Genomic DNA, 66,966 nt, shown 5'->3' on the forward strand with positions numbered 1-66,966 from the left:
TTCTCAAGGAACAAACACGCCAGGGATGAGGGTATTTATCTGCCACATCTCACTTTTACTCAAAACAGCCAAAAAGTCTGCCAAGAACCTCCTGCCCCGTGTGATAAGCCAGGATGGGTGCTGAGCTCGTGGGGTGACGGGGGCAGCTCCTAAGGTTACCTTAATAACAGAAAACTGCACTTGCATTTCCAGAGTTGCAGAAACCGCAGAGATATCAGGGCATTTAATCACTTGTTCGACTGCCTGTGCCGTGTGTTGTGGTGAGGTGCTGCATTCCAGGCTGACGGGTCCTGTCACCACCGGCTGCTGCTGCCGGGGCACGTCCCCGGGAGGGACCGGGGAGGGACCGGGGCTCGACAGCCCTGAGAGCACCTCCTGTGCTCATCCTCTCCTCTCCATCCCGGGATTCTGACTCTCAAAAATGAGCTGTTGAATCGCAGAGTCATAAAACATCCTGAGCTGGAAGGGACGCACAAGGGTCGTTGAGTGCAAGCTTTGAAACATCCACCTGGGGAAATGGCAGCGTGTGGGCGAGGGGTTGGCACACCAGGCTGGCCATAAATGGCCCGTTTGTCAGCGGCCTGGCTGTTCTGAGAGCTGATTACAGTGTTTGCCCTGGGTAACCAGGGAACCTGCAGCGCAGGGGTTTGTCTGCCCCTTGGCCAGGGTCAGGCTGGTGGTAATGGGGCTGCCCTGGAGATCCTTCCTGCCCTGCTGACTGGGGAGGAGGGCAGGAGGCTGTGCCCGTGCCAGGCGGGCACGAGGGGACAGGATTTCCTCCACAGACTGAACTCCCAGGAGATAAGGAAAGCAAACACACTGGTGTGCATGGGCAGGGCTTGCAGGTGGGTCTGGGTGTTGCCCCTGTGCCCGCTCGGCCCCACAGCCCAGCGCTGGGGTTTGGGGGTGAGGAGCTGCCTGAGGGACGGGCAGCTGTCCCTGCTGGAGCTGGCACGGGCTCTGGGGCTGGGGGGATGCCAGGCCCACACTGCCTGGACTCCATCCTGATACCTAATAACAGTGATTTCATATATTTTTATATGTGTATATATATATTGAAGTTTTTGTAGAATACTTATGTATTTAACAACCTACAGATAATTAATATATAGAGATATACATATATATATATATGGAGAGAGAGAGAGAGAGTGTAGTATATAGAGTATAGTATAATGTGCGTATATATGTATATATATGTAGTTTTATATATATATAAAATATATTTTTATATATATAAATATATATATTTATATATATAAATATATATAATATATAAAAATATATATAAATATATATATAATATATATAAATATATATAAATATATATATTTATATATATTTATTTATATATATATAATATATATTTTTATATATATAAAACTACATAAGAAGATATAAATACATAATTTTTATTATATGATATATGCATATAGTATATATGCATAAGATATATTATTATAATGTAGTAAATAATATATAATATAGAATAATATATAAGCAACTCTATTATTGTGCATTATATAATTTATATTATTTACCTGTAATAAATTTATATATGTTTATAGGTATTTATATATAACAAATTATTACATTATATGTATTATAATAGTCTATTATTAGATATTATATTATAATACGTATCTAATCTGTATTATAATATAATAATAAATTATTATAATATGATAATAAATTATAATGTATAGAAACATATTTTTATATAAAGATATATAAATAAATAAATAAATAGATTAAAATCATAGAAAGGTATGTGTTGGAAGGGACCATATATATATATTTTTGTCTTATATATCTTATATATAAGATATATATGTCTTTCTGTCTATATCTGCGTCCAGCACAGCTCTTGGCTCCTGTGCCCCCTCCATGCCCTGCTCACACAGAAATGCAGCCACCCCATCACCTCCCAACTCCTGCTGGGCTCTGAGGGGCTGTAAAGCTGCCCAAAAATAGGAACTAAATCTCATTCTCACACCAGTCAGGGGTGTCGTGCTGTTATTTAGCCAGTTGAAATTCCCTTCCACTCTCGAGTAAGTGAGTTGTGATTCCTCCAGCGCTGACAAATCTCGTGGGCAAACTCCAGATGCATCGTTATGAGGTTCCAAAACTTAAAACAAGGGTTTAGGAACGATTTATTTCCCCCAAATCGGGGCAGCAGCCTTGGCAGTGAGTGTCATGAACAAAACTGACTTTTCTACTGCAATAAGAGGTGGGTGTGTTTTGCTGCAAAGAAAAATAAATCCCTTTTTTTTTTTTTTTACTGAGGAACCAAATAAGATCTCAGAGTTAATTGTAGAACAAAAGAGGCCTCGATTTCTGCCATCCATCATGGAAAAGGTTGGATCCAAATATACATGCATTAAAAATAAAAAGGTATAAACAATGCTTCCTTCCTTAAGAGCTTCCCTGGTAAACCTGGACCCTGCCGGAGCCTGGCTGCCTCCAGCTCATCTTCCTGTTGGTGGAGGCTGCTCTGATGTGGAGCTGAGCCCCCAGGGAGACTCCAGGCACCTCTCAGGACCATTTCCTTGGAAAATGGTCTGTTTTCAGCAGCATCTTTGATCAAATAAAAGCCCAAAGGCTTTCCTTGGCTCTGTGTCCTGGGAGGCTGTTGCTGTGTGAGGGTGTGAGATGGGCACCGAGCCTCCCTCGTTCCTTCTCTGCTCTGAGGCCCAAAACCATGTTGGGTTATCAAACAGGACCGAATTTCCCTGCAGAGCTCGAGCTGGAGGGACCAGCAAGGTGTGGAAGCCTGAGTGGGATCCCTGGGGGATTGGGGACACGGGAGCACCACCCCGGGGACACCCCACCCACCTCTCTGCTTGGGAGCCACCAGCTCCTTCCCCCTCCAGAAGGGCCTGGGGGGGATTCATTTGTTCCTCTGGAATTCCTGTTCCTCGGGGGAAAGCCTCTGCTTCCACCTCCAAGAGGATTACTGGGGCCACAGGACCAAATCCCTCTGTTCCTTACACCCGTGTAAATCTGGAGTAAATAAATCCTGTTAAGCCATTGGGGCCACTCTGGGCTTACCCAGACAGAAATGGCAGGACTATAAATAAGATCTTGGTTTGATTAGGGAAAGAAAGGCAGGAAAAAAACACTTATAAGATATCCAGAGGAAATATAAGCTCCCCCCCCCATAAGTAGTTATGCTGACAATGATGAATTTGTCCATGAATGCCAGTCAGAGAATGAGTCATGTTTCATAAATAAATTACAGCAAGATATTCATAGAATCATAGAATATCCTGAGCTGGAAGGGACCTACAAGGATCCTCAAGGTCCAGCTCCTGGCTCTGCACGGTACAACTCCAAGTGTTCTTAGGAATCTTAGGAAATGCCTTGGTAATATTCATTTAATCCATGAAATCTGTGGCCTGAGATGCCACTAAACATTCAAAATTAAGAGTAATTCAGTGACTCCATATCAAGCACATACAGTTACTGTAGTTGATGTTAGAGCCACACATTTCTGGCAGTGTCTACTCATCCCTTGCTGGAGCCAAACTGATATGGAGAAGCTGCTGAATGGGGTTTACAGCCCCTGTCCTCAACCCCTGGGGTCAGGGGGGCAGTGGCAGCCGTGGGTGCTGCCTGTGCCAGGTGACTTGTCCCCTCCCATGGCTTCTCTCCACAACAGCTCTTCCCTCCCTCTCTCTTCCCAGAGAAAGGCTGCTTTTGCAGTCCCTTGCAGTTAAATGACTTGCTGGTGATCAGAACCAAGAGCTGGGAAGAGAGCTCAGGGCCTTGGCTTTGGTGTTCCACCCCGTCCTGCCTCCCCCAGCCTTGCCAGACTGAGAGGCAGAATTATCAGCAGAAGAGTTTATAAAATGTCAAAACAGTTTCTCTCCTGTCAGCCAGAGAATTCGTGTAAATAGAGCCCCTTTAAAGAACCTCTTGCCAGCTCAGAACTCCCTTTCATCTCCCCAGGATTTATTTTGTGCTGTTTTTTTGTGGGATTTTAAAACAATCTCTAATGAAGAGCAAGGATGGAAAGTTCTGAGCCCTCGGAGGTGGTGGGTGTGGGGCACCACGGAGCTCCAGTGGGATCCTGGGTCTGCTGTCACCTGCCAGGGGTGACAAAGCCGGGCAGAAAGGCTGTGAAACAGAAACCGAGGGGTGATTTCCTCTCGCGATTCACAGGAGGTGACTGCTCAAAGCTGCCATCGCCTGCTGGGTAATAGCTCTGCATGCTCTGCAGCAAGCTGGAAAAGCAGCTCTGGCAACAAAACATTCCAAAAAGCTGCACTTCCCAAGTCAGCAGAGAAAACACAGCGTGACACGGTTCATTCACAGCCCTGGGTGCTCTGAGAGAGAGCAAGAGTGTGGGTCAAGGAGAGCCGGATAACCGGGGCGGGGGGAATCGCTGCTCCCACGGGCTGGGAAAGGTCATTGCCACGTGTGGGAGCGGAGTTGGCATCACACGGGGTCAGTGCTCTGCCCTGGCTGCAGCTTCACCCACTCCACAGCCACACCCGCAGAAAGCCTCAAAAAACTCCCATGAATTTGAAGACACGCAAAAATATCATTTGTCCAAGCCCCTGTCCCTGCCTTCCTGCCCTGTTTGTGCTTGGGATTCCAGGGGCTGACGAGCAGGAGCTGTTTCAGAGCTGCATCCCAGCCTGTCCCAGCAAACCCACCGAGCCATACTGGTTTGACAGCCCCATCTCCCTCCTACACTGGAGCTGCACTCCCGAACGAGCTGAGCAAGAAGAGCAAACACACGCACTCGCTCCCAGGTTTCGGGAGGTTTAAAATCCAAAGCCACAGAATCCAGCCGAGCAAAAGCCCGTCGGGAGCGCGAGCGTCGCTCCGCTCCTTGCTCTTCCCTGAGCGCGGGTTTCGGCTCTGGAGCAGCCTCTCGGGGCAGTGTGAATGTCTGGCTGTGCCCACAGAGAGCAGCCTCCCGGGAAGGGATGCCATCCTGGGAAGGGATGCCATCCCCATACATGGAGACAGCTGCTGCAGGGAGCTTTACCGGGCCCCTGGACTTAAAAGGAGCAAAGCTCTTCCCGAAGGCAGCTGCGGGGCAGGAGCTGGGAGCCTGCTCGGGAGAGGTGAAACCCGCTGCTGGCAGTGCCCCTGCTCGGCCAGAACACAGTTTGGGGCCGTGTTTCCTGCCATCCTCAGGCTGTCGGTGTGTGCTCAGTGCCCTGTGGAGCCCTGGGTTGTTCCACTCCCAGTGTCAGACAGCCGGGAGGAGGGATGGGCCGTCCCTGCCGGGAATGCCGAGGTCGCCACACGTGCTGCTTGAGAAACCGGGCAAAGCCACAGACTGCTGTCTGGCAGGGATTAAAATGCCGAGGGAATGCCAGCCATGCAGGTTATCCCTGCTCCTCGGGGCATTAACGCTTTATTTCCACCCTGATCTCTCTCGCTGGGAGACCCCGAGCTCGGGCTGTCCCAGGGGCTGTGGTCACATGTGTCGTGGGCTGCATGTGCTGCTGGTGCAGGGGTTGGAGCAGGGATGCAGAGGGTCAGGGGGCTGCGGGAGCAGAGGTTGGGGCTCCATCCACCACCAGACACCGTCACATCCCACAGCACCATCTGCCAGCTCCGGCCCCTGTGGTGCTGACCCAGCTCAGCCTCCACACACTCCCTGCTTTAAATAACATTCAGGACCAGCCAAGGCTGAGGCTCTGCCCCAGAGTCAGTCAGCAGACAGCAGCAAACAGGCATCTGCACCTTTTCTGGCTGTTCCAAACACAGCAGTGAGTCACCGGGAGAATCCGATTTCCAGCACAGTTCAAGCTCAGGGAACGGGATGTGGAAGGGAAGAAGAGCTTTCCAGATCTGATCCTCCGCTGACAATTTGCTCTTGACAGTGGTTGAAATCATCTTTGGAACCAAAGCTGCATTCTGAGGGCAGTGAACTTTGCCTTCCAGCACAGCTGTGTGTGTGTGCCAGGGGAGAGGTTTCTTCAGGTTTTCCCATCTGTGAGAAGCACCGACAGCGGTTTTCCGACACCCCTGTGCCTCTGCATGCAGGGGCAGGTGAAACAATCCCAAATGGGGAGTTTCAGAGGGAAACCAGAAGGGCCCTGCTCCTGTCCAGCCCTTCCCAGCTCTGGGAAGATCAGACTGACCCTCCTCTTACCGTGGATGGGGAAAGTGAGGCACAGAGTGACACCACATAGATCACCCACACCAGGCTCCAGCCTCTCGCTCTGGCTGGTTATTCAGCAGACACAATCCCTCTCTGTCACACCAGATGTGATCCTGTTCCACATTCACATCCTCTCTCTGCTTTGCTTTCACTTCCTTCCCAGGGCAGGGAAGAGCCAGGACAGTTCTCACCACTCGCAGCCTCTTGGTTTATGAGCTGCTTTTTTTTCTTTTCCCCCTATAAAGTTAAGATTAAATTTTAAAATCCCAGAAAAAGTCCTCCTCCACAGCTCCTGGCACAAGGGCAGAAGCTGCTGGGATGTGAGGAAAGAGGAATGAGGCGTGGGACGTTGATGCCTCCCCAGCACTGTGTGAGCACAGGTTTGGGGGGCAACCAGGACCCCCAGAGCCCAGCTGGGGGCCCAGGCAGGGCATTCCAAGGAAATTGCCTTCAAGGAGGCTGCCTTCTCCTCCCTGCAAGTGTTTTACAGCCCCACCAGAACAAAGGCAGCCGTGGCTGTTGTTGACTCACACGATAAGATCATTGTTGTGGGATTTATTTTTTTATTGTGTGTCACTTCGAAATAATTTTTTTTTCGAGCAAATTCGTTCTCCTCCCCTCCGCCCCCAAAGTGAAAAGGGAATCTGTGCTCAAAGCCACAGCTGAGATTGCAGAGAGACCTTCCCTTCCTGATCCTTATCTCACCAGGATGTAGGAGGATCCTTGGGGAATAGCTGGAAGCCTTTCGCTGGAGCCATCCAAGAATCCAGCAAGCTGAGCACGGCCTTTAAATGGCAAAACCATCAAGTGCTCAGGGATCAGGATCCGAAATGCTGTTTAACCCCATCTCAGTGTGACATCCCTGGGTTCCATCCCCCAGGAATCACCCGGCTCTCATCCCAACCTGCCCAGCATGGGCTCCTCCTGGAGCCGCCTTCTCCACAGGCTCAGCTAAATGGTGTGAGCTAAAAATACACCTCTGAATCCTAATCTAAACCAAAGCCTTAAACTGCAGGCTCACAGCGTTGCTCCAGCTGCAGCCCCGCTCACAGCCGGGCAGGTTTGGGGGGCAGCAAACCCAGGGCTGGGTTTCTCTCGGGCTGCAGCCTGGGCAGGCAGGGCAGGGGAGGGCAGAGCTGGGTGGGTGCCACACAGCAGGAACAGGAGCCAAAGGTGGTGGGGAACAAAGTTCCTTCCATCTGGTCCTTTCCTCCACCTCGGGGTGGGTCACACCTGGACACGGGTCTGAACTACAGCTCTCGGCAGCAGCACAGCCCAGGGGAAGGACTGAGCTGTCCTGGGGGACAGGGGCAGGTTCCAGTGATAGCCAGGAGCTCAGGGGCTGGTGAAGAACTGTATCATCCACTTCAGCATCATCCTCCCACTTATCCAGAGCAGAGCTCGATGACTGATGCCCCATTGACACCACGGAGGAAGGGAGAGGTGAATCCCGGACCCTCATACGGCTGAGCCTGATCCTTCTCGCTGCCAGTCCCTCCTGCTGCCAGCTTTACTGGCATGTGCTTCCCTAAGCCTCCCAGTGGGAGCACGGTGCGTGCTTATGGAGCACTAAAGGGGAGAGAAGTAGAGGAGAGAGCCCTCCAGCCGGGATCTGGGGTTGGGTGCCGGTAAAAAGCAGCCAGAAGAGGGGGCAGAGCTGATTTCCACAGCAAAACGCTCCCTGATCCCACACCCCGGCCCCATTTGGCTCCTCTGTGCAGGGAGTGTTTAAACACTTTGCAAGCTGTAAAAACCTCCAGCCCAGTGTTTCCTGAGAGTGGGGCTGCAGGAAGGCAGTGGGAGAAGAGCTGAGTGCCCAGGGAAGGAGGATGCAGCACCCACAGCACCCCAGGGCTGAGGGAAAGCCGTGCTCATGTGGGGCAGGGGCAGGAGAAGGACACAGGCTCATCCTGCTTTGGTGACAGAGGAGTCACAGCCGCCCAGCACCCTGGTTCTGTCATATTTAGGACAGGAAACAGATGCTGCCTGGTGGAGGAAACATCTGAAGAATATCAGTGCACCTTGTGCTGTCCCCAGCAGGAACCTGTGGGAACAGGAACAGGGGGTGCTGGGTGGAAACAGCCCAGTTCAGCCCCAGTCAGGGGGTGCAGCTCTGCTGGGTTTGGTGGCACCTCCCTCAGAGACAGTGTCCCCATGGGAAAGCACCTGCCTGTGAAGGAAAAGGGAGGGGCAGATCCAGGGCTGTGGAACCTCACGGGCTGGTCCAAACACCACGTCGCCCAGAAGCCACTCGATTCCTGCCAGCCCAAAGCACCTTTCCACCAGTGGGTGCTGCTGCCCCGTCGAGCCCGGTCAGAGCATCCTCAGATGGTGAACACTCTGCTGCCAGCAGCCAGTTTGGTTTGATTTCTCATTATCCTACTCTGATCTGATTGGTAATTAATTTTTCCACAAGTTTTGCCCATCCTGGTAAAGGCCAAGTTACCTCTCCCTGTCCTTACTTTAACCCACAAGGCTTTCCTTATATTTTCTCTCCCCTGTCCAGCACTCGATCCCTTTGTCTGCCATCAATGAAGGCATTAAATGACACTGGTCTCAGTACAGACCCCTGAGGGACAGCACTTGTCCCTGATGTCCACCAGGACACTGAGCCATCTGGATGTCACCACCCAACCAGTTCCTCAGGCNCCATCTGGATGTCACCACCCAACCAGTGATCCAGGCTGCCCACTGACATTTTGGACATCAGGGGCTGTTTACATCCAAAATTAGGAAATACTGTGCTGAATTCTACCTTCTAGAAACCTCATCTGCCTTAAATTAAGCTCCTCAATCTGATTTTTGCCAGCACAGCCAAGTTCAGTTGCAGGCTGGGACTGTCCATGTTCCCAGCAGTTATTCCACCAAAACACCCTCCAGTCAGGGAGCAAGAAGCGCTAAAGTTGATTTCAAGGAATCTGAATTTGTCCAACTCTTTGGATAGCAGGGAAGAAAGTAGTCTCATTTATTTCTGGCTCTGTCTGCTCTCAGACTGATTTCACTTCCCCATGCTCAGTGTTTCCAGAAAGTTGGGTGGCAGAGGTGGAGGACTCGGTGTCTGGGAAGCCAAGTACCACCCCTGGTCGCTTCAGGATTCATTATGCTAATGAGGCTCCATCCTCCTAATCATTTCCTTGCTCATCCCTGGAGAAGGAGCATTCCTACTTGCCCAAGAGCCATGTCACTCTACAGCTCATGTCAGGGAGCTCCTGTTTGCCTCTCTCCTCAGTTCCATCCGGGGTGGGAGCAGCTCTTTCACTGCAGACCCACATTGAGAGGAGTGGGGCATCACAACTGCCGGGCTCCCCGCACATCTCAGCTTTCACACCCTCTCCCTGCTACTTCCCATCACTTCCCACACCTTCCTTCACTTTTTCCAGGAAAATATGGCACCCTCTGAACATGACAAGCTTGGCTGTCATACCGATTTCCAGCAGAAACGAGGGCTCTCACTGAAAACATCACCCGTGCTACGAGTGTTCTTGTCAGACTGAGAAAGGTCCAAGTAAAAAAGTGTTCTTCAGCCACCTCAGGGCCTTAACTGGAATGGTGCAACCTGGATTAAATTGGGTGTTGGAATTTAGTGCAGTGCTCTTCAACATCCTCTGAGCTGCCTCATTTGCCACAGTGACGGCAGAGTGATTATCTCGGGTGATAAGTGGCAGCTTTGCACATCAACTGGGGTTGAGGTTCTCAGACTTGTAAAACTGTGGCTCGAAAGAGGAAGCAGTTAAAGCCTTTATTTATGAGTTGCTGGTAAGCAGGAGTGTGGAAGCTTTTCCATTTTTTTCCTTCAAAACAGCCTTCCAGAGCACTTCACTGCCACGATGCTGCTGAAGGGAAGCTGCGAGCTTCAGAAGATGCCTCCAGAGAGGGGAACAGCTCCTGGGTGCTGAGGAGTTTGCAGCTCTGTGGGAAGGCAGCACCTGATTTGCTGCCTGAGCACGGAGGACGCGAGATACTGAAAGGAGTTTGCACCTTGAAGTCACTGGAACGACTGAGCACCAGCCACTGAGGACAAATCCCACGCGGGGTTATCGATGCCCGTGTCTCCTCCCGCAGCTCAGGCCAGGGTGGGAGCACCATCATGCCAAACAACAGCCTGGCCCTGAGCAGCCTGGACGGCATTTACATCGGCACCGAGTGCTTGGTGGCTTTGTTTGCCACTTTGGGCAACGTCCTGGTGATCTGGGTGGTGAGGCTGAGCTCCAGCTTCCAGAACACGACCCTGCACTTCGTCGCGTCGCTGGCGCTGGCCGACATCGCCGTGGGGGTGCTGGTGGTGCCCCTGGCCATCGTGGTGAGCCTGGGCATCACCGTGCACTTCTACACCTGCCTCTTCATGTGCTGCCTCATGGTGGTTTTCACCAACGCCTCCGTCCTCTCCCTCCTGGCCATCGCCATCGACAGGTACCTGCGAGTGAAGCTGCCGACCAGGTGAGTGCTGCACCTCCACGCTCCCTGAGATGAGCAACAGGATGATGCCACTCCCTTTTCTGCTTTATCTGGACTGCTTTTATTATTTAAAGGTGCACAAGAAAGTAGCCTGGTCTTAATTGTTCCTTAAAAATTATTACACCACAAATTATTATGTCACCTGTGGTGTAATAATTAGTGCCATTTTCGTGCCGTCCTAGGCAACTACAACTCTGCAGGCTGGTTTGTTTTGATTGTCAGGGGAGGATTCAGCAGGCTGAATCAATGCAAAGTCCATCTAATAGTTATTATTAGGGTTTCTGAGGCAGGTCTTGTAAATAAAATTCCGTTTAGTGTTTGCTGAAAACACAGAAGTAAGTAACAAACACACTAAGGGTTAACTTAGGTCATTCGCTGTTTATATTTGAGTGGAAAAGCACATAAACTAAAAATGCAAAGCATAACCTCAAGCATCAAAGAAATCATCATTTCAAGGGAAAGGGCCTATGAAATTGAAGAGCAAAACAACGTTTTAGTCCTTCAAGTGGCATAAAAAAAATAAAGACGAAGGTACACCCAGAGAAGGTGAAAAATAAGATAGAACTGCTAATAGCAGCAAAGCAGTATCTTGGCAAGAGAAGCACTGAAATCATAGTGAGACAAAAATTAATATAGATGAGAACATCCAGTTATAAACAGGGGAAGTTAAGCACAATTCTTACTGATGCTGCAATGTAACTGTTACAAATGTAGGGTTGGGTCTTGTCTCAAGATAAGATTTGTTTTCACCCCCTAAAGAAAAAAAAAACCAACCAAAAAACTAATGCTCCAATTTCTGATAATGAAACTTTAGTATCTGAAGGTGTGAGTGCTTGAAACCATCCTTTACTATTTTAAACACTCCTTTTTAACACAGCCTGGGTTTTCTTCCCCCACAGGTACAAAAGAATCACTACAGAGAGAAGAGTTTGGTGGGCACTGGGGCTGTGCTGGGCTCTGTCCCTGCTGGTTGCACTTGTCCCCATGTTTGGCTGGAACAAGTCAGGAGACTCCAACTTCCCCCGGTGCCGATTCATGTCCGTGATGAGCATGGATTACATGGTGTATTTTGGCTTCTTCACGTGGATCCTTGTCCCCCTGCTCATCATGTGTGCCCTGTATGCTGAAATCTTCCACATCATCAGGACAAAGCTGAGTCAAGGCACAACCAGCGTGAGAGGGGCTGGAGCTTTTTATGGGCAGGAGTTCAAGATGGCCAAGTCTCTCGCGCTCGTTCTCTTCCTGTTTGCAATATCCTGGTTGCCTCTGTGCATTATAAACTGCATTTCCTATTTTTACCCTGAGACTCAGATCCCCCAGTTTTGGATGTACTTGGGAATCCTGTTATCCCACGCCAATTCTGCCATGAACCCCATTGTCTACGCCTGCAAGATAAAGAAGTTCAAAAGCACGTACCTTTTGATTTTAAGGACCTATATCCTGTGCAAAAAACCAGACCCGGCTCTTACAGAGCAAACAGCAGACCCACCATCATAAATTAAGACTGTACAGACCAGGCAACTGATAAACCACTTGGCTTTGCTAAGGAACTCATGGGAAAATGAAGCAACATGTAGATCTGAAGGTTACCCTAAAGCTGTATGTGAATATATGTCTTTGTATTATATCAGTCCAAAATACAGAAGGAAATACTGTCTAGTTGTGGTGGGTACTGTCTAGTGTTGAGGGTTTTTTTGGTTATTTTTAACATAAGGGTTGGAAGAGTTGACTGAAAAACAGGCTAAATGTGTTCCTTGCTGTTTGTAATCCAGCAGCTCACAACCTCACTGACTGTTTTCACACCTTTTGTCTTCTCTGTCCATTTAGACTAAAACTTGAGTCTGGTCGACTTGTGCTGCAGCCAGGGTTGTCACATTGTCATGAATAATAATAATAACAACTATTAGGTGGATTTTACATCGATTCAGCCTGCTGAATCCTCCCCTGACAATCAAAACAAACCAGCCTGCAGAGTTTTAGTTGCCTAGGACGGCACAAAAATGGCACTAATTATTGCACCACAGCTGACACAGCCCCCTTTTAAGGAACATGGGTCAAACTGAAAATAGGTCATTAAAGGCCAGGCTATTTTCTTGTCCATCTCTAAATAATAAAAGTAGTCCAGATAAAGCAGAAAAGGGAGTGCATCATCCTGTTACTTATCTTAGAGAGTGTTGGCATCTGCTCCTTTAGCTGAGACCAGACATCTCATTTCTTATCTGATGCAACCCTTGTCCCAGGCCAAAGCTCTGCCTCCTTACACAGTTCAACTTGATAGATAAACAGGCCAAAGGAAGGCACTGCACGAGTACATCAGAGTTTGGTACATGATCTCTAATGATCAGTGATGGAACCGATTGCTTTCAGCAGAAAAACAGGTCCCACCTCACGAGCAGGAAATTATTTGTGAGAACGATGCACGGGGGGGCTTTGCTGATGTGTTTCTGGTGAAATGAGGAAAGAGGGAGCAACACTGCACCAAATTCCTGGCAGGCTGCCTGCCAAACTCCAAGGGAACAAGGTACAAGGATCGGGAGGAAGAACAGAGAGGGGACTGAGAGCAGGGGAAGTCATCCTGCCTTCTGAGAACAAGCTCCCTGGCCCTGCTCTCCCTTCTGACGTTGCAGCCAGATGTCAACTCCAAAATGCCAGGGAATATCACAGGCACTGCTGTCCCTGCATCCTTCACAGCACCATTTAACCCATGAGGTGTTTCCACTCACCCTCCTAGAACTGGACAATTTATACTGGACACAGACACACTCAGACACATTCCTGCTGTGAAAGCTTGTCCTGAGGGAGAGAAAAGTGCACTTTGAGCAGAAACCTCCTGAAATAGTAAAAATGGGAGAGCCAGAAACAGAGGACACAGAATCCCCTGTTCTGATTAGCAGATGCACTTGTCACAAATTCCTAGAGCTACAGGAATTTTATTTAAGAGTTTGCTGGTGGCTGCCATTACAAGCTGTTTATGACCCTACAGAGCTCTTGGCACGGGAAAGGGAGAGACAGAGGGATGCTCTGGGATGAGTTTGGGGCTCAGCAGCAGCCACACAACAAAGAGATTGTGTGTCACCTCCCAAGGGCTGTGCCACGCTCAGCCCCCCAGGTACACACACCCAAGGGCTGTGCTGGGGTTGGCAGCGTTTCACAGTGGACATGAAATGGTTGTGCTGAGTCTCAGTGAGGAAACACCTGCATGAAAACCCAACACCCCCGAGCTGGGCTCGAGGAGGGGGAAGCCTGTGATGAGCCACCTCCCTTTGTTTTTCTAACTTATTGGTGTGGGGGAGTAACCTTTGTTCAAGCCAGGTAAATCTTCAGACCTTATTTCTCTGTCAGGCAGCAGAGTAACACTGTTATTAATTTTAAACAAAAATTGAACTAAATTAAAAAACACTGTGCACAAACCACACTCATCCCTTATGAATCTCTTCACAGCTAAAAATACTAAGGAGTAATATGGTATTTTTCTCTCTTAAATAGAACTTGAAGAAGCTGCCACGACTGAGATGAGAGCAGATAACAGCAAAGCAAAGACCATGGGCTGTACCCTGGAACAGTCTGTGGTCTGACCCACACCACCACACACCCAATTTCAGAACATAGAAGTGTTTTAGCCACACTTTTTCACGTGGTCCCCTGGACCTCCAGTAGCTGCCGGGAGGAGGGGACAGGACAACCCACCGAGGGTGGCAGAGGTGGAGCCCCTGCTCTGCTGAGCGGGGCTGGAAAGGCACCAGAGCCTCGCGTTTAAGCGAAATTAAACCCAGCTTGGTGCTGCCATCAGGTGGCACATCCAGCATCGCTCCTCTGAAGCCTCTCAGATGTTTCAGCCACAGCGCACAGGAGTTTGTAGGGCTCTTGTCCTGCCCCAGAGATCCCTCTGGAGGAGTGTTTGAACAACACACATGCAAATATCAGCGTTCTCAGAAAACAGAAGTACCTGCAAGAGTCTGGCACTCTCTGGTGACCACAAACAAGGAGGTTTCTGAGGCCCCGAGGGCTGAGCCAGCAGGAAACATCCCTCCCATTCAGCCTTGAGCAGTTGGAGATCCCCGAACTCCCCGGGACGACAAACCTCCCATCCGTGGGAACGTGCAGAGGAGCTTCTCTGGGGCTGCTCAGAGTCACTCGTGGTAACTTATTCCCCAGCTGACGATGAAGGGGTGATTTTTCCCTCTTTACAACGTGTTTAGAACATTGTGGGTAATAACCCGGGAATGAGAGGTTTTGGCTGTCCCACTGTGATGGTGCATTGCTTTTACGGGACCTGATCAGGAAGCAGCATTTGCACACAAACATTTCATTATCATCTCTTCAATAACAGAAAATAACTAATCAGAGCACTTGGCAATCAAAAAAATATGCCAAGTGCCATGGCTGGTGACAGAAAAGGGAAACACAAGGGCCCAGACATGGATAGATGCAGAGAAACATTTCCATTTCTCAGTTCTCTTTGGTAGCTCAGTAACGGAAACTTTACAAGTGCAGGGAAATTTCTACAGATGAGGAAATACTGTATTAAAAAAAAACAAACCAAACCACCTTCAATTTGCCCACAACCTTTGGCAATTGGTTTGGAACAGGAGACCTGCATTTCCCCTTGTGACTATAAAAAGAGCTGATGTTACAGATGGCAGTGCTGGCACCCTCAGGGCACTGCAGGCCTTGGTGTAACGTTCTGGTGGCTTTTGATGTTCAGAAAGTGGAAAAAACATTTTTTTATTTCTCTTGGAACTTCATCATCACACAGCCAGTGGTGTCTGACTCCGCTGGAAGACCAGAGTGCTGTAGGTAACCTCGTTCTGAGGATGGGAGAGAAGCCACAAACATTACAGTGTTTAAGCACTGCCTGTCAGCAGGAATTTACCACTTTTAGTTAGTCCTCAACACCACACACCACAAACAGTCTGTCCTTACACATGGGAAATTAATATACACTAGGCTGGTTCGTGCCAGTGGTTAGTCAGTCTCAAATTTACCAAAGAATTAATATCACAAAGGCAAACTGCAGAAATCCTTGCCTTCTAAAAAGATTTCTCCTAAACTGCCTAATCAGAGGTTTAGTTAAACCCTTGAAATACATGGAGAGTATAATATGGTGTTTCAGCTCTGTATTTTTCCTCCTACTGTCCAGGGACCTCCTCAGTACATCCCTATACTTCTATAAACACAGGTTGAAGCCTTGGATGCCCAAAGCAAGCCTTTTTCCTTAGTCAAAAGAACTCCTGACTAACACTCAAGTCTCTCAAGCAAGTGACTTTTCTCCCTCCCACCCCCAAATTAATATTCACCACCCCGTCAAGAACGTGAAGTCTCTGCATTAAAGGTTTGAAATAACAGTTGTGACCTTTACCTGGGTGTTCCTGGCACGTTCTCCAGGTGCTGCCTGGAAGCAAACTTCCCCTTGTAAATTTTGGTGGGATTTCTTGCAATCTGGGAAGGAGAGGGATATCAGCCTCAGCTGTCTGCACTGTGTTTGGAGAGGCTCGGTGGTGGGTGACAGGCACATAACCTGTAAAATCTGTCACAGACCTGCCCTGCAAAGTGGGCATTTTGGGCTGCCAAGTCCCTGCCCACCTGCTGGAAGTGGCCAGGATGAAAGGGACTGAGAATTTAGTGTGTCCAGGGTTGGGATGAGAAAAACCCACGACCAACAGAAACCTCCCCAACTCATCAGTGGTCAAGTTAATTCTCCCATGCAAACAGCCCCTGAGGAGTTCTTGGCAGGGGTGACCTGTTCATCAACGCAGGAGTTACTCCAAGCAGACACAATTTTAAAATTTCAAAGTAACTTCTGTAGTTATCACCACTCTGCTGTTACTCCCTCCTCTGTGCTACTTACTTTTTCTGGAGAGGTAGATGATGGCAAAAACCAGGACAGTCAGGAGGATGCCAGAGATGAAGGCCAGTGACATGTACAGTATTTCACGACTGTTCATACACAGAAAATCGTGTCAGAAGCCCCAGTTTTAACAGAGGTGTTGGAGCATCAGCAGTGCTCAAATTCACCAAACTTCATGGGGTGCTAACACATTTATCCCGAGCAGTATGAGATGAAAAGGTGCATATCTGCCTTAAGCATCACCAGTGCACAGACTAGGAAATTGCAATGAACTTTTTAAACCCCCAGGACATCAAATATGTGACATAAACCCCCTCCCTTGCAGAAGGAGGCTGCAGTCTCAGGGTTTGGAGGCAGGAAATAAAGGTGGAGCATTTACCTCTCAAACCAGCATTTAACTTGTGAAGCTTCTAATTCAGTGTGGACAGTGGTGTGGACAGTGGTGTGGATGGTGGTGTGGATGGTGGTGTGGACAGTGGTGGGGACAGTGGGAGTAGTAGAAGTGGGTGTAACTGGAACAGAAAAAAATAAATAATCAAATATTGGTTTTAAAACATTTCTCCAAACAACAAGAACTACATTCAGGCACGTGTCTGCCCAGGGCAGCGTTATTTTGTGTGTAAGACTTCTCTCTCTCAGGGGGCTGAAAGTGGAACCACCAGACAGGAAAATGCAGTTGTTCATGTCATTACTGTCTCAGGGCAGCCTCTGGCAGCCATGCAGTTCTTCCACACACCCCCACAGCAGCCCTTGGGTCAGGACAACATCAGCTCAGGCAAGAACACTGCAGCTAAAAAAAAACTGCTTAAAAACTAAAATACCTGGTTGTGAGGAACGGCCTCCCATTCTCTCCAAGCACTAAGAGACAGGAAGAGAAGCTGAAAGGACGGGAGGGGAAATAAGTTGTATTTATATATATAGGTATGTAAGCAAAACAAACCTGTCGCCCTCTTTTAACTCGAAGACTTGATTTAGTTTTTATCCATTTTTTAGGAATCTTATAAGACTGGCACAAAGCCACACAAACCCAGCAGTTCCTCAGCATCAATCCTGCTTCCCAGTGTCTTGCTCCTGGCACACGTGGTCACTACGCCCTGATGGGCACGTTGCCTTCTTCCCCCAAAAAACGGAGGATATTTAAGACTTAAAAAGCACCCACAGGATTATTTTTGCAAGAGCTAAAGCCCAGTCCACTTTGTGAACCTTTTCATAATCAGCAGCTCTGAAAAATTCCCCTCTTGATGTTTTCCTTTCTCAAGTTAAATTGACTTTTCTCACCAAGGCAGGAACAGTAAGTTTCTTCCCAAATTTGGGGGTGGAATCTTGAAGAGAGGGCTAAAAGATAGGGAGTCTTAAAGACAGTCTACTACAAAATCCCTACCCTGGTATTTCTCACCACATGGGTTTGCAATATGCGTGTTGTGAATAATGTGAAAATATCACAACATGAAAGTATCACATGAAAATATCACAACATGACAGTAAACTCTGCTGCTGCCACTTTTCCTACTGCACCCCGTTGTTGCCCACATTGCAGAGGAGTCAAACCATGAAGAGCTCCCAGTTTCCAACCCCAAACCTCCCAGTTTGTGTTTGCAAGAACTAAAGGAACAAGAAATGATACAGGTCCATCTTACCTCCCACCATGGAGAACTCCTGGGGTGCCAGCACACCAGTTCAACCCCTTGGCTTTGGGCAAAGAATCTGTCACACCAGCTAAAAGCTCCAATGGCATTGAGACGTGGGCTTACAAAAATGTGGAAGTTGAGCAACTTCACTTTTCTTATTTAAATTATCACAAGACAGGAAATTATGCACCTGCATTTTCTGGAACTGCTGAGCTAAAAAAAGTAAGGCAGGTTGAGTTTAGACTCGCTTAAAAGTCAGGTTCTGACCCCCAAAATACACGTTTTTTTGTGCTGTTGTGTTGAAAAGTGGAGAAAACTCACTTCTCCCCCACTGAGAATTGCAGCAATTCTTAAAGAAGTGGGTACTGGGCACACCCCACTCTGCTCACTGCAGTTCATGTACTAAATAAATCACTGCCCAGCACACGAAGGATGAACTTAAACAGGTCAGTGCTTTGCTCAGCTGAGATATTTGAGTTATAACAAAATCCTGCAGGGCAAAGTTTCCCTTGGAAAGAAAATGGAAGAGGTTTATTCTGTGTGTTTTATCATAACAGACATGGAATTATTTCTCTTGCTGCACAAGGAAAAAACCAAACCAACAGCTTTTTTTTCTCCTATGAAAATCCAGAAAAATCCCACCCTCTAAACTCACCCATTTCCCTGTTTTAAACTTAATACTGAAGTCATGTTTTCCGGTAGCTTTTGACATATTTCCTGCCAGATCACTCTTTTCCCAGAACCAAAACACTTTCATCACTACACAAAGCTTTGTTGTGAAAAAGGGGTTTTCAGCTCATTTTGAGAACAAGGCCATTGATTCAGAGCCCCTCCAAGTCCAGGACCAGGTCAAAGGCAGCACAAATCACCGATTTCAGAACATGTTTGCAATGACAGCAGGTATCTGTGGGTTGTTATCACAGAGAATTCTAACCCAGACATCAGTTTGAGCAGCAGAATTTGTCTGTGTGAAGTTGTGTATCTGATCTCTGCAAGTGTTCGTGACCACACCAGGAATCCAACACACACCGTGGCTGCAACTAATCCCCCCCTCTCAACAGCAGTGGTTGGTGTGACCCCTCAAACACAACCAGGCAACGACTGTTGGTAGTGAAACACGGCAGAGGGGTTGGGTTTTGTTTGTTTAATGATGTTTTAGACTCATAGTTTCCACCAGCAATGTACTGAGACACGTCAGGGGGCTTGGATGAGGTCACACTGCTGCGCGTGCGCCCTTGGACAGCGCCTTCAGGTCCAAGATGCACTTGGCAATGCTCTCCTTCTGCTGCAAGAGAGGGGGAAACAGCTGTCAGCAGGCATCTCAGGTAAAATAGATTTTTAGTGCATTTTAGATCATCCCTTTTCACACCCCTGAGTTACAGATTTAAAGGGATGTAACGAAATCAGAGATTACATCCCAACAAGGACCTGCACTGAAGCGGGAATGGAAGTCATGGAATCTCAGAACAGTTTGGGTTCAGAGGGAGCTTAAAGCTCATCCAGTTCCATCCCTGCCATGGGCAGGGACATCTTCCACTGGCCCAGGTTGCTCCAAGCCCTGTCCAACCTGGCCTTGGACACTTCCAGGAATGGGGAAGCTGCTCTGGGTAACGAAAGCACACAGTGCTGGGAATATGTTTTCATTGGTTTTGTTCTGTTTCTTTCCTTAAAAGCAAGGACACCCAGAGCCCACCTGCAGACCTTGGTCTGCCAAGGTCCTACACAGAGAACTTTTGAGTCCCCTGCCCTCTGAGCTGCACATCTCATCACAGCTCAGCTCTGAGCTGCAGCAACAAATGCTGCACACAATCCTAGTTTAAATCCCAGCAACATAAGCACCTGGTACACAGAAACTGGGCTCCTTAGCTCTTCCTCAGCAGCAGGAATGTGCTGCAGCCACATTTGGAAGTCACCCAAGGACACCCATCATCTCCTATCTTAAATTAGAATCCTTTGTAGCAGATCTTTGTACAGACTAAACCATAAAGCAGATAAAAAACAGCAAATACCTGTTGGGGTGTGATGCTCTGAATAACGTTCTTCTCCACCCACTCAATCATGTAATCCTGTTCCTTCTGCCTCTTTAGGGTCTGCAGGGCCACTTGGTAGTCCAGCCTCTTCTTCACCTCGTTGTACACCATCATCATCCTCTCCCGGTAGTTGGCTTCCAGCAGCATCGCAACGTTATTCTGCACAAGCAGATGAAGTCAGGAGGTTAATGTTTGGCAAGAACACAAAGCAGCAGCAGAACATGTTCTGTAGCAAAAGGGACAGAATCACAGGATGGTTTGGGCTGGAAGACACCTTAAAGATCATCCACTTCTACCCCCCTGCCATGGGCAGGGACACCTTCCACTGGCCCAGGTTGCTTCAAGTCCAGTCCAACCTGGCCTTGGGGATTTGAGGGATGGGACCTCTCTGGGCTCTCTGTGTCAGGTGTTTCCGGTCCTCTGCGTCCCCTGTTTCTTCCTTTTCTTTCTTCTCTCTCTTCCCTCGGTTTGAAGCCGTCCCCCCTTGTCCTGTCACTATCTGCCCATATAAAAAGTCCTTCTCCCTCCTTCGAGTCTCTGGGTCGGGTGGTGGAAGTGGCCCTGTGTGCAACACACACACAGCAAACAGTCTGTGACTTGCTGGGAGTACAGGAGGCTCCCAGACTGGGCAGGGCAGGCTGCAGGGGGGAGGGCAGCAGAGCTGGCACCACGTACCCTCTTTGCATCAAAGAGGTAAGAGCGGCCCTCGACCCGCCACTGCTCCTTCTTCTCCGCCTCAATGGCCTTCTGGAGACTCTCGATGGCCTCGTTCTTCACAGCCAGAGCTTTGGCTACTTTCTCCTGGAAGAAGAAGCAAGGAACACCCTTCAGAATGAAAGTCAGGCTGAAGGAAAACAACCTGCAATTCACTTCTGGAATGGTGCATTAAGATTTGAGAAATGTCTGTGTGAACTGCCCTGCGCCAGGGCTGAGGTTCCGGGGTGGCAAAGCAGAGTTAGGGTTCAAAATCACAGAATCCCAGGATGGTTTGGGTTGAAAGGGACCTTAAAGCTCATCTCATTCCACCCCCTGCCACAGGCAGGGACACCTTCCACTAGCCCAGGTTGCTCCAGGCCCCCTCCAATCTGGCCTTGGACACTTCCAGGGATGGGGCAGCCACAGCTTCTCTGGGCAACCTGTGCCAGGGCCTCCCCACCCTCACATTTTTCCCTAATATCCACCCATCCCTGCCCTCTGCCAGTTTGAAGCTGTTTATACTTTAACAAAACCACTCCTTATTAACTACTACAAAGTCAGATTCTGGTTTCTTTGTTACCTCGTTAAGTTTGTCAGCAAAAGCTGCCACATCAGGCCCGAATCTCTTGATGCCATAAATGATGACTGACAATATACAAGCAGCTGCCACTGTCTCGTGGTTAACAACATAGATTTCCTTGGAAAGCAGGTAAAGCACGAGGCCAGTTCCCAGCATGTAGGGCCCTAAAGAAAAAAAAAAATAAAGCAGCATTATTTGTACAAGGCATGAAGAAACTCAATAAATTCAAACACCTGAGAGGGAGCCAGTTTAAGGCTTACAAGAAGATCAGGAAGTGTTCTCTTTTTCCAGGATAAAAAGCAAGAGTCGCAGTTCCACTCAGGGAAAGGTGCCAGGAGGAATCTCACCAGAAATGGAAGCAACTTGCAGCTGGCACTGCTGCTTCTGCTCACTCAGAAACAGGCAAAAATCCCTGTTCAAGTGTTTTGAGGACCAAGAGGCAACTAAATCTTCCTACAAAATCAGGCTCATGGCATTTTTTGCCTTTATTTAAAGTGTCTGACTTCAGAGCCAGGAGTGCAGCACTGGGTTGTCCTTCACAACCTGCACATGCAAAAAACCTAATTTTCACTAATATTTTACCTTTTCAGCAGCCGGAACTGGTGGACAGAACTACATAACTAAAAATGGTAAAAGCAATGTAGGAAAGTTAAAACCTGTATTATTAAATAGTAAAATAGCCTATATTAACCTGTGACTCCTGTTTTAGGGTAGAGAAACTGGAAAAACTCCTCGGGGATCAAACCATGACGAACTTCTCCTCCTTTCTCAGGTAGAGGTGGCAAAGGAGCCAAACTCTGCTGAGTTGTGTGTACTTGTCTTGTGGCGTGCAGTACACTATAAACAACAACAAAAAGTTTCAATTATGGCTCTTATTAAAAAAACAGACAAAAATAATCCCCAAAACCACTCTCAAATGAGGCTCAAAGAGATTTCGAATTAAATAAGTAGATAACAGGTGAGGCACTAAAATAGGTTCTCCAGAGAAGCTGAGGCTGCCCCATCCCTGGAAGTGTCCAAGGCCAGGTTGGATGGGGCTTGGATAGTAGAAGGTGTCCCTGCCCATGGCAGGGGGTGGAATGAGATGAGCTTTAAAATCCCTGCCCACCCAAACTATTCTGTGATTCGATGAAGTTGCCATTTATTGGATCGATGAAGTTGCCGTTTATTGGACGCACCTCCTTCCAGGAAGTGGGTGGGACTAAATAACCTCCAGAGGTTCCTTCCCACCGTCCCTATTTTACACTCACAGAGCGTTAATAAGAAAAATGAAGACAAACCCCCAGAATAACGTTGCTTAAGCACAAACAGAGGCTGGTTTCCGAGAGGCTCCCACAGTACTCACCCCACGGCCACGGGCGGCGGCGGCAGCGCCCTCAGCGCGGCGGGGGCTGGGGGGACAAGAGGGCACAGAGCGCGTCAGGGCAGAGCCCGGCCAAACACAGCACCAACCCCCCGCCCGCCACCCCCGGCCACTCACCGGCGCGGAGGACGAGGCGGGAGAGCATGGCCGGAGCGGGACAGCAGCGGGAATCCCCGGGAAAGCAGCGGGAAGAGCGGCGGGACGCGACCCCTCGTCCCGGTGACCGCCCGGCCGCCTCAGCGCTGAGATGGCGGCGGAGGAACTCTCGCGAGAGTTGCGCTCAGAGGCAGGGCGGGGAGGCGGGCGCTCTCGCGAGAGGAGGCGGCGGCGGGAGACACGTGTGGGGGGCGCCGCCGGCTCCGCTCCCGCTGCCGCTCCCGCCATGGAGGAGCCGCCGCTCCCGCAGCTCCCGCAGCTCCCCACGGCCCCCTCGGGGGACGCGGCGGCTCCACCGGCCCCCGTAGACGGCGAGCCCGCGCCCGCGGCCGGCCCCGAGTGGAACATCCCGCCCAACGCGCCCGCCTGCATGGAGCGGCACCTGGAGCGCGCGCGGTACCGCGCAGGTAACGGGGGGGGGAGGCAGCGGCGTGAGGGGTGTCCGGGGTGTTCCAGACGGTCCCCTCATGGCTCCCCTGGTGTGTCTCTCGTTGTCTCTCTCCCGCAGACGGGGCCCTGCTGCTCGGCGCGTCCGGGCTGAACGGGCGCTGCTGGGCCGGGTCGCTGTGGGTGTTCGCCGACCCCCGGCGCGCCCCGAGCGAGGGGTTCTGCACGGCCGGCGTGCAGACGGAGGCGGGGGTGGCCGACCTGTGCTGGCTGGCGGACAGGGGCATCCTGGTGGCCTCCGACTCCGGTAAGCAACGGGGATACCCCCCCTTCTCCCCTGTTCCCCATCCTTTGCTGAGGTGTGTCCCCTCTCCCGCTGAGGTGGGTGTCACCCGCCCCTCCACGGACGCGGGTGACATCCCTGCTTTGCAGAGGTGGGTGACACCCTCCACTGAGATGGGTGACATCCCCACTTCACTGAAGTGGGTGACCCTTTCCCCATCTCATGGGTGGGTTTTTCTTACCTTTTCACTGTGGTGGGTGTTCCCTTCCCCTTCATTGAGGTGTCCCCTCCCTCCCCTTCTCTGAGGTGGTTGACCACTTGCCCCTGCCTTCACTGAGGTGGGTGACATCCCTCCTCCCCTGAGCTGGGTGTCCCCTCGCTTCCCCTTCATTGAGGTGGGTGTTGCCTTCCCCTCCTCTGAGGTGAGTGACATCCCTCCTCCCCTGAGCTGGGTGTCCCCTCGCTTCCCCTTCATTGAGGTGGGTGTTGCCTTCCCCTCCTCTGAGGTGAGTGACATCCCCAGTTCACCGAGGTGGGTGACCCTCTCCCTGTCTCATGGGGACGTTCTCACTGCAGTGGGTGTCCCCTTCCTCTTATCTGAAATGGGTGTCTCTTACCCTTTCACTGGGGTGGGTGTCCCCTCCCTTCCCCTTCACTGAAGTGGGTGTCATAGGTGGGTATCCCTTCCCCTTTCACTGAGGTGAGTGTCCCCCCACACCCCCCAGGTGCTCTGGAGCTGTGGGAGCTGGAGGAGAACGAGACCCTCATCGTGAACAAGTTCTGTAAATACGAGCACGACGACATCGCCACGTCGGTGTCGGTCCTGGCCGGCAGCACCCAGGCTGTCAGCGGGGGCAGGGACTTCTGGTGAGTGTCCCCAGCCTGGTGAGTGCCCCCAGCCTGGTGTCCAGCGCCCCAGGGCTGGTGCTGGGTGCTGACTGCTCGCTCTTGTCCACAGTGTGAAGGTCTGGGACATCCCGGAGCAGACGGTGCTGCACTCCTACAGAGGTGAGTTCCAAACCACCCCACTGCCCTGCTCCTCCTGGCCCCTCACCTCCTGCTGCAGGCTGAGCTTCCTCCTGCAGCATCTCCAGTGACCTCCCACCTGCCAAACCTCACTCAGGGCTGTGACTGTATATTTGCCAGTCTTGTGAAGTTTCTGCCATAGTTTTATTTTGTAGTCTGTTGTTCATCTCTCCCCACGGAACAAATGCTGTAAGGTTTAGTTTGCCTTGCGTCCCTGAAGTGTATTTTAGAGTATTTCTTCTGCACTGAAATCTTTCTTCTACTGAGCCATGTTTGTTTTGAACAACAGACCATTTGAGATGCTGATCTCTGGAGATGTGATGTCATCATCTCTGGAACAGCAGAGACCATACTTCAGAATCATAGAATCACAGGATGGTTTGGGTTGGAAGGGACTTTAAAGCTCATCTCATTCCTCCCCCTGCCATGGGCAGGGACACCTTCCACTAGCCCAGGTTGCTCCAAGCCCTGTCCAACCTGACCTTGGACACTTCCAGGGATGGGGCAGCCACAGCTTCTCTGGGCAACCTGTGCCAGGGCCTCCCCACCCTCCCAGGGAAGAATTTCTTCCACATATGACATCTAACCCTTCCCTCTGTTAGTTTGAAACCATTGCCCCTTGTTCTGTCACTATCTGCCCATAGAAAATGTCCCTCTCCCTCCTTTTTCCAAGCCCCCTTCCATCCCACTTTGTTTGATCCTGTCTGGAGAGGTTCCCTCAAGCTCGGCTGTGTCACAGGCACCTGTGGTTGGGTTTGGCAGCTCATTGCTTTGGTAGGAAGCAGTTGGCTGTTGCTGGGTGGAAGTTACTGGGTGTCTGGGCATAAACTGTTCTTAGTTACACTGCTGACCCTTCAGAGGTCCTTGGGAATACGCAGGAAAGTTGGATACAATCTCTGAGGCTCTTTATCCTTTTGTGCTTTGGTAGCTCACTCGGCAGCAGTGACATGTGTGGCTTCCTGTCCTGGTAAGGACACTGTGTTCCTGTCCTGTGCTGAGGTAAAGCTCACTCTGTTGTCTAAATCTGCCTGATAAAAATGAGATTTAATTTTAGTTATTTACAGTTTAATGCACTTAGAAACCACCTCTTGTGTTACAAGCTGCATACCTGAGTTAGTAGAGTATTCCAGTTTGATAAGTTGATAATCAGCTTACCAAGCTGATTCCTACAGGTCTGTATTGAATTTTGGGAGCTCCTAGTTCTGTCCTGGGTGTGATTGAAGGCTGCAGTTAATGGCAGCATCATTTTAACCCAAAGGAAGAGGAGGGGGTGGTTTTGACTGGAGGTCAGCAGCAGTTCTGTAGTGAATGTGAGTTTATGCCACAAAGACATTGTAAACCCCTTTTTATTCCCTTTGGATTTATAGGACAACAGAACTTTACTCTGGGACACCAGATGCCCTAAACCAGCTACCCGAATTGGTATGTCTCTGTACACAGCCACTGCTTGTGCATGAGTTTGTGTTGGAAGAAATAGATTATTTTATGCCTGACTTCTGTGTCTAACTCCCAGTCTAGTGATGTGATCCTAGAAAAGCCTGTTAAAACCTAAGGAGGTTAAAACAGAAGTATGATAAGCTTAAAATACTTGCCTTAGTGCTGTAGCAGTGCTAAATGAGATAGTACAAAGATATTCTTGCTCTGACTCTTTCCACACTCATCCCAGTTTCTTCCCTTGCAGTTTGCAGTGCCTGTAATTACCTCCCTACCTCAATCATGTGGCATCCACAGAAAAGTGACATCTTTGTTTTGGGTAAGAACCTTCGCTTTCACCGGGCAGGTCAAGCTCTTTTGTTTTCACAGTGACCATTTTGCTCCTAACTTCCTTCTCCCTCTGCTCAAGGTGATGAAAGTGGAACAGTTGCACTAGTAGACACAAAGAATCCTGACTCTGCCCTCAGTGCCACCGTGCACGCCCGGAGCATCACGGGCTTTGCATTCTCTGCACACAGGTACAGTGTGATACACTGCTGTAGAACATGTGACTGCATCCCCTTGAAAACCTTATTATTTTTGGGGGGTAAAACAAAAAAAGCACTAGTTGTCTTTTGATCAAGAAGATTGTAGCAAAGAATAGAGTAAACCAAACAACATCTCACTTCTGACACGTGTGAATATCTGTGAGAACAATTCTGCAGTTTCAGAACTACTGACCCACTTGCTGTGGGGATTTTTCTAATTAAAGCCACCTCTGATTAAAGAAGGATCACTTGTTTTCTGACTCTAATAAAATATTCTCAGTGCACTGACAACCTGCCATACAATGGTGAAAACATTTTTGTAAGATTTTGTGCCTCTTAATTCTCTGTACCTGGGTGAGGATCACTTTTCATAAGTTTATCCCTAACAATTTGTGTGTTTGATTGTTCTAATCATGGTTTCATCTCTGTCCTCCAGTTCACCCTTACTGGCTTCAATCAGTGAAGACTGTTCAGTTGCTGTTCTTGACTCAGACCTCACAGAGGTGTAAGTACAGGCAGAACATGTTCACTCTTGTGGCTGTCTTACTGTCTTCTCAAGTTAATTATTTATCCATAGAATCCCTGAGTGATTTGGGTTGGAAGGGACCTTAAAAATCATTCTACCCTACTCATTCTACCCCTGCCATGGGCAGGGACACCTTCCACTAGCCCAGGTTGCTCCAAACCCTGTCCAACCTGACCTTGAACACTTCCAGGGGTGGGGAGTCCACAACTTCTCTGGGCAACCTGGAGGTGAAAATATTCCTAAATGGGGGAGCATCATCCAAAAAAACCCTAGCAGTTAGGAACTGCAGAAGCCCATAAACTCTCAGTGTTTCCTGGCTAATGGAATGTTGGTGTTTTCCAGGTTCAGAAACCGTTCTCATCGAGACTTTGTTAAAGGCTTATCCTGGTCTCCTTCAGACGATGCCTTGCTCACTACAGTTGGATGGGATCATCAGGTTTTGCATCACACTGTCCCTGTACCAACTGGTGAAGCTTCTGGAGTCAACTGTGTAAAAGAATAGTTTTATAAACTCATGGTCCAAGTTCCTTCCTGGCATCACTTTGATTCTGCTGAAGTCAAAGGTGTGTGTGAACTGGAGCGGGGATGGTCTGTTGTCTGCCTTGAGGCTTGTGGCTCAGAAGGTTCCTGTAGTAATTTTGAATTAGGCCTGAGTTAGTTACAAACCAAGCTTTGCCCTCTCCTCGGGAGTGCTTCTGTAATATGACTTCAGTTTTACCCAGAGGAAAAAAAAATTTGCTTCAGAGGAGACTTGGAGAGATTAGGTGTAATGAAAAATAAACTTAGTCAAAAAGATTGGATTCCTCCCTCAGTTCTCCAAACCACCCATGGCATTAATAGAAACATTTTCTGAGGAGGTTTAACAGCACACCTCCTCTCAGGTGGGTGTGAGAGCCTTGCCCTTGAGCAAAGTTCTTTGCTCTGAAATTCAGTTCTTCCAGTGGAATGGGAAGACATGTTCTAATTCAAAGACTAGAAGGGTTCCAGTGTTGTCCTTAATGCAGCACTTGGTTTAGAGCACTGGGCTTCAGCACCAGTGTGGATCCTGTGCTGAGCACTGCTTGTGCACTGGTATCAACACCTGTGCTTGGTGAGAGGAGTCCTGTTCACTGTAAAGTGAGGCTCCCAGCTGTAGCCCTGTAATTAAACACCTTTGTGATGGTGCTGAAATCCTGGGACCTGTGATGCTCAGCCCCAGGGCCAGTTAAAGGGACTGAAAGCCAGAAGTGAGCAGTTGCTGTGCTGTTTGACACCATATTTCATCTCCTCTGGGCTGAAGGCGACTTACTCAAAGATAAGACCTGTGAACAAAAGGTTTCTGTAAGGGAAAAACTGGACTAAGGACTTCAGTTGTCATTTGCTTGCTCCTGTAACAGGCTCTGCTTAGTGATAAACCAGACTCCTCGTGCACTTGTGATGAGTGACTTTTGTGCCAGCGACTGAGGGGACAGAACACTCCCATAATCCCCAAACCAGACTCCACATAATCCCTAGAGGTGTTTTTTTGTCATATATCACATCCATTTCTAACTAAACTGTTTCCCTGGAACATATTTAACTGAAAAAAAAAAGTCATTGCTCTGCATGAATTGCTGCTGCTCTAGATATGGCTTGGTCTGGCCTAGTATCTCCTAGACAGAATTAAGCAAGTCCTGACTAATGAAACAAAAATACTGGTGAAATGAATGTTACCACTGGTTCTTTAGCATGATAGCAACACTTAAATGTACACTGCTTCCAGTGTTTATCCCTGCATACACATAGGTTTAGTTGTGCAAAGCCCACACTTAATTTTTAGGCAGACTAAGCTTTCCCAGGCTCTGGACTTTTCTCATAGTCTTTGTAAACCTCACCTGCTGCTTCTTTAACTCCCATGTCATACAGGTGTTTACAGAGCAAACCTCCTGTTCTAGAGCAGTGTATGACAAGGAGAAGGTAAATGATGATAAAAACTGACACGTTTCCTCAAAAAATCCCCTTTGAACCCCAAAGTCCCCTGTTGGGGACCTCTGATGCTGTACTGAAACAGGTCTTGTGCTGGTTCTGAAAAGGTTGTCTTGGCAGATGGTTTTTAAATAAATCATAGTTTTCATTTTTAACTGGGTTTAAAGTTTCGCTGGGCCAGTTCTGTAGCACTGAAGAGCCAGCTGAGATCATTCACACTGTTAAAGTTGTGGTTTCAGTCCCTGATATTAAAACTGTTCTTAAATAAATGATCACTGTATTCCTGTTTAATGCCAGGGTACTACAATTCTTCAGCACGAGGTCAAGGCAGGCTCTGTGTCCTGCCTGTTTTCAGGAAGCTTTTCTTCCCAAAACTCTACCTTGGGTTTCCACTGTGCATAGCTAAAAAGAAAAGTTTAGATGTCAAACATCCAGTTCCTCCTATTGCCACACATTAGCAAAACACAACAAAAAAGAGCCATGGTGGATGGTGAAATCTATATGGACAGCAGGTCATTACTGATACATTAATTCTGGATTTAAAATTAAAGACCAAAAGGAAGTGCTTTTAGCAGCTGGCAGATGTTTGTGGTGCCACAGGATGGCAGCAGCTGCCCTCGACAAGGGGCGAGGCAGCACCTCCCTAACTCTTTAAAGAGTATCTCCTTTTAGTTTTTTTACCATTTATATTTGGGTTTTTTCACTATCATAAGAAAAACCTAGAAGAGCAACAGAAGAGTTGCTAGAAGTGACCTAGAAGAGTCCTAGAAGTGACCTAGAAGAGTGACCTAGAAGAGTCACTCCTGTTATGCAGCTTGGCTTGGAGTTGATTGTACTGCTGCAAGCAAGCTGGAGTAAACAGTCACATAGACACATAAGCAGCAGGGCACAAACACCAGCAATCCCACATCAATCCCTGTAGACTTTGCAGCTTTCTGCAAAGGAATTAGAGGGAATTCTCTGGGGTTTGTGGTTTGCTCAGCTGTCCCCGCACTCCCCACCCGTCAGGTTTGGGGATGCTCGTCTAAATAGGCTGTGGCTCAAGTAAAGGCTTCAATGTACACATGGCACACTTCATGGGGAGCCTGGCTCTGCAGCCAGGGCTGGATGAAAGAGAGGAGCATGCAAATAAGTTTAGTTTTGAGGAGTGGAGAGAACAAGCCACACTCTGAAGACGAGCCTTTATGTTGCTGCTTGCGTTGCTCACCGTGCTTTCAATTTTAAGCACAACATTCCAGTTGGGACTTGTTACAAGTATGTGAGTTTCGTTCCTAATGAAAAGCTCAAACCCAAGAACTATTTATAGAAGCTGCACAAGCTCCTCTCTCTGCCAGCCTGCCCAGCCAGCTGGATGTGAGTGACAGGGCTCTTGGGGCTTAGCTGCCCATTCATGCCTTGGCTGGGCTTCTAAAAACACCAAAATGGCCACAGGGTTTAATATCAGCTGCTCAGGAGAAATTGGACCAAGCCCTGGCTAAGCTGGAATTCAAATTGTTGCTGAGCTGTGTTTTCCTGTCCTTTTAATCTGACGTGCAAAGATCTCAATCTCACAGCACACACCCCACTTAAACAACGCTGGAAAAAAGTCAGACCACACGTGTGATAAAACAACACGTCCAGAAATATTTAATGCAAGAAGGTTGGTGTTCAATGGCACTCATAAATAAGAGACTTTGTTCAACACTTTACAGCTAAAGCTCTGTTATACTCCATTAGCTGGTGCTTTTGGGGAAGAGGCAGCTGCAGGGGATAATTTCAGTTGTATCATGACTCGAATGACCAAACTGCATCAGAGAGGGTTGAAGTGAGAGTAATTCCACTGCCAGGCTTCAGGGTTGCTCTCAGCACTGCCTGGGCTGTGAGGCAGCTTTGCTCCATTACTACCCCTTAGGTTTTTTTGCTTCTTCATCTCCTGTTGCTGAATTTACACAGGGAACCAGCTGGGGAGGAGCAGGGACAGGAATCCAAGTACAGTTTATCCACGTACCTGACAGAGTCACCTGCCCCAGGAAGGGGGAGCTCTTCCCCGTCCCTGCAGCACTCCCTCTTCATCAGAGACTTCCCTTTGTCCCCAAGTGCTGTGGCTGCCAGCAGCTCTGACAGTGGCTCCTTTGTCACACAGTTCCCAACGGCCCTGACAGAAATGTCTTGGTTGTTACTGAAACACTAGAATGCTGCATGCATTGAAAATGCATTCAAAAGAAGCAGGGATAGCCCAAAGTGTCTGAAGAATAGGAGAGTTCCACTGCTTAAAACATGTGTGCTAACCAGTTTTGCAACTGGGAGCAGAGTCCAGCCAGAGTTAGTGACAGCTCAGTCCACTGTGCATTCCCAGAATGGGTGTTCTGGAATGAATAATGGCTGTTTTATAAGGCTGGTTTACATTATCATGCTTCTAATAGTTAATTTATACGAATATGTCTGCTAGAAATGAGACACTCCATGCTCTGTGACATCATCTAACAACTCCATCTGAATTGTGTGTCTGGGTTGAAATAGTAAATGTGACATTGGAGTGTCACATTTTGCTCTAAAAACTTGAGGATATGCTCAAATTTGGAATTTGTGAGGTGGAAAAGTGCACACACCCCACACTTCTCCAGACCTATAGTGGGCAAAAATCAATCTTGGAGGGCCAAAATCTCCCATCGAGCCTTTAAATTTAAAACTGCTTTTGAGAACTAACTTGCAGTTGTACTTTTTTCAAAATAATAAATTATCAGGAAGGAAAAAATTAAGTTGCAATATTATCAGAGAAGCTTCTTTGTTTTCTTTCAAGTTTAACTGGTGAAGCTTCATCCAATACTAAAACATGACCCTGAAGCCACTCAAGCAGGACCACAGCTTTACCTCCACAGATCAGTAAGAATCCTCAAGATGCTCCTTGCATGGAGAAACTTTTATGTTTTGGGGTGGGGGTTACTCCACATGACACCTGGCACACTTCAACATCACAGAGTTACTCCATAATCACTTTTCTCCATAAACATTTTTTTTTTTAAACCAACACCCAGATATTTAAAGCCAATTATTTCAATATTGGCTGCGGTGAGCATTGGAAATCTTCCAAGTCACTGCGACTTACTGGCATAAAAATGCCCTTTAAATTAGCTATTAGACTGATTATGGTATTTGCATTTTCATTTTATTCACAGCAAAGTAAAGTTCAGAATACTTTGAAGCTGCTGCAGTATCTGAAAGGGCTGTTAAATTACTGGGTAAAACTGGAAATAACACAGAATGCCAATGACATGACATGAATATCAAGATAACTTTTGAGAATTCCACCATGAAGGAACATTTATCACTGAATTCCAGTTGAATTGTAGAGCAAAATCTGCTTACAGGCACATGTAGAGGTGTGTGCCAGGCAGGATAAGCTGGAGTGGAACTAATTTATAGCATTGAAAATAGAAAGTGCTTTCCATAAAAATAGACTAATGTCTCAAAGTGCTTTTAGTTTGTCAGTGATTAGACAACATTCTCTACAAGTTTTTACAGTTATCTTACAGAGATTTTCAGCAAGTTTACCTACGAGGAAGAGCTTTTATTTCTAGTTTCGGGAAGCTGGTTATTGAAAGCTTTGGTCAGCTACTGTGAGACCGCACTGCTCACTCTGGAGTATAAAATACCTTTTATCTTTAAGGCTTCTTGTATCTCCCACCCACTGCACAGCCACAGCCAGCTCCTTCAGAGGCAGCAGCAGGAAGCAGGCACAGGCACATCCAGCACCTATGGAAGCAGCGGGAGCCAGCTCCCTCAGGGATGTCACTGCAGCCACCCCACACAAGGACTGTAACTACCTATAGTCACACTGAAATTTGGCTGCTTAGTCCCCAAATCAGGCAAACTAAAGCCAAGTCTCAGCAGAGCAGTTTACAAGGACGCTGTGGCTGAGCTTTTAGGGGTGGGGGTTACATGGGTACGAAGTGGCAAGAGACCCCTCAGGGGAAGCACCGCCAGCACAGCACCTTGGCAAGTCACTGGCACCCACCAGCTGAAAAGAAAAGAAGGATTGCTCCACGTCCTAAGTCTCCAAAGGGCTTCAGAGCCATCTATCCAGGCCTCACAGCCTCCTTCCACGAGGAATAATTACCAACAGAGACATTCCCAGTGACCAAAAGGCACAGCAAAGCAAGGCCCCTGCTCCCAAAGCTGCTCCCTGGAAGAGGAGGACAGGCCCCGACAGCCAGGAGCTGTTTTAAGGCATCAGCATAATTGATTTGCTCCAGGCTGTTGAAGGAGGTGGGGATGGAAGAGGTCAGGATCTGGACATCCTAAACTCTCTTTCTATCCCATTGGCCTCACACTCTTATTTTAATCCCCTTACCCTGAGCTGTACACTGGCTTGCTTCCATAATGCACATCTCCCAGTTGGTTTCTCCCTACTCCCAAGCATGTTGGAGTTAAACCAACTCAAAAAAACCCAATCCCAAACCAACTTTTCCAGTGGTGATGCTCTTCAAAGAGAACTAAGGACACTCTTTGGCTTTCTTAAGACGACCTATCAGGCTGCAATTCTGAAAATAATCCAAGGGGAAAATGGGGAAAAAGGCAAACCACGTTTGCTCAGGTAACAAGGCAGCGGCCTGTCTGCAGTAACTTACTCTCCATGACAGTCTTTTGAGACAAAAGTCCGAGTCCCAGGGTCATCCCCCACCTTCTCCAGCAGCAGTTTCAAGCAGCACGTTTGCTGGCTGGGTTGGGACCGTCCCTGGGGCCCATGGAGAAGGAAAGGACCATGCCAGGCACCTTCTCCTCCCTTCCCAGCCGGGTGCAGGTGGCAGAGCAGCCCTGGGGACGAGCCTACCGGTGGCTGCTCTGGTAGGCGTAGGAGATGGGCTGGCGTGTCCCGGGCCTGACCGTGAAGGTGTTGGTGGGTCCGCCGTACTGGGGGCTGCCGTGGGCAGGTCTGCAGGGAAAACAGAGGGAAAGTCACTGAAAGCCAAGGAAACCCTTTGGTTTTAGTCAGGATTGTGATTATGTACTTTATTCTTGTTCTAGGGGAGCAGGGTGACTTTTGTGGCTTCGTGTCTCCAGCCAGCGATGTGGGGAGGAGGGGGAGATGGGCACCCACTGGGACCATCTGGGAGCAAGGTCACAGCTGGGACTAGAGAGGAGCCATGGACAGTCGTGAGGTGGCGGGAGGAGATCCCAGCTGGCAGCGAGCGCATGAGCCAAGGGGCAACGACTTCTCCGGAGCCAAATCCAAGGGACACCGAGGACAGGGAAGGGTCAGCTGAGGGGGACACACGTACCTGCTGGCTGCCAGCACGCCGGCGGGCGAGAAATCCCCGTTCTGCCCCTTGTACTTGGCGTCGGCCCCGGCGCTCCCGTACACCGCGGCCTTCCCAGCAGCATCCATGGACGGCCGCCTGCCCTGCACCCCCGAGGGGCCGTTCCTGAGGGCAGGGCCCAGGCGGCGGGACCCCTCCCCAGCCACGGCGCTGAACCCCCCGGGGCCGTAGGAGGAGAGGGTGCCCGTGGCCCGGGGGGCTGCGGCCGCCCGGGGGTAGGAGCTGTCGGGCTCGGACACATACAGGCGCTTCTTGATCAGCGGGCGGGGGTTCGGATCGCGGCCGGAGTAGCCGCTGGAGCTGCTGTAATCCGGGAACTGGGGCGTCAAGTCGCCGTTCCTCCGGCTCTTCTCCGAGGGCAGCGGGGCTGGCGCCTCATGGTTGCCCCCGTAGCGGCCCCCGTAGCCAGGCCACCTGAAGTACCGCGGCTCCTCCGCGCCCCGGCTGCAGTCGGGGAAGCTGGGGCACTTACGGTTCTCCTCCCGGCTCGGAGGGGGACCCTCGTCCGCCTCGTTGCTGAATTCGGGGGGTGGGGGGATAATCCCGAAGTCCAGCGCCGTCTCCCCGTTCTCCTCCTCCCTGGGCATGGCGTGGCGGGATGGGATGGGCTGCTTTGGCTGCCCAGAGTCCAGGAGGCCCCGGAGCAGGCTGGAGGCAGCGGCTCGTCGGTGCCCGGGCAGGCCGGGGGGCTGTGCCTCGCCCACCGCCCGCACGTCCCGGCCCTGGTCCGAGGAGCTGGAGAAGGAGGGAGGTTTGCTCCATCCAGACCCTGCTGAACCTCCTGCAGACGGCCGGGGCACCACGGTGAAGGAGTAGGGCTTGGACTCGTGGCGGAAGAAGCTGGTGGAGGTGGTGTCCGACGAGGCACTGCTGAGTTTCAGGGGTGGCTTCGCCCGCAGTGCAGACCCCACGTCCCCGCCCTGGCGGCCCCGCTGGGCGCGCTGCCGGGCTGCCAGGAGCAGGGCCATGGGGGACCCCCGCTCCACCCGCTCCCCTGTCACCGGGTGGATCAGCACCTCCTCCTGCCCCGCTCCAGAGGTGCCGGGGGGGCTCCTGGCCGAGCTCCCGGGGCCGGGCGGTTCAGCTGAGCCTGGGGCACAGGGAGGCTCGGCTGAGCTGGCCCCAGCCCGGTGCACTTTGTACTGGAACACGGCCGTGCTGGGCTGTGCTGCCGGGCTCTCTGCGGGGGAGACGGGGGGCGAGGGGGAGGTGGGAGCAGGAGGCTCCTTCGCTGGTCCCTGAGGTGGGTCTGGGGGGCTCAGGCTGCTGTTGAGGGACCCAGGAGCAGGGGTCAAGTCCTCTGTGGCCTTGCCAGTGGTAGGAGTGGGATGGTCCTCATGATCTGTCTCATCCTTCTCCACAGCAGCCACTGGTGCTGGAAGTGGGCTCGGGGCCGGCTTTGGCAGCAGCGAGTCACCTGCTTCAGGGAGACCCTTCTTCAGGTCAGGGGGGCTCTTCCTCTCATGTGGGGTGCTGATGCCATTCTCAGTGCCCTGCTTCTGGCCCCCGAGCCCTGGGGCAGGTTTCCCCTCTTTCTTCAGGGACAGCACAGCCTCCAGCTCGTTCCTGATCGTCATCACGCTGCGGGTGTGCGTGGCAGGGCTGCTCTCTGGAGCGGTGACCGTCGCGCTGGGAGAGCCCCCGTTGGTGCTGGGGGGGCTGCTGGGCACCTCTTTCTTCTCGCTGTCCCCTCCCTTAGATAACCCCGTGTCCTTCCCAGCAGGTTGGGGCTCGCTGACAGCGGGCTCCCGGCTGCCAGCACGGCTGGTCCTGCTGTCGGTGGGCTGGGAAGCAGGTGGCTTCTCCACGGGCCTCTCCTCCCTGCGCGGGGAGCGCAGCAGGGCCGACAGCTCGTGCCGCAGCTGGTTCAGGTTGTTGGCGTCCTTCCAGTCATCCTCGCAGGTCGGGTAGTCCGGAGGGGGCAGATCCAGGTCGTTGGCAGTGAGAGGCTCAGGTTTTGGAGGGGAGTCTCTCCCGGCTGTTTTCAGCGGGGGAATCTTCTCCACCTCGGGCAGAGGGGACCGGCGGCCGGCGGGACTCGCCCCTTGGCTGAGCCCCGGGCCCGGCTTGGGGCTCAGGGGCGGGGGTGTCAGCACAGCTGGCTTCGTGGCAGGTTTCCTTTGCTCGGCTTCTCCCCCCCCACGAGCCTTGGCCGCGGGTCTGATGGTGAAGCAGGGCGGGAGGGGGGGCCGGGTGTGCGGCTGCCTCGGGAAGGGCTCTCGCTGGACCGGCTGGTTCTCCTGCACGGGGATGGAGGAGGAGCGGGCCGGGGCCGGCGGGGGCACCTTGAAGGACCTGGGGAACGTGAGGTGGGGCTCGGGGCAGTGCTTGGGCTGCAGGCTCTCCTTGGGGCTGGGGGCAGCGGGCACCCCGGGCTCGGCAGGGCGGAGAGGCCCCTCGGCATCCGCCTGCCTCGTGTTCAGCACCGTCTCGGATTTCCACTTGGAGATGCCGGAGGTGAAGGGCGCGGGGTCCGGGATGAGCAGCGAGGCACCCGGTGGGGCTGGGGGGATGAAGTCTGGAGGAGCTGGTGTGCTGGGGGAGGACAGGGCAGAGGCTGGAGGTGGCGGAGCTGCCACGGCAGGAGGGGGTGGCACCAGCTCGGGTGGCGGAGGTGGTGGTGGCGGCAGCACTTCGGGGGGTGGAGGGACCGGTGAGGCCGGAGGGGGTGGCACAGGCGCCGGTGCCGTTGGAGGGGGCGGTGGGGGCACTGATGGTGGTGGGGGGATGTCTTCATCCAGGTCATCCCCCTCCAGAGCCTGTGGGCGCAGGTCCCCCACGGAGCTGTACATCCGGTAGTTGCCATTGAGCCGGGAGCCAGAGCCTGGAAAAAGGAGCGAGAGCACAGCGGTGTGAGCACCTTCTCCACCAGCACTGCCGTGGCCAGTGGTCCCCCCAGAGAGCCAGCCTCTTGCTCAGCTTGTTCAAAGTCACTATGCCTCACCCCTTGGAAATTAATTCATTCCCAATGGCTTCAAAAAATAATTAATAGTAGGCTGTATTTTGGCACGGAACTCTCAGGAGCAGACTGTCTGCTCCAGAGCTCCAGCCACACACACTTCCTGACCCGAGGGCACAGCCCTGCTGAGCACTTTGTGCTGGCCAGGACTCAGCAGAGAAGATCCCTTACCAAGAGCTGCTTTTTCCTCAAAGTCTTCTGGCACTGAGGGCGTTGGCACAGCCACCCCATGGGATTCTTGGGCATTCTGTAAGAGTTAAAAAAACAGAGCTGTTAGTTTTACGTCCAGGGTATCAGAGAGAAGGGCTGACAAGCAGCTGGTTATTTGTCCACACAAACAGGGGCCTGATGGATCTTCCCAAGACACGGAGGTCTCTGTGGAAGCTGCTGTTGAGAGGTGAGTCAAGTGATGAAGGCTGCACGAGCCATGGCCACAGTTCCCTGTGGTCAGGTGCAGAGGGGCTGGACAGGAGCATGGCTATTTACATCCCACCTCAGGGCTCCCCAGCCCGCCAGCAGCAGCATTGGCTTCTCACCATCCGTGTACCAAGCACATTGAACAGCTCCCATGGGTTCTGTGGGTCTTCTCTCCAGCAAGCACTGCCAGCTCACACCACAGTCACACACACACACACCACGCTGGAGTCACAGACAGACCTCCAGCTTTCCAGGAGACCGGCACCAGCATATCTGAACACCTCAGGGAAAACTGCTACTTGTGTGGTTTGTGTTCCACTCTCAATTACTCCCTTCACATTCATGCTGAAAACTCAGCAGTGCCTTTAGCTGGCACAGGACCGTGCAATTCAGCAGCCCACACATCCGTGGGGATGCCTCCAGTGAGGGCACTTTGGGTAATTACAGCCACCCAGAGAGAGAGATCCAGGCAGGCTGACTCACCCGAGAGCTGATCAGGGCTCCACCTCACACACCTGCCAGGAGCAGAAAGCCTCTCCTTCCCCCAGTGACTCACTGCTGGGACTGCTCTGAGGGGCCTGCAGTGGCTCAGGAACGTCCATTAATGCTCCCATGTGCAAACCCAAACTGGTGCTGGGTCAGGCACAGGCACAAGTGAGGCAGTGGCTGGACTGTCACACACCAGCACTGGGAGAGACCGAGTCCTGGGGACAATTTTGGGTGCTACAAAGACATAAGATTATTAGAGTGTCCAAAGCAGGGACACAAAAATGGTGCAGGGTCTGGAGAGGCCATACAGGGAGCAGCTCAGGGCACTTGGTCTGTTCAGCTGGAGAAGAAGAGACTGAGGGGAGACTCATTGGAGGCTGCAGCTCCTCACGAGGGGCAGCTCCAATCCCTGCTCTTTGTGAGCAGTGACAGGACCCAAGGGAATGGCTGGAGCTGTGTCAGGGCAGGGTCAGGTTGGATATCAGGGAAAGGTTCTTCCCCCAGAGGGTGGTTGGGCACTGACCAGGCTCCCCAGGGCAAAGGGCACCGCCCCAAACCTGCCAGAGCTCCAGGGGTGTTTGGACAACGCTCTCAGGCACAGGGTGGGATTTTGGGGTGTCCTGTGCAGGGCCAGGAGCTGGACTGGATGATCCCTGTGTGTCCCTTCCAGCTCAGGATATTCTCTGATTCCATGCAATGACACTCTGTGAGCAGCAAACTCGCAGATGCCACAGGCAGTGGTCAGGGACATCCCGTCCCATTCCCAGGCTCCAGGTCCACCCTGTGGCACTCCTGCTCCCTCAGGCAGCTGTTTGCACTGTTAACAGCCCTTGACAAAGGAAACATTACCCTGCCATCAGCCTGCCCCTCTCCTGGAGTGGTTTCCTGCACACAAAAGCCTGGATAATGATTGAGCCCCTGCCCTTTGCCTTTCACTGCCACTATCACCATTTTTACATTGGGCTGCTACGGGATTCCAAAGTCTCCTTGAGCAAAGGTCAAGTTGGGTTTATTCATCCAGCCCCTTCCAGGCTCAGACACCACGTTAAGGTTTCACACAGCCCTGGTGTGGAGAGCTCAGGAGATGCCTGATGGGCAGAGATGATTTAACAGCAGCAGCCTGGGCTCCTGCAGAAGAGCCCTGGAATGCTCCAGCTTTGGACAAAACAGTAAGAAAATACACATATTTCACTTGCTAGGTCCATCACCCTGCAGATGACCAAGGATCCTCTACAAGCACACGGGAATGAGCCAGTTACTGGTGAGCCAGGAGTGAGTGAGTGGGAATTCACATTCCTGGGATTGCAGGATGGATCAGACAACATTTTGCTGATGGAGAAGCCAAGGTCTGCTAAGGCATCAGGACAGATCTGTTAGTGGCAAAACACCAGGCTAGGTGGGCCTTGTATCTTTAATATCTAGCTATATATCTATCTTTATATATATTTTTTTATATATATATATATATATATATATATATCCTTTTATATATACTTATATATTTATATATATATATAAAATATATATCTTTTTATATATATATAAAATCTGAGAACTCTTTATTGGTCCTAAAGATACAGGACAAGGTAGAAGAAAGATCCTTAACTTCAACTGAAAGCCAGAGGGAAGGCCAAGGCCAACAGAGGTATTTCAAGAGCCAATAATGACACTGTCCAGAGTAATGAGATATCAAAAACTACAAAGAAAAAAACCCCAGCAGCTCCCATTTGCTATGGAAATCCATTGCTGCCAGAGCACACCGAGGATACCTGCTCATTTACAGGGCAACAAAGATGTCTGGGCACTGAATTCAAAGCAGAATATGCATCACATGTTTGGAGAGGAGTGGAAAGGGACTGACAGTCGGAAGAGAGCTATGCAAAGCTGCAGGAAACAGTCTGCACTTCATAAACGAAGTGGTAATTTTGGACATGTCATTTCAAACTGGGCAAGCCTGTTTCACACCAAAAACTTCTGTTAGCAGTTGCTAATGCTCAGCATCTCTCTGAAAAACCCACCCATCCCCACGTCATGAGCTGGCTCCTGAAATGGAAAGCATCCCCAGTACCCTGCCAGAGTTTCCAGAGATGGCTGGGAAGATTGTTCCCTGCCTTTGCTCGGGGTGTGGCCAGCCCTGCAAACCTCCAGCTGATTCAGAGCAGGCTCAGGGTGCTGGGCCAGGAACCTGCATTTCCAGTTCGTGGTACCCGGCTCAGATTTGTGCAGGGGAAGCTTTCACTGGAACCACCAGGAATCACTTTTCATCCTTGGAACACAGCAAGATGTCCCCAGTTATGAGAAATAAAATAAGGGTTTTTTATATGTGACGTTGTAAGGTATCCAAGTTCCAAACTGGGTCTTTTTAAATACAAAGTTCCTAAAACTTAAAATCTTTCTGGGCCACTTGGCAAATTCTGAACATAAGGGTTTCTTTTTCCTCTCTGGGCTAAGAACAAAAGAAATCCATCATTTTTCACAGAGGACACCTCACAGCCAACTGGAAGGAAGGGAAAGCCCCTTTTTGGAGAAAAAGAAACCTTTTTAGGCAAAACTGAATATATTAAACTTATCTGGAAAAGGGTGGGATTTTGTAAAACTATAAAATGCATGAGATTTAAACTTAAGGGGTCTTTCACCCCAGAAACTTGGTGAGAGGAAGACCCAGCATGCTGAATAAATTCTTCCTTGTTGATACAGTTTCTTTGTTCCCTGAGTTTATGCCATCTTTCTAAATTTAAAAGAGACTTTTTTTCCCACACAGTGAAGGGAGCCTGCCTGTCCTCGTGGTCCCTGCTCTCTCAGGACTCTTCCCACCCATTAAATGAACAAGGTTTGAGGTTGCCTGTTAAAAAGACCACCCCAAAATAACAACTGCTGAGCACCCTGGGCTCTCAGGGAGGCCGAGGATTCCTCCAGATTCCTCCAGAAATGAACTCCTTGTTTCTGAGCCAGGGGAGTTTGGTGGTTAGCTGGAGGAATTTATTCCCCCAGGATGCCAAAGCCCTGCCTGCACATGCAGTGCTGGGGAAGGCAGCGGGTCAGGGGGACGTGGTGGGACCCCCTCCTCCTGCAATCCCTGGCGTGGGACAGCCAAAGGTGATCCACAGGGAAGGAAAGTGCTCCACGTGGGAAGAGCTGCCAGGTGCAGAGGCACAGGGAGCTGCAGGGCAGGGTGTGTTCATCCTCCTGACTCACTGAGCTGCTCCTCAGAGGGGGGGTGGGAGGAAAGGGTTAAGGCAGGAGCTGCAGAACAGCCCAGTGCAGGTATGTACGTGGTCTGTGCCAGATCAAATCATAATCAAACCTCATCAAAATAGTGCAAACACCACCCAGCACAGGCTGGTCCTTAAAAATATGGCTTATTCCTGCTAATTTCTTCAGTTAAACCTGTCACTGTCAGAAGAGAAGCTCAGGTTTGTGAGGGACCCTCACAAGGGCAAAAGAGCCCCAGGGTTGGCTGTGCCCCTGTGGGCACCAAGGCTTGGGTGACAGCCCTCAGGATGTATCCCAGGGGCATTCCAGCTGTTAATTCCTCTACCACACACACTTCCACTGGCAAAGCATTTGAAAGCTCTAAAAAAAATGCAAAAGGCCAGCTGCACCTTAAAATCCTGCTGATACAGTCACACCTCCAAACCTGTGCTGCGGGAGAGGAGGTTTTCAGGCACAGTCCTATGGTTACTTGTCCTGGATCCCAGATGAGGTTTTTCACCTGCTGGGAATCTTTTGCAAGGCATCACAGAGGGAACAACCCCTTTGTAACCCCACAACTTCCCAATTATGCTTTCAAATAGATAAATAAACTCCCCTCCTGCTTTGCCCTTCAGATAACACCAGTAAAACCCCAAGAACACCTGATTGTGTCACCAGACCAGCCCATTTTCTGCTGAAGGTGATGGCTGCTCTGAAGGACAGGGATGCACAGGGAAAACCATCCCTTGCTCTCAGACAGGATCTCCCCATCAAGACTAAAGGATTTTAAGTGTTATACTGTCTCCACTGACTGAGGGTATCAATTCAGATTCAGCTCCTGCCACCTCCAGAATCTCTCTGAGCAACCTGGTCTAGTGGGTTTAGGTTCCTTCCAGCCCAAACCATTCCATGATTCTATGAATCCTGCTCCTCACTGTGCTCTTCAGGGAATAAGACCCCTGGAAAGGTGTGGTGCATGGGGGAGGAGAGCTTGCTCAGCACACACAGCAGGGGAACCTCAAAGCCAGCCACAAGCAAGTGTGGTTTCTGGAGTTAAAGTCACCCCCAGACCCTCTGGTCTGGCTGTGTTGGCCCCTTGCTGCTCCAGTCCCTGCATCCAGCTGCTGCTGGAGCACTGGGAGCTCTTCAGGGAATGGGTTTGTTCACACAGAGATTGAAAAAAAATCACCCCCTGCACACCTGCAGCATCACCTCCTTGTTCCTCTGCTGCAACAGGACACAGCTCTGCTATTGCTGTCTCCAGCAAGATGCCTGATTCCAGGAGAGATACTGCCAGCAGTGGTTGGATAAACTGCAGTGCAAGCCTGATCTATCATCTACATGCTCAGCAATTTTTTTTTTTAATTGAAAATGCAAGTCTGATGATGCTCACGCCTCTCCCCCGAGTACCCTGCCTGTGTCCAACACGAGCCTTGAACTCACATCACCTCTTAATCCCTCCTCTCCAGTGTTATTACAGAGTGGTTTTGCTTTTCATTTATTCTCTCCCCTGGGGTAGAGGATGAGAGCAGCAGCCAGCCCAGCTGGTTCTGGGCACCAGTTCCACCACGGTGTTGCAATGAATCCCAGCAGTGAGCTGGGTACTCACCAGGGGTAGGAAAGTCAGCAGCGGCCGGACCCTGGGACGAGGTTTAAGTGTTGCTGTGCCAGAGTCTGTCACTGTCCCAAAGCGATTGTCACCGTAATACACCTCGATCACATCACCTGAGGGGAAGAGAGGACTGTTAGCAGCCAGCACTGTGATTGGGAAACAGGGAAAACAACACTGGACAGCACCGGATTTTAAAAAGCGCTCCGGAGAATTTGCTGCATCAGCTCCCAGGAACGTGCAGAACCCACCAGATTCTGAGCAGAACCTGGGGTTTTTTTGGGGGGTGAGTTGAAGACAGAGGGAGAAAGGTCCCAGGTGTGCAGGACAGGCCCTGACAATCCTGTCACACACCTGGACAGCACAGAGAGCCCTCCCAGAGCTCTGAATGATGGAATTGAGTGAGCCCAGGTGCCAAAATCGATTCTGAAGGGCTGATTCCAAGTAGCAGATAACTTAAAGCTACCCCGGGGGGGGTCAAAAGTTAGCACAAGCACTCAACTCACTCCCCTCCCAGATTACATTTAGGGAAGGAAAATGCTACAGGAGCAACTGGATCATCCCTTTGCGGTGCTGGGAGGATCCAACCCCCAGGAGAGCAGGGCAGGTGTGCACAGAGGTGGCACAAACCAGCTCAGAAGCAGGATCCAACCCTGGCTGATCCATCAGCAGCTGGAATTGAGGAGGGAGGCAGAGTAGAAGGAGGCAGGAGAGCTGAATAGAAGGAGGGAGAGCTCCTGCCCTTCCTCACTCTGCTCTGTGGGCAGAGTGCTTGCACTGAGGCACAGAATTAATTCCAGGAGCTTCACTCACCCCTGTCACTTAGTGGAGAGGGACAGCAGAGGTGTCCCTGGGCACTGGCTGCCCTGGCTCGTGCCAAGCAGGACCAGGATGAGCAGAGGGAAACCCCTTCCTGCACCACTGGGACACAGTGACTGAACAGGACACGCAGGGGCTTCCCAAGGAGGTTGCAGCTCCATCCCCAGGGATGCTGCTGGAGGAATTTGTTTCTAACCCTGATGCAATTGGCACTGGGGGCCAGATCGTGCTCGTCAGACTTCCACACCCCATCCTGCCTTACAGGGAAATGCTCCAAATGACTTCCCCCAAAATACTACTCTGGCTGGAGACACTGCAGCTGACAGCCCCAGATCCCCAGTGCTACAAGCAGGAGAAGCCATTGGGTGCTCCTGGTTCCCAGCCCTGTGCTTTCACCTTGAACCACACCTTTCTGGGCCTGGTTTATTTCTGACAGTGAATAAAGCTCATAAAATTAATTTAATTACGTTCTTTGTGTCTGATTAACAGCATGAATTAACAGGCAGAAAATATTGAAGCATGTAAACCCCACCTTGGCTGGAAGGAGATGCACAAATAACTCGTAGCCAAGGAGACAGACATTAAAGAAAATATGAGGGTTTGAGGAAGGAGGGGGAAAGGAACAAAATGGCTGTGATTGGAGAGAAAACTCTGCAGGAGGGTTCCCTCCCAGCAAAGTCTGATAGTGAAGAAGGAAGAAGGGAGGTGCAGGAGAAGGAAAAAACAACCAACCTCCCCCTCCACCCCAAAAGGCAGACACCAACAAGTAAACAGCTTTCTTTTTTTTTGCCCCCCTAAAAAGCCTGGGGGCAGAGTCCTCAAAGCTGCTGCCCCTGCTCAAGTGTGAGGCACAGGAACAGTTTCTGTCAAGTGTCCCCACCCCACCCCAGGCTGCCATGGCACACAGCTGAGCTCCTCACCAAGGCTCTGCCCTCCTGGGACGGGCAGGCATCAGGAGGGAGCTCCCAAGTAAACACCTTTACACCAAGTCTAGTGGAAAACAAGAGGAGGGCAAACGCTTCTGTGTGCATCCCACGGAAAGGAAAACACTTGCATGAACACCTGGAATGAAGAACCTGACCACACCAGGGGCTGGGCATGAGCAAGCACAGCCTCTGCTGAACTTACAGGTTTGGAGGCAGATGAATTCCACACAGCCTTGGAACATGCCACTGAGTCCAGCAAGCACGTAAGCTTTTCCTTTCACCCACCCACTACCCCACAGGTTAGGCTGGGATACACCCAGGAGTGTCCACTGTGCTACCACTGTCCTCACAACTTCCTCTCCCTTATCCCCAACTTCTCCCACTACAAGGGATTCTTTACAACAGCTTTCAAACTACTAATCAGCCTGCACTTCAGTCCCTGTGGTTCTCCCAAGGGTTTAACACTTCCCTGCCTGGGAGGGGCCCGAGGACACAGGAGGAGCTGCTGGAGCCCCAAGGAGGGCAGAGAACCCAGCAGTGAACCTGGAAGTGTCCAAGGCCAGGTTGGACAGAGCTTGGAGCAACCTGGGATAGTGGAAGGTGTCCCTGCCCACGGCAAGGGGGTGGAAGAAGATTATCTTTAAGGTCCCTTCAACCCAAACCACTCTGTGATTCTGTGATGATTAATTTTATGGGTGACCCCACATTCAGTGAGTAAGTAGCAAGAATTAAGGCCAGTGCACTACAAGAGTTTGGACTCAGGCAGCTTTGTGGAGCAGTGATAGAGCAGTTCTGAGACTTGAAACGATGAGAGTTTTATATTAAACAAGTCACTGGGTAAACTCAGTGAGAAACTGGATTAAAGATCACAAAGACTTTGATCCTAGATTACTAAGCATCTCTAACCTGAATGCTTTTAATTAAAGTAAAATGAAGTGCTTGTAGTTGTGTTTTCTTTGCTAGATAAACAGGACTTGCCTGCTGAGAGGCTGTCACCAGTAAGACCTGTGCTCTGCCAGCCTCCTTTCCTGGAAGGAGGGATCAGGAAAAGCAGCCTGGGAGGCTGTCGGAAGCGGCTGCCCTCAAATGACTGGCCCTGCTCTGGCCACTTTTTGACATTCAGCCTGTCCTGGAGACATCTGTGTCCGCTCAGCCACGGCAAATTCAATAAACAATTTGCAAAGCATGCAATGGAACCTCTTCCTCCTTGGGGGTTGCATCACCTGGAGTAGGCGCAGCAGGTTTGGCACCGGGGTATCCACAGCTCCCAGCAAGGAGGAGGAGGAGGAGGCATCAGTCACTATATTCAGGAATCTCTGAGTCAGGGACATGCAAACCTACACCCATTCCACATTGCTCAACTTGTGTTTACTTTGTATGAGAAACCAAGGTGGGGATTAGCAGGAGCAGTGGACTCCTCTTGGCAGCAGCAGCAGCGGTGGTGGCGTGAAGCTATGCAGGAAATATTCCAGAAACAGGGCCAGGGATGGGGCTTCCCCGGGTAGGACTGTGGAGCTGTGGATACCCAGGTGCAATAAAACCTGCCCCTTGGACTGAGCTGTGAGCTCACCATTCCTCACACCGACTCACAGCACTCCAAACGTGGTCACCCAGCCTTGGGGTGTCACACCACCCTCCACAAACTAAACTAAGGACAGAAGCACCAAGAGGATGCTCAGGATTGATTCAACAGCTCCTATTTAGGCTCAGATTTCAGCACTCCCAGCTTTTCCTTTGCAATCTGACCCACACCTGAACGGAATGCTTTTGTACTGTAGAACTGCAGCCACGGAAATCAGGCTTGTAATAAGCAGACACAGCAACTTTCTTTTTTTTTTTTTTTTTTTTTTTAAATCCAAACCACATCAGAGAGAAGCTGGAATCCTCCTCAGATTTACGACAGTTAGAAATCAGCAATTTTCCTCCTGCGTTGCAGAGCTGCACGAAACTCCCTGTCACATTTTCGTTTTATCTTGGTTTCAGCAGCTTGGCCTTTGGGGTGTAACCACCTCGCAGTTGCTTTCACAGACAATACTTCACCCTGCACAGCTCAGCAGGCAGCGCTTCCACTTTTTTTTTTTTTTAATCTTGGAAGACTTTGTTGGGCTCTTACAGCCACCAAACTCCATCCACAAACTGCTATCTTCTATCTACCTGGCTCCATTACTATTAATTTGGCTCCCTCCTCCATGAGCCTCCAGGGCACCGTATTGCAATTAAAACCACAAAGAAACACAAATAAATCCCGAGGAATATGCAACCCTCAGCTCCCCCCCCAGCGCTGCGAGAAAACAGGTTTATGAGTAAATAACTAAAAGCTGGGAAGGCGCGGATCAAACATGGCGTGGGAAAAGAGCGACGGGGAAGCAATCAAACAGATTCACAACGACTTCGCAGCCTGTTTTAGTCGGGTTTAGCCTCCCGGAGAGCGGCGAGCCCGCCGGGGCGGACCCTCCTGGTCTGCGCATCCCGGACCCGCCGAGCGCGTCGCGGAGCTTCCCAACGGGGCGGTGGAGGAGCCGCCGCCGCTCCCTGTCCCCATCCCACCCTTTTCCCACCCGTTCCCGGCCCGCACCACCCCTTGGCCGCGCAGGGCGCAGCCCCCGAGCCCCCGGGACGGGCGGGTTTGGGGACACTGACCGGTGCCACCCGCGCTGTCCGAGGTCACCTCCTGCGTGAAGATCCAGGGCGGGTTGGTGGCGAACAGGGACGTGGCGGTGGGGCTGGAGTGGCGCTTCCCGAAGAGGCGGCTGAAGGTGCCCTGCACCGAGTGGTGATGGTGCTTCTTCATCCTGGCGGAGCCGGGCGCTCCCAGCCGGGCATCCCCGCGCCGAGCCGGGACGGGAGCGGGGCCACAGCGGCGGCGGGAGGGGCGGGGATGGTCCCACCCACGGACCCGCCCTCGCCAGGTGCCCCTGGAGTGTTTTCCAATCAGTCACACGCCGAGCAGTTGGGTTTGAGAGTCGTGGAGTAACCTGAGTTGGAAGGGGACGCACAAGGATCATGGAAGTCCAGCTCCTGTGCCTGCACGGGACAGCCCCAAAATCCCACCGTGTGCCTGAGAGCCACGTTCCTGGGGACACATCCTGTAGGAAACCAGACATTTAATACCATAGGAAAAGGACCTTGGCTGTAGTAAATGCTTATTACCCATGTGTTGGCATCAGGCAGCAGGGAAAGGAATAACAGAACCATAAAATATCCTGAGTTGGACGGGACACACAAGGATCCAGTCCAGCTCCTGGCCCTGCACGGGACACCCCAAAATCCCACCCTGTCCCTCAGAGTGTTGTCCAAACCCTCCTGGAGCTCTGGCAGCCTTGGTGCTGTGCCCACTGTCCTGAGGAGCCTGTTTAGTGCCCAACCACCCTCTGGGGGAAGAACCTTTTCCTGAGATCCAACCTAACCCTCCCTGACACAGCTCCAGCCATTCCCTCAGTCCTAACTCTGGAGGGGTTTGACCTTTCTCTCACTCTCTCCTGTTTCTCTGCCTATTCACCTGCAGCTGAGACCTGTCCCATGGGCTGGGATCTCCCCCCAGGCCTTTCCAAACCCCCCACGTGCAGTGCACTGGACCTGGAGTCCCTGAGATCTGCAGGTGTCAGAAATAAATGGAATTATCACCAGAGTCAGGGAAAGCTGCCGGGTAATCCTTTCCCTCTGCCCTGGGTATGACAGTGAGCAAATTAGTGCTGAGTTTTTAGGGAGCTGAGTGTTTAGGAAGCATTCCAGAGCCCCTCTGCTCATCCCTCCTGGCTTCTGTGGGACTGTGCAGCCCCAGGAACACCTCGTGTGACCCGAGTGCTCTTTGGGTTTGGGTGGTTTCCATGCAAAAGCTTCAAGGCAATGGGACTTGACCCCCAAATCATTTCTTGTTTCAGGTACAAAAGCAAATTTCTAGCATTGCTCATGATTTTTTGAGTCAGGCAAGCAAAAATCGAGAGTTAATGAGTAACACTGGCTATTAACAAATGCAGGGGATTCTGGAGAACTTTAAACCCAAAATAGCTGTGGAAACATTAACTCTGAAACACAGCTCCCAGCTTCAGGCTCAGGTCATCTGGTATCTATTTCTATTTCCACCACATTTTAGAGTCAAAATGATATAAATTTCTTTTTTTACAGTGATAAATATAATTTCTTTAATCACTTTGGAATTATGCTTTTCTTGTGAAAAGCATCTTTTTTTTTTTTGCCTTAAAGTACAAATTAGGGCAACATATTAAATCCCCCATGAATAGCGAAAAATCAGCACTGTTGTGATATTCTAAAAGGAAAATCCTGGCACAAAAGGAGAATCCTGGCACAAGTTGCCAGGCAGTGCTTAAATAAAGTGAATTACCATGAATGGCAAATGGAGAAGGAAAAGGAGAGTTAAAAAGTTAGAACTCAATGCTGTGGTTGTGGTATAGGGGCTATAATAATTTCGGGGATTTTCCAGGGAATTTAACCTGGGCTGCAGCTGTGCAGCTCCATCGAGGGGGTCACGCAGATCTTCCTGGCTGGGAGGGGTCAGCCTGCTCCTGCTGCTCCCAAAATCCGCTGGAGGAGCGGCAGGTGACGCCGAAGGGGTGGCTTTGTGCCGAGCAGGAGGCCTGCAATTAGTGGGACTGGCACCCTTTGTGACAGTTATCTTAACTGCTCTCTGTGTGAGACAGGGCAGGGAAACGCTCCTCAAACACCTGCCCTGGGACACACCACAGGGACCTGTTTTAGCCAGGATGGCAGGAAAAGGGATAGTGTTCCTATCCCTGCCTGCAGGGAAGAGGGGTGATAGGATGGAAACTGGGAAACAGCAGTGCTGGAACCAGCTCCTTGAGGGAACCGATCCTGCTGAGCTCCAGACAGAGTCACAGAGTCGATTAGGTTGGAAAAGACCTCTGAGGTCATTGGATCCAACCTCTGGCGTTTTCAGAAAATTCACTGGCACGTCTCAAAAGCAGAAATCAGGTGAAATGAGGGACCTGCCCACTACTGGAAAGACAAAGGACATGATATCTCTGCAAGGTAGGCAAGGCATAAGTGCTCACTGATATCCACAGGCCTCAACTGAGCAAATCAAAGAGGAAATACAGAGACACAGTCATGGAAAAGGGGAAGGAGAAGAGGAACTGTTTGAAGAAGCGAAGCCAATAAAATTCCGTGGAATGAAAAAGCCTGGGCTCGTGCACAAAGGTGTCCCACAAAGTCTCATTAGAGCAAAGAGACTTCAAAGTGTCTGCAGGGCTGCAGAGGTGCTCTGTGGGAGCAGGAAGGTGTGATTCAGCTCCCTGACACTGCTCCGAGGTGTTCCTGAGCCCCAGGGGTGGGGGGATGCCAGAGCCCTGCCCGTGCCACCCCACCAACGATGCCTGTGCCTCACCCTGGGCGGTGAGCGTAGGAAAAAATCACCCTCACAACATGAAGGGATGTGTGTTTTGAGGTGAATTTATTATCCCAGGGAACACCAGCTGCTAAACAATTCTGCCAGGGTTCATGTGCACACTCCCATTTATTTGTTCCAGATGAAAGGTGTTTGTTCTTTGCCTTCCACCTCCCAGAAGAGCACAGACCTCCCCTCAGAAGTCCAGAAAAGAGGCCTGGACCAGCATGAAGGGCGTGCTGGGTGTGCTGCTGGGCAGGGGGACTTCTGTGAAGTGCAGGCTCCAGAGACATGGCAAAGTTGCCCAGTTTGGTTGTATTTTTAAGGAAGGACAACTGCCACTCAGTGACTGAGGCCACACAGCTAAAGGGACTGGTGGGCTGGGCTGGGCACGAAGCTCGGGCAAGCGCTTGGAAGATCTCCAGCAGATTTTATAGCATAGAAATGGCCATGTGAGCACTGCTCTGATGTAACACGCCGTGGTGTGAGGCTGCCTTTGATCCTAACACGGGTAAACACCCCAGAACAATCTGCTTTTGCATCAAGGGTGAGGAGCTGCAGATGTGGAGCCTTCCCTGCCGCACTCGCAGGTGGGCAAAGGGATTGTGCAGCAAGTGTGGCTCCAGAGGGACCTGGAGGAGGGAGGGAGGGAGGGAGGGATGGGAAGAGAAACTCCCATGTGTAGCTGCAGAGCAGCACCTGTGGAAAGAGAACCAACTTCTGTCAATGGGGGCAGGGGGTCCCTGCTGCCAGGGCCCCGTTTCGGTGGGGTGGCAGGGCCAGCAGGGCACCCTGGGTGGTTCCCACTGGGTGTAAATCCTAATCCCCGTGGCTGAGCCCCTCCTCTGCACCCTCTGCCCGAGCAGCCCTGCTCAACCTGGGCACCCCTGTGACATCCACCACCCTGGTGACACCCCCGTGGTCATAATGGCCCCTGTGGTCACAATGACCCTGACAGCCCTGACAACCAGCACTGCCCACCCTGCCAGTGCTGCCTCCTGCCTCCCTCCCCAGACAGCCCCACATTCTGGGGTCCCCACCGGGGAGAGAACCTCACAGGTGGGTGCTCCAGGCTCAGAGCTGGGCAGGAGAGACACCCTCTCACCATGTCCCCATCCTGAGGGCAGGGGTCTGGAAGGTCCTTGCCCTGAGGGTGACCAGGGCGAAAAGGTCCCGCTGATGTCACTGTGGTGCCTCATCCCTTCCCCGCTGCGCAAATCCCGCTGCTGCCGTCAGACGGCTTTGCCCCCGTGGGGCTGAGAGCTCAGAGCAAACCGCACGTCACAGTCCTGGGGTGGCTCCAGGGGTGGCTCCAGGGGGACAGGAGAGGAACTGCAGGAGACAGGCAGCGCTGGCATCCAGGCAGGGCTCCGGCAGCCACCCAGGGAACGCTTCGCCTGCCTGGCTGAGCCCTCTGAGCTTCCTTGGTTGCTGAACCAACCTTCTCCCTGTGACCCCTCCCGTGGGATTTTCTTTGATAGACAACAGACAGTTTGGGAGGGATTAAATGTATGAGTGGGTGCAACAGGATTACGTGGGACTCTTCATTCAGGCACGGAGCACTGGCCGTGCCGTAAATAGTGCTGTGGGCATTAAGATGGTGCTTCCCCTCCAAGGCAGTGATCACGTAAGCAGGTGCATTCACATGGGCAGGGAGGATGTTTCTGCACAGCTTCAGGTGCTCCAGAGGATAAGCAGGAACTCCAGGGCAGATGAGCCCCACCAGAAGAGCAAAGCCCAAAGCTCAGCACTCCCAGGCTCGGTATCTGCCCGTCACTGGAAATGACTGTCAGGTCTCCATCGCCCAGCCAGGCTTGCCCATCTTGAAGGCATCTACATGACTTAGCAATTGGGTTGTCACAGTAGCTACAGCCTCCCCTCCACACCCCAAGTACGTGGGATTAATGACATTAGTGCTCCCCACTGGGTGGGTGCAGCAGCAGCAGCACAGTCGTGTGTGTACTTGTCCTTTCCAAAGAGAGAACGTCCACGAGCTCTCAGCGTGCATGTGTGTGAATATAAAATCACTGCTGAACAAATCTAAGTGCAGGGGTACACAAACTGAAATGACTGCAGTGGTACAAAATCTGCTCTTATTTTATTCCCTGGGGAAAAAAATGGACTGAGGTTTCCTTGTGACAGCAACTGCTGAAATAACCCGTGTCCTGAGCTCCAGCCTTGTGGGTGCTGGAGAAATGAATGACCCTGGAGAAAGGAACGACAAGAAGAGGTGGTGAACCTGTAGGGGTCTGGTGATTCCCCTCTAAGACTTGAAGGAGATTCCTAAACAATCTGCAGAGTTGTGGGCATTCCCCTGCTAATAGGTTTAGGAGCCAGGGAACAGAAATAGAGCACTGAGCACGTCACGGAAACCGGGAAACCTCTTTACAAGGTTAAAAATAAGCAGAAAGCAGAGTGTTTATTTAGAACAGCCAGGAGTAAAGTGGCTAATTGCTGAGGGAAGAGCCAGTTTCCATTCGCACAGAGGTGTCGTCAATGAAAGCAAGACAACTGAGTCATGCTTAGGTAACAGCAGAAATATCCTGGCAGTCAAGCACAGCCTTGGAGCAGCAGTGGGTCACAACTCAGCCCCATGTGTGTCTTGGGGCACGTCCACACCCCCTCCTCTGCAAAGGGTTCTTACAAATGCTTGGGCAAAACAGGCTGTTTGTGCTGTCCTTGTCCCCCATGCTGTGCCTTTGTGTTTAAGGGGGGAAAATCCGCATAAATGTTCAGCAAGAGCCATTCACGTTCACCCAGCGGGGTGGTGGGAGGTCCCTGCAGAGGCCCCCGGAGCTGCTGAGCTGATGCTCAGGCTCTAAAGGGCAGTGTCAGGTTTCTGCCATCACTGCTGTGTCCCGTTACCTGGTGGGTCAGATTGTGTTGAACCATTTTCCTGCCTCGTTTGCCGTGGCTGGGGTTTGGTGAAGGCTTTCCAAGGAGTGTGTGCTGCTGTCATGTACAGCTGTTACAGCTGAGGCTCTGATCTGGGACCGGGGCTCTGCTGGAAAACAGTGTCCCCTAAAAGTGATGAAGGGGTGAGCCAGGTCAGACTGAGAGCAGGAACATCAGAAACTGTGAAGCACCTTATATTTGCCCTGCACAGTTACAAATAACCAGTCAATGGTTATTTGAAATGCCAGTCAAGAGAATCAAGTCCTTCCTGTCTCATCATGTGCATCCCCTCAGCATTTGTTTCCAGTAATTTGCTTTTATATTTCCAGAACATCACAGGATTTTTAACTCCCTTTCTCTTTATGCAGCACCACCTTAGATTTTTAGCCAAAGAAATGTAAATACTTGACTTCTCATCATTTACACTGTAATGTAAAAAGCCCTCCTTGTCTGTTTAACTTGCTGGTTTTGGCCACCACTACACAACTCTTGCACTGGGGCCTTAAGCACTGATGAGGATGGCAAAGCATGGGGGCAATATTACAATGCCTTTGCCTCCCTTTTGCTCCACAGGGAGGATGTTTCTGCAAAGCTTCAGGTGCCCCAGAGGATAAGCAGGAATCTCCAGGGCTCAGCCACAGGCGGCTGAAACACCAGAAGCCCCCGGCAAAGACCACACGAGATCCAAGGGAATGGAGAAGATCAAAGCAAGGCAGGAGCTCTTCAGCACACAGCCCAGCCCAAAAAACAAGCCCTCTGCAGCACAGCAGCAGCAGGACCAGCCTTTGGCCAGTCGCTTCGTTCCGGTGGTTGTCCACACTGGGGGACGTCCCCTCAGCTCCTTCAACTTTGTCTTCTACCGACGGACACTCTCCAACTCGTACTGCCCCTTCTACACCGTGCAGAGGCCCTACTGTGGGTACCAGTTCCGAGAGGACACCACCCATGGCAAGATACAAACGGACCTGGAACCTGCCGACGTTCGCAAATGGAGACCCTTCCGCAGCAAAAAGCTCTAGCTGGGACCAGGGAAGCCCAAGCAGTAAAGCCCAAGCAATAAAACCCAAGTAATAAAGCCCAAGTAATAAAGCCCAAGTAATAAAACCCAAGTAATAAAACCCAAGCAGTAAAGCCCAAACAATAAAGCCCAAACAATGAAACCAGCAACCGGTGTGACTTCAGTTTTCCGTTGGTGTCTGAGTTATGACAAGCAGCGAACACGTGAGCCAAGGGGTGGGTGCTGAGGCTGTGTCACTGCTCCCCAGAGAAATATGCAGTGTGGATTTTGCTCTAAAAACCCGGTCCAACTTGTCCTGTCGTTTACTGGCAGCTGCTCGTGCAGAGGCACTGGGTGTCAGCAGCACAGGGCACTGAGTGAGTGGCCACCCAGCCAAGCTCATCTGCACCAGCCCGGCCCCAGCACAGGCTGCAAAACCTGGGAAGGTTTCATAGAATCACAGAATGGTTTGGGTTGGAAGGGACCTTAAAGCCAATCTAGTTTCACTCCTTGCCATGTGCAGGGACACTTTCCACTAGCCCAGGTTGCTCCAAGCCCCGTCCAACCTGACTTTGGACACTTTCAGGGGTGGGGCAGCCACAGCTTCTCTGGGCAGCCTGTGCCAGGGTCTCACTACCCCCTCACAGGGAAGGATTTCTTTCTAATATCTGACATAAATTTCCCCTCTTTCAGTTTGAACCCACTAGTCCCTGTCCTGTCACTCCACTTTCTGATGAACAGTCCCTCTCCAGCTCCCTTGCAGCCCCTTCAGATACTGGAAGGCTGCTCTGCCTCCACACAACCTTCTCTTCCCAGCTCTCTCAGCTTGAAGCCAGCTTCTCATTTCACCAGCTCCTCTAAATTCTGCTCCTTCTTTGAATGGCCATTTTCTTTCACTCGGCTTTCCCAGGCTCAGGCAAAGAGGTGTTCTCAGTGACTGGAAAAGCACGTCCTGTTTGTGGCACACATTCCAGAAGGCAGCAAAAGCAGTTCAGCTTTCGCACTGCCCGCTCTAGAGAAGCTGACACACCATCATCAAGTGCTTCTTGAAACACTTTGTGAGACTGTATCCACTTTTAATACACAACATTCCTGCTGCTGCTGAACACCTCAGTCCTGCAGCCCCTCTCTGTGCTCCAGGGCTATTCCAGCCGTGTCCCCTGTGGTGCTGGATCAGAGCCCAGGTTCCTCTTGCACGATGGGGACCTGGCGGTGAGTGCAGAATTAGCACATCCAATTATCTTCCTCAGCCTAATTCCCTTTTCATAACTGTTTTACGCTTGTGTAATCCTGCCTGTTTTAGCAGAGTTATTCCAACTTCGCTTCCGCGCGTACGCAGCGCTGAGCTCTGAACCACGCAAGAGTTGGGCTCTTTTAGTCATCAGATAAGTCTTTAAACTTGCTAGATATAAAAAAATGTGTGTTATGGGATGAACTCCCTGTGGGCAGAGACCCAGCAGTCATGTCCTAGTGGAGGATTTGGCTCGTGCTGTGTTCTGAGGATGTATTTTGTCCCCCCATCCTTCTCCTCTGGGTTGTTTTTACTCATATTTACACAGAGAATTTTTTCGTGGTAATTCATCACAAATGAAAACTGGAGCTGCATTTAACTCCACTGGTGTCAGCCAAGTTCTGGTAATGCACCAACCAGGACACACTCCCGGGGTGAGCAGAGTGTGGGACAATTCTGAGGAGAAAACACCCAATTATGAGGACCAGGGAGACTGAACACTGGGACTCTGCAGCTGGGGGGGGAGAGGCACCTTCACCTTCCTGGTGCTGGCAATGAAAGCACTTAAAGCTTTACCATTTAAAGCAATTATGTTTCTATATTTATCTCAGCACACCAAATTTACCCTCAGAAGCATCTCTTCTAGGAGCTCACGTGGTACTTCCCCCTCCCTGAATTTCAGGCTCTAGAGCCCTGTTTGGAATCCTCTGGCAGATCAAGCTGAAGGGAAACCAAAAAGGCAGTATTCTGAGAGAGAATTCTGAGTGGTTTTCTTTCTTTCTTCTTACTCTGATTTTGGTGTAAAACTTATTTTTCATGTGATGTCCGCCCCCCACCCCCCCAGTGATAAATGAAGTGGATTAAGAGATTAGATCATCAAGGAGAAAATTCCACCTCCTAATCTCCTGTTGGGCCTGTAATCTGCAAGACTTCCCCATTTTACCTCTTTTCTATTTTAACCCTGAACTCTTAATGCCTGGCAGGAGCCCGTCACCCCCCTGAGCCTCATTGGCTGGGCAGGGATTTGCTGGGTACTTAAATGTCACCCTCTTGCCCAAAGAGGGTTTTGTGCTTTTGAGTTTTCCCGGGAGGACGTGTCTTCTGCATCCACCACGGAATTGGTACAGCCCTTGCACCAGGCAGCTGGTTCTCCCTGACACTGTGACCCCTGCAGAGTGCTGGGAGCATCTGGACTTTGAAGGCAAGAAGCAGAACTTTGAGAATTTTTATTCTCAGGCTTCATAAAACCTCCTTTTTTTTTTTTTTTTGGCTGCAAAGCCACCAGTGCTTGGTGTGGAGATGGGGAACATGGACGGGAAAACCGTGGAGGAGCTCAGCACCACCGAGTGCCACCAGTGGTATAAGAAGTTCATGACAGAGTGTCCTTCTGGCCAGCTCACCCTCTACGAGTTCAAACAGTTTTTTGGCTTGAAAAACCTGAGTCCTTCAGCGAACAAATACGTTGAGCAAATGTTTGAGACGTTTGACTTCAACAAGGTAAATATTGTCCTTCCCGCTCAGCTGCGCTGGGATGGGCTGTGCTCTGCTCCCTGTGATCCCCCGCAGTGTGTTTGGGTGTGTGTGATATTGAAAATGTCCCGAGTATGCACAGCCTGATTTTCTGTGGCCTCATAAATTGCAAAATCAGTTCTGGGAGGTGAAAAATGCCAGCAAAAAACCCCTTCACCCGCTGCCTGTTCTGTGAGAAAGCAGACTTCTCCCAGAGCTGATATTTTCCTTTTGGTTTTAAGTGATTAAAACAGTGGGGTTTTATCTGGCAGGCTGTGATCCCTTTAAAATGAAGTGCCCTTTAATCCTTAAGTATCAAATGTTGTGACAGTAAGGAACAAGTGGTGTGAGAACAAGGGCTGCATTCACGCAGAGACAGCGAGTTCCCAAGCCACGAGCCACAGTTTACAGAACAGATCGGCTCTGTTTTGCATTGCTTTAAATTATAAATGGATTAGTTTCATTGATTTTTTTTTTTGCTATGTGCTCTGTCCCCTGTGATAAGGAGCTCAGGTCCTCTGTTCCCTGTGGGGAGGGAGGCTTTGCTCCTCGGGCTGTTGCTGTGCTGGACCCCCAGAACGGGGCAGTCCTGGAGCACCTGGACATGTTTGGGAGTGCTGCCAGAAGAGCAGCTGGATGCTGAGTCTCTGAGAGGAAACAACATCCTCCTTTACTTGCAAATGATTTGAAATTGCACCTCCTGTGAGATGAGGAATATGTTTTATTGCAACTCAAAGGCTTTAATGGCCTTAATCCCATTGAAAAAAATGCAAATCAGGCCCCAAATCCTTCAGGTGTTTGCTTGAGCCTTGGCCTTTACCTTGCTCACTGCCCCATGTTTCAATGAATGCCTGAAAAGGGAATTGATGCACTAGAAATCCTGCTGGGAATGGGGCTTAGCAGCTATTTATACCTAATCTGGCTCCTGCAGCAGTGGGATAAAGCAGATGATCTCCTCCTGAACCGGCCGGCGGAGCCCTGGCTTTGTTCATTGACAAAACCCTGGCTTATGCTCTAATGGCTTGTCCCTGGTTGGTAGTACAGAATCATGGAATCATTAGGCTTGGAAAAGACCTCTCTAAGATTATCAAGTGCAAGCCTTCACCCAGCTCCTCCATGTTCACCCACATCCCCAGGTGCCACATCCTTTTGAGCACTTCCAGGGAGGTGCATGCCACGTCCCACGTGCCATTTTCCTTCCAAGGGCCATGGCAATGCTCTGTGGTGGGCAGGAGGCACTTCAGCAAAGCTTACAGGAGCTGTGAACATCATGGGCAGTGTCTGGAGGCAGGCTGGTGGCCTGGGAGCTCATCCCAGCAGCTCTGCAGTGATCTACAGCCCTGGGAGCGAGCCCTCTGTGGGTCCAGCTGAAGGTCTCCTGATGCCATGGCAGGAGCTGGAGGTGGGCAAACACCTCGGAGGAAAGTCAAAGATAAAAGTGTTTGAGCTTTTGACGTGACCAAACGTGAAGCAAATACAGAAATGGCACAGGGACAGAGCAGCACCTAGGCCCACATGTCACCACCATGCTGGGGTGACTCCTCATGTTATTCCTCTCTGGGATTTTTTCATCCAAGACCCCCTTGCAGCAGGAAAGAGCTGTAAGTGTGTGCAGGCAGGACGAGGTTGTGTAATCCATCAGGACTCATCTGCATAAACCTGTGCCTCTTTGACCTCTGAATTACCACTGCTTTGCATAAAGAGATTCCCTGAGCACAGGCTTTGGAGGCTTCCTTAGTGCCCAAGCCAGGAACACCCACCGAGTTCATTCCTTCCCAGCAAATAACGGTCTGAGGTTGGATTTGATGATCTTGGAGGCCTTTTCTAACTTCAGTGATTCTCTAATTCTGTAATGGCTCTGCACAGATTAACATGGAGCCTTGGTTTTAACCACTGGGCATGCAGGGGACCCACACCCCCCTGCCCTCTGCTGTGCTCCCCAAGCCCCTGTCTCAAGGTGGAGGCCACCAGTGGGGACCAGTTCCAGCAGGGACCTCCAGAAGTGACCAGGAAAATCACACACTGCCTGACTCTCTGCTTTTAATCTCATCTTAGATTCTAACCTTCTGCTTTCAGGATGGCTACATCGATTTTATGGAATATGTGGCAGCTCTGAGCCTGGTCCTGAAAGGGAAGGTGGACCAGAAGCTTCGGTGGTACTTCAAGCTCTATGATGTGGACGGGAACGGCTGCATTGACCGGGGAGAGCTGCTGAACATCATCAAAGTGAGTGGGCTCAGCCTTTCCATTTCTATCACAGGTGGTCATTACAGGCAGGTAGACAGAGAGGTTGTAAGAGGAACATTCCAACCCAGCTAATTCCATGGTAAATTAGTAGGCACTGGCCAAACCTGCTGCTTGTCCTCTGCCAGTCCTCTCTGGTGGACCTGACTCCAACATCCCACACCTCCCATGGCACCTGCACACTCTGACACACAGCAGCCCCTGGTCTTCTCCTGGCTGTTTAACCCCATCCACTGAAACTTGGACTGAGATAAGCACTTGAATTTAATCTAAGGGTTTTCAGAGGTGAGCAGCTCCTGGTTTATCCCAGCATGGCCACTAAATCTTGTAAAGCATTGGCTGCCTTTGGAAGTGATTTTAAACTCCAGGTTTTTTTAGACAAGACTTATTGCTTTCAAAACCTAACCGCCTGCAAAATAGTTTAGCCTCTCATGGTCTCTGGTGTCTCAGGTCCCTTGGCCACTTGTGCTGATGGATACACAACCTGCAGAGCACTCAGTAATTCCCTTGTGTCCTTCCTTCCCTCCAGGCCATCCGAGCCATCAACCGCTGCAACGAAACGATGTCGGCTGAGGAGTTCACAGACATGGTGTTCGACAAAATCGATATAAATGGAGATGGTGAGGGACTTCCCTAAGCAATTCCAATGCTCCCACCTTCCCCCTTACCTGCCAGAGCAATTCCAGGTGCTGGGCATCCCAAAACACCAGGATATGGGGAGAGCTGGCAGAGGGTGGCTCTCTGTGAAGGTTGAGCTCCCTGTGCCCTCTGTGGGCTGTAGCTGGCCCAAGGGGACACTGCAAACTGCCCCTTGTCCTACTGGCAGGGTGGGGATCTGTGGCGGGGTTTGGGGTGCACAACTCACATATTTAAGACCCCAAACTTAGAGTCTGTACAACTCCTGGGGGGGGGCTGCTGAGACACCGCCAGAGAGGCTGCAGGACCTGACAGCCCCTTCCTGAACGTGCTCCCGCAGGTGAGCTGTCCCTGGAAGAGTTCATGGAGGGCGTGCAGAAGGATGAAATGCTGCTGGACATCCTCACCCGCAGCCTGGACCTGACACACATCGTCCGGTTGATCCAGAACGACGGGAAGAACCCGCACGAGCTGGAGGAGGCGGCGGCTGACAAGTAACCCCCTGGGACGCTCTCCCTGCGCCTCCACTTTTCCCCCCTTGCATTATTAACTCGTGTCGTGGTTGTGGGAGCTGGAGAACTGTCCCAGTGCCAGTGTGGCCACAGGCTACCCTGTTAGTGCAGGGACCAGGACCTGCTCTGAAGGTGCTGCTCCCCCGGCAGACGGTTTGGGGGAGCCGGGGGGCCCTGCCCGGCGCTAGAGGAAAAGCTGCTGCAAGGAGGGGATGTGGACACATGGAAAACACACCCCCCCACCCCGGATTGCCACGAGCCCTGAGCTGTGCAGGGCCCTCTGGATGTTGCTGTCGAGCAGAGTGGGGGGGACAATGTCACCTCCCCAGGCGGGGGAGCAGCACGAGGTTGTGCAGCCTGAGAACACACAGACAGCGCCTCAAAATTTAGGCTGTGGCCAACACCAGCCTCTGCAGCCTTGGCAGGGGACAAACCCCAGGGCTGCCCTGCACTTGGCCCCAGTGAGAGGGGTCCTAGAAAAGCAAAACTAAACCTTCCCCTCCCGTTTATACTTCCAGAGCAAGCAGTCACCATTTTTGGTCACCTGTTCTTTGATTTATTATTAGCAATGATTAGTGATAATGTAAGGTAAAAACATTTACGAGCTAGAAAAAGGGGAGGGGTGAATGCAGTGGCTTTTCTTTGTTTAAAAGCATTAAAAACATCGAATGGTGCCTTTTTTTAACAACCACCTGGACTTTAAGGGCATTTTTCTCCTTGAAGTATCTGGAAGTAATAAGTACTTCCAGGCAAGTAGAACCAGACGTAAGTACTGCAACAGCAGTAACCTGAGAAGGAGAAGCTTTGCACATTTGTAGGAATATTCCTGCACGTTTTACCACCCTGGACAGCAAAATCAAACTGCCCTGTGAGTTAGACTTGAGCATCAAGGTGGTTTTAACTCCAAAGCCTGCGCGCATTTTGGAGGGGTGGGTGAGCTGCTAGAGGCGGGCGAGCGCAGCGCCCGCGCCACGAGCATCCGCGAGTACCCGAGCCCGGGTCCCATCACCTCCGACATGGGATCACACACAGTCCCCCCCGGAGTAAAAAAACCCCTTCTCAGAGCACCCTGGGGCCCAGCAGCCTCGTGCCACGAGCAGGGGCTGCCCCCAGGACCCCGCACACGCACAAGGGTGGCTGCGGGAGCCGCGGCCTCGCCCCAGCCCACCCCCCGTCCCTGAGCCGGGGCTGAGCCTCGGCTGCTCCTGGAGAGGAGCTTCCCCGTCTGATGGGAGCAAGTTTCAGGCATGGTGAGGCAATACAGGACACCAGGAAGGGTTTCTTGCCCAGCTGAAAGTCTTGTTATTTAGCACTGGGTGTTCGCAACTTCCTGAGCGTTATTCCTGTGCGTCTTGTCCACTGGGCAGTGCTTTGCCTGGAAGCTTTTGTACTTCCAGTCTTGTAGTGAACTAATAAAGATGCTTTACAACATTATTCCAGGTTGGGCTTCTCCTGTCTTTCAATCAATCCTTCTGTTTCCAGCGGGACAGATTAACTGGCTCATGCAAGTGCAAAACCCTTTGTTTTGACTTTATTAAAATAGTTCTTTTACAAGAACAGGCACAAGCTGTGGGGAGAGGTCTGATTTCTTCAGGATCAATGTAGAAAAGGAGCTGCTCCCAGGTTCTTGCATCCCATGGGTGCTGCCTGCTCTTCTGTACCTCACCTGCATCAAGTCAGGCAGTTTTACCTTTAGTAAAACCCTTAGTAAAACCTTTAGTAAAACTACCACCCCCTGGGTAGTCCTACAACTGTTTCTTCCAGAGCTCTGCTTTACCCACCCACATTTTCAGGCACATCCTGTTTTCCTCCTTTCGTTGCAGCCCCACAACTCCCTCCTGGCCTGTTTCCCACCCAAACAGAGCAGCAGGTTCAGGCTCTGGGGTTGTTGTCAGGCACAGAAACACACCATGGAAAGGAACCCTTTGATGGGCCAACCTGTCCACTCACACCAGTGCAAGAGAGAGAAGCTGCAACTGGTTATTAAAGGTGGGCTGAGCTGTTTACTCAGTGTGTAACACTCCTTCTTGCAGCACAATTAACTCCCCCACAAATGACCAGCACAAAACTTACACAGCACTTTGGCTTTACAGCACAAGGAGGGAGCTGAGCTGAGCTCCAGTGCCTCTTGTGCTTCCTTCAGCCCCTCCTCTGCACCCAAAAAGCAGCTCTGACAAGCCCAAATTCTATTTATAAAGACAAAGTTATTCTAAAAAGGCTGTGTCAGGACTGCCAGCAGGCCAAAGACACCTTTCAAACCTCAGTGTCTCTGTTCCAAAGGATGTTTTTTCAGCCTCTAAGAAAGCAAATAAGAAATAATTAGAAACTAATGTTGTGACTCTCCTGGCCCCAGCTCATGCATAATTAATTTATTTCCAAATAGTGGTGGCTGTTGAGGTGCCACGGGCACATTGCTCACCCCTGTGACAATATCCCTGGTGCTGGGAGGCAGCACAGCCTCCCTGGGGAGTGTGGGGGAGGATTTTTGGGGAGGGATGGGCCTGGGAGGCTGCACGGCCACACTGCAGGTTTGACCCCAGGTCCCAGCTCTGCCTCTGCTTTGGGGTGACCTGGGACCAGCCCCTGGAGCCAGGTTTGTTCAGAAGAGCTGTAGCTGCACTGAAATTATAGAGTTCTAGAACAGTTTGGGTTGGAAGGGACGTTTAAAGGTCACCTAGTCCAACTCCCCTGCGATGAGGTGGGCACAGAATGATGGAATCATTAAGGTTGGAAAAGATGTCTGGGATCATCAACTCCACCCTGTGCCCGATGCCCACCTTGTCCCCCAGCCCAGAGCTCTGAGTGCCACATCCAGGCTTTCCTTGGACACCTCCAGGGATGGGGACTCCACCACCTCCCTGGGCAGCCCCTTGCAATGCTTGAAAAACACCTTCCACTATTCCAGGTTGCTCCAAGCCCCGTCCAACCTGGCCTTGGACACTCCCAGGGATGGGGCAGCTCCCGGGGCAGCCCATGCCAGTGGACAGTAAAGAATTCCTCCCTGATATCTCCTCGGAGTCTCTCCCGTGTCAGTTCGCAGCCATTCCCGCCTGTCCTGTCCCTGCCTGCCCGAGCAAACCCTCCCGGTCCCCGTTTTTTGGGAGCCCTTTGGACACTCCCCGAGGTCCCGCTCCCGTGTCCGGCAGCGCCCCCTGCCGGCTCCATCGGGAATCCCGGGAATCCGCCGGGATGGGCCCGACCCATCCCAAAATCAGAGGGAAAGGCGATGATGAGCTGAAACGGCAGAAACATCCCCCTGTGTATCCCCGAGAGGTGGGGAGGGAGACCCGAAAGGCAAAGAAATGGCACAAAACTCACTCCCAGACTTCCAAAGGTCCTTTTTTCCACTGCACATCGCTGATCCCGTGTTCCTGCAGCACAGCCCTGATCCCAGAACACCAGCAGGCTGCCTTAAATACAGGATGTTTGAGGGCGATGCGTTTGAGATACTGCCTAAAGTTCTGAGGGGCTTTTTCCTTTGAAAAAAAGGAAGAATAGAAAGAAGAGAAAGGAAATGAGAAGGGAGGATAGTAGGGAAAGGAAAGGAAGGGAGAAGAGAGAGAAGAGAAGAGAAGAGAAGAGAAGAGAAGAGAAGAGAAGAGAAGAGAAGAGAAGAGAAGAGAAGAGAAGAGAAGAGAAAGAAAGGGAGAAAGAGAGAAAGAAAGAGGAAGGAAGGAAGGAAGGAAGGAAGGAAGGAAAAAAAGAAAGAAAGAAAGAAAGAAAGAAAGAGAGAGAAAGAAAGAGAGAAAGAGAGAAAGAAAAAAGAAAGAAAGAAAGAAAGGAAGGAAGGAAGAAAGGAAGGAAGGAAGAAAAGAAAGAAAGAAATTAATTTTAAGGAATTTTTCCATAGTGGCAGAGCTGCACACAGGTGCTTTGGGAATGACCTGGACACGAACCTTCCCTCTGGGCAGCCACTGAGCCCCAGCTGCCCAGGGATGAGCCTCCCCTCTCTGAACATCATTTTAGGGACCCAGAGCCTGCCTAAGCACAGAGCTGGGTGCAGTGATCCTCTTTCCCTCTCAGCCTTTTATTTCTGCTGCTCAGCAGTTTCTCCAGGAATGCATCTTCCAGCTTTCTAACCTGACTGTTCCACCTTGAATCCTGCCCAACTTCAGGGTCATCAAGCATTGGGAGCAGATGGTAGCCCAGAAAAATCACATGGCATTTGCCTTTTCCAAGCCAGCCCGTTGCCAAATTTAGCCCCGAAAGAAATCCGATCAGCCAAATCCAATTCTAGCCGGGCTGTAAGTCTGGAAAACGGATTATGCAGAATGCCTGACATCAACAGCTTGCTGCAAACGTTGAGTTGAGTTTGGGAAGAGATCAGGGTGTTTATACCTATGGATTTAAAAATAGGACTAAGACCAAAGCAGCCTGTGATTCCTTGACAAAAGATTACACAATCAGGAAGAGGGACAATTTTCCACTGGCTTATGCCAGCACTGACACAACTGTACCCACTGTGTCCATCCCAGATCTGCCCAGGCCAGAGGAGGTGGAAACATCCAGCTCCTGAGCCCTAAATTCCTCAGGGTTCCTGCTTCAGCCCTGGCAGGGTCACAGTGGGGGCATCTGCAGCACTGGCAGCTCACTTTATTTTAAGCACCCATTTCAAATTCCATGGAGAAATATCATTTTTTTACTCACATCGTTGTGCTTTTTGCTGTCATCACATGAAAGTTAAACAGAGGAGACTCATTCCCTGCTCTGCCTCTGCAGCAGCGTCGTCATCTCTGCCTTATCTCTGTCTTACCCAGCTCTCACACCAACACCTCCCCTAAATTCAATATTTCAGCCTCACAGGCTACAGTTTCACTCAGAGGCTTGGGTGCTTACACAGGTCTTCACTTCCATGCTCAGTAAAAGAAAGAAATGGTACGAAACAAAGGGTTTTAATAAATATTTCTTTATTCAAGTCGTGTGTTACAAAATTCCTACCCCACAGCTGTACACGTGCTCAGTGCTGGGTGCCCTCTGCACCCCAGGAGAGGAGTGCTGGCACGAGCCCACCAAACAGCCCCTTCAGTGCCTGGGGCTGAGCAGAATTAGAGAATTTAAAGCGTTGAAGTCAACCAGCAACGTGCAACTACAGTAACTAAACAGCCACTGCAAAACTGTGCAAGAAGCAGAGTTTGTTACGTCAGTTGAGATGCTGAAATTCAAGGAATTAGAGATTTGTATCCTCTAATGAAAACATTTCTCCACAAGTCGAATGTTTTCATTCACATTTCACAGAAGTGAATGTTTTCACGCAGGCTCTCGAGTCAGAAGCGAGATTTTTCTGTCAGATCTTTGGCTGATAAACTATTGACTTGAAAGGGCCTGAAAGAGCAGCACAAACCAGGAGTCTAATCAGCTCTGATAAGTAAGCACAGCACAGACTAGTGTGTATTTACAGAGAACTCTTAGAAAGGCTATTTTGAAGTGGAAATCTCTATGATTTGAACTCTAGCACTGATTGTGCCTTATCCTGAACACTTCCTCGTGTCCCTGAATTTAAACACTGGCTAAACTGACAAGACCACAAACCAGCAAACTAATCAACTAATGACAGATAGTACACTCCTAATTAAAGGCCACAAAAAAGGGGTTGTAAATCGTTTCATTGGTATGACCTGGTCCACTGACCCCAGGGGAAAATTAAAATAAAACAGGCAAACTCATGTTATTTTTTCCTGATTAGTTTTTTCTTGTAAATGAGCCAGTAAATCCAATAAAGATGACCCAAAATATTGATTCAACCCAAACTCTTTTTCCACATACATACATGTAGAAATATGGGTTAGAAGAGCAGAGCTCAGCCTGCAACGTGTGTGAATTTTGTATCTGTGGCTAAATTAAGTCCAGTGTAAAACCACTGTACTGCTTCATAACTCGGATTTTTGTCACTTTTTCTATTCTTTTCAAGGCCAGGCTGGACAAGGCTTGGAGAAACCTGATCTAGTGAGTGGCATCCCTGCCCGTGGCAGGGGGTTGGAACTGGAGGAGTTTTAAGGTCCCTTCCACCCCAAAGCATCCTGTGATTTAGGATTGGGTGGTCCTGCCAATAAAGCAGCACAAACCCTCTCACTGCAGAGACACTGCCAACCAAAACTCTGCTCTCCCCTTTATCTCTGCTTCCACACAAAACTTTCCCCAGTGCAGTGAAAGCCCTGGAGCCCCTGGAGCTCACCCACCCTTCACAGAGCAGAAGCTGTTCCAGAGTGATGATTCCCTAAAAACCAGGGGCTCAAAAGGAGCCCAGTCCCACTTGTGCCCTTCTGTCCTCTAAATGGGGCCCTGAAGAGGAGCAATTCCTGTGCTGCTCAGTGTTTAGAAGAACATTTATCCAGCCCCTCAGAGACCCTCTGGACAGGCAGAAGGAGCAGACTCTGGTGCACAGGAGGGAGGGGAAGGAGTTACTGCTCCCCCTCTCCAGCCCATGCATTGTTTCCCTCAGCTCTGTGTGGTGCCTTGGCGACTGCTCTAGTCCAATTCTCATTTTTGGACTCAGCAATCTGCTGGTCTTCACTAATTTGACATTATAGGCTACAAAATACACACCCAGACATCCTGGACGTCTGACACCTGCCAGAGCCCCTCTGTTGGTGCCACTGGTGGTTTGATGTGTCATATCTCTGAGTGATGCAAACACCAGGACCACTGCCTGGCTTTCTTACCTCCCCATCCTGTCTGTCCTCAGACTAAAACCCTGCTCAGGATCTGCTGCAGGAAGCCACAAAAAAAAAAGTTTGTTCCTTGGGGTGTAACCAAAAACCAGAGCTGGCAAACACAGTACTGTGTACACAGAAAGACTTATTCATGGGCCAAAAATAGTCTCTGGGTACCAGCAGCACATGGGTTTTAGGTCGAGATATGGCTT

At 50.7% G+C, this 66,966-nt stretch overlaps 7 protein-coding genes across 8 annotated transcripts in view; 3 read left to right on the forward strand and 4 right to left on the reverse strand.

The window, feature by feature from the left end:
- The first annotated feature begins 7,006 nt into the window (after positions 1 to 7,006).
- On the forward strand, positions 7,007 to 12,281 carry ADORA3 (adenosine A3 receptor). 2 transcript variants are annotated; one of them, XM_017821335.1, is made up of 3 exons: positions 7,007 to 7,085; positions 9,930 to 10,564; positions 11,482 to 12,281. In XM_017821335.1, the coding sequence occupies exons 2-3, from the start codon at positions 10,215 to 10,217 to the stop codon at positions 12,077 to 12,079; spliced, it is 948 nt and encodes a 315-aa protein (XP_017676824.1). In that variant the 5' UTR covers positions 7,007 to 7,085; positions 9,930 to 10,214; the 3' UTR covers positions 12,080 to 12,281. The 2 variants fall into 2 exon arrangements, with proteins under 2 accessions (XP_017676824.1, XP_017676826.1); XM_017821337.1 differs by lacking the exon at positions 7,007 to 7,085 and adding an exon at positions 7,320 to 7,329 and having other exon boundaries at positions 9,878 to 10,564.
- Positions 12,282 to 15,269: 2,988 nt separating this feature from the next.
- On the reverse strand, positions 15,270 to 16,549 carry LOC108500440 (transmembrane protein C1orf162 homolog). The gene is made up of 3 exons (XM_017821361.1): positions 16,431 to 16,549; positions 15,942 to 16,021; positions 15,270 to 15,390 (listed from the first exon to the last, which is right to left on the reverse strand). The coding sequence occupies exons 1-3, from the start codon at positions 16,525 to 16,527 to the stop codon at positions 15,331 to 15,333; spliced, it is 237 nt and encodes a 78-aa protein (XP_017676850.1). The 5' UTR covers positions 16,528 to 16,549; the 3' UTR covers positions 15,270 to 15,330.
- Positions 16,550 to 19,187: 2,638 nt separating this feature from the next.
- ATP5F1 (ATP synthase, H+ transporting, mitochondrial Fo complex subunit B1) lies at positions 19,188 to 22,982 on the reverse strand. The gene is made up of 7 exons (XM_017821407.1): positions 22,845 to 22,982; positions 22,710 to 22,755; positions 22,056 to 22,201; positions 21,365 to 21,528; positions 20,764 to 20,889; positions 20,068 to 20,247; positions 19,188 to 19,343 (listed from the first exon to the last, which is right to left on the reverse strand). Exons 1-7 carry the CDS (start codon positions 22,870 to 22,872, stop codon positions 19,272 to 19,274), a joined length of 762 nt encoding a protein of 253 aa, XP_017676896.1. The 5' UTR covers positions 22,873 to 22,982; the 3' UTR covers positions 19,188 to 19,271.
- Positions 22,983 to 23,074: 92 nt separating this feature from the next.
- Positions 23,075 to 29,282, forward strand: WDR77 (WD repeat domain 77). The gene is made up of 10 exons (XM_017821406.1): positions 23,075 to 23,290; positions 23,392 to 23,577; positions 24,279 to 24,420; positions 24,512 to 24,561; positions 25,508 to 25,578; positions 25,947 to 26,001; positions 26,261 to 26,332; positions 26,423 to 26,531; positions 26,977 to 27,045; positions 27,409 to 29,282. The coding sequence occupies exons 1-10, from the start codon at positions 23,110 to 23,112 to the stop codon at positions 27,566 to 27,568; spliced, it is 1,095 nt and encodes a 364-aa protein (XP_017676895.1). The 5' UTR covers positions 23,075 to 23,109; the 3' UTR covers positions 27,569 to 29,282.
- A 1,348-nt stretch (positions 29,283 to 30,630) lies between these two features.
- Positions 30,631 to 47,552, reverse strand: CUNH6orf132 (chromosome unknown C6orf132 homolog). The gene is made up of 5 exons (XM_017821408.1): positions 47,359 to 47,552; positions 42,974 to 43,089; positions 37,438 to 37,513; positions 34,269 to 37,131; positions 30,631 to 33,922 (listed from the first exon to the last, which is right to left on the reverse strand). Exons 1-5 carry the CDS (start codon positions 47,507 to 47,509, stop codon positions 33,817 to 33,819), a joined length of 3,312 nt encoding a protein of 1,103 aa, XP_017676897.1. The 5' UTR covers positions 47,510 to 47,552; the 3' UTR covers positions 30,631 to 33,816.
- Positions 47,553 to 56,502: 8,950 nt separating this feature from the next.
- Positions 56,503 to 60,268, forward strand: GUCA1A (guanylate cyclase activator 1A). Its single transcript, XM_017821340.1, has 4 exons — positions 56,503 to 56,700; positions 58,789 to 58,938; positions 59,486 to 59,576; positions 59,933 to 60,268. The coding sequence occupies exons 1-4, from the start codon at positions 56,503 to 56,505 to the stop codon at positions 60,088 to 60,090; spliced, it is 597 nt and encodes a 198-aa protein (XP_017676829.1). The 3' UTR covers positions 60,091 to 60,268.
- A 4,853-nt stretch (positions 60,269 to 65,121) lies between these two features.
- The window catches only part of GUCA1B (guanylate cyclase activator 1B), a 6,955-nt gene continuing 5,110 nt past the window's right edge, over positions 65,122 to 66,966 (reverse strand). The window contains exon 4 of the mRNA XM_017821322.1: positions 65,122 to 66,966. This exon is cut by the window's right edge and continues 255 nt beyond it. The gene's annotated coding sequence lies outside the window, so the exon portion shown is untranslated.

This window comes from Lepidothrix coronata, unplaced genomic scaffold, assembly GCF_001604755.1.
Source record: "Lepidothrix coronata isolate B3197 unplaced genomic scaffold, Lepidothrix_coronata-1.0 Scaffold90, whole genome shotgun sequence".
Taxonomy (NCBI): Eukaryota; Metazoa; Chordata; class Aves; order Passeriformes; family Pipridae; genus Lepidothrix; species Lepidothrix coronata.

What these genes read in the sequence shown, in the direction of transcription:
- WDR77 (XM_017821406.1), top strand. Translation starts at nt 23,110, where the DNA reads ATGGAGGAGCCGCCGCTCCCGCAGCTCCCGCAGCTCCCCACGGCCCCC. An exon ending in GCGCGCGCGGTACCGCGCAG is followed by an intron (nt 23,291 to 23,391) that starts GTAACGGGGGGG and finishes TCTCTCCCGCAG; the next exon opens with ACGGGGCCCTGCTGCTCGGC. An exon ending in GACTCAGACCTCACAGAGGT is followed by an intron (nt 27,046 to 27,408) that starts GTAAGTACAGGC and finishes GGTGTTTTCCAG; the next exon opens with GTTCAGAAACCGTTCTCATC.
- CUNH6orf132 (XM_017821408.1), bottom strand. Translation starts at nt 47,509, where the DNA reads ATGAAGAAGCACCATCACCACTCGGTGCAGGGCACCTTCAGCCGCCTC. An exon ending in TGCTGACTTTCCTACCCCTG is followed by an intron (nt 37,514 to 42,973) that starts GTGAGTACCCAG and finishes TAACTCTTACAG; the next exon opens with AATGCCCAAGAATCCCATGG. An exon ending in GGCGTGCTGGCAGCCAGCAG is followed by an intron (nt 33,923 to 34,268) that starts GTACGTGTGTCC and finishes TTTTCCCTGCAG; the next exon opens with ACCTGCCCACGGCAGCCCCC.
- ATP5F1 (XM_017821407.1), bottom strand. Translation starts at nt 22,872, where the DNA reads ATGCTCTCCCGCCTCGTCCTCCGCGCCG. An exon ending in CCGCCGCCCGTGGCCGTGGG is followed by an intron (nt 22,202 to 22,709) that starts GTGAGTACTGTG and finishes TGTTGTTTATAG; the next exon opens with TGTACTGCACGCCACAAGAC. An exon ending in AGAGCATCACACCCCAACAG is followed by an intron (nt 19,344 to 20,067) that starts GTATTTGCTGTT and finishes CCTCTCTTGCAG; the next exon opens with CAGAAGGAGAGCATTGCCAA.
- ADORA3 (XM_017821335.1), top strand. Translation starts at nt 10,215, where the DNA reads ATGCCAAACAACAGCCTGGCCCTGAGCAGCCTGGACGGCATTTACATC. An exon ending in CGAGTGAAGCTGCCGACCAG is followed by an intron (nt 10,565 to 11,481) that starts GTGAGTGCTGCA and finishes CTTCCCCCACAG; the next exon opens with GTACAAAAGAATCACTACAG.
- LOC108500440 (XM_017821361.1), bottom strand. Translation starts at nt 16,527, where the DNA reads ATGAACAGTCGTGAAATACTGTACATGTCACTGGCCTTCATCTCTGGC. An exon ending in CATCTACCTCTCCAGAAAAA is followed by an intron (nt 16,022 to 16,430) that starts GTAAGTAGCACA and finishes TCTCCTTCCCAG; the next exon opens with ATTGCAAGAAATCCCACCAA. An exon ending in AACGTGCCAGGAACACCCAG is followed by an intron (nt 15,391 to 15,941) that starts GTAAAGGTCACA and finishes TCCCATCCTCAG; the next exon opens with AACGAGGTTACCTACAGCAC.
- GUCA1A (XM_017821340.1), top strand. Translation starts at nt 56,503, where the DNA reads ATGGGGAACATGGACGGGAAAACCGTGGAGGAGCTCAGCACCACCGAG. An exon ending in AGCTGCTGAACATCATCAAA is followed by an intron (nt 58,939 to 59,485) that starts GTGAGTGGGCTC and finishes CCTTCCCTCCAG; the next exon opens with GCCATCCGAGCCATCAACCG. An exon ending in AATCGATATAAATGGAGATG is followed by an intron (nt 59,577 to 59,932) that starts GTGAGGGACTTC and finishes GTGCTCCCGCAG; the next exon opens with GTGAGCTGTCCCTGGAAGAG.